Source organism: Quercus lobata, chromosome 5, assembly GCF_001633185.2.
Source record: "Quercus lobata isolate SW786 chromosome 5, ValleyOak3.0 Primary Assembly, whole genome shotgun sequence".
NCBI lineage: Eukaryota > Viridiplantae > Streptophyta > Magnoliopsida > Fagales > Fagaceae > Quercus > Quercus lobata.
Window position 1 is genome coordinate 34,784,561 of NC_044908.1, and position 72,089 is coordinate 34,856,649.

A 72,089-nucleotide genomic window follows, 5' to 3' on the forward strand; every position below is an offset into this window, starting at 1 on the left:
TCCCTCGAACTTTTGTGACTGTTCATCTTCTCTCTCAATTGTCTCCTTCCCAAACACTCCGTGCACCTATTTTCAAACTCCATTGTTGCTTAATTTCTGCTCAAAATCTTCAAGTAACAGGTATGGGTTTTCTTTCTTGAACTCCTTTTTACTTGATTTTATGTTTTTCCCTCTTGATTAATCGCATTTGTTTATATTTTTTAGATGGGTTTGTGTTTTGGCTGTTGCTCTATGTTCATGCTTAGCTTGTGGATGCTATTGCTTGAGTTTGAAATTAATTAAGTTGTTGATTTTGTTCTTCATCATGTGCTTAGCTAGGGTGTATTATTTATTGGTTACTCATTTTATCTGATCTTATGCTGATGAGTTGATTCAAAATGTTCCTATTGTGGATGAGAGGTTTACTGTGCTGAATGTGCCTGTTCTATTGTGTGCATCTATTGGGAGCATCTGTGAGTTTTACTATACTGATTATGAGTCATGTCATTCTCATCACATTGAATGTCTCATTGACATATATTTGTCTTTAGGATGTTTTCAATCTCTGCTGCTTTAATACTCCCCTGCATTCACCCTATTGTTCTTGTGTTTCCTTTTTTAGGCTTGTTCAGCCATGTGGTTGATTTAAGTAGCATAAGGTTTAAGTGTTTAAGTTCATCTGTGTGGTTGCATTTTTTTTTGTTAATTACATAGTACTGATTCGTTCTGCACATGTATTGCTCTATTTTGTTGTGGCCTTTTCTGATTGTTCACAGATGGCACCTTCATCCCCAAAGAAGAAAACACCTGCAAAGAAGGCAGATAAGAAAATGAAAATGGACCCTAACTTGTTCAGGTCTGTTTCCCACTTTGAGAGATACAAGGACTTCTTCTTAAAAGCAAGAATTATTCAAGAAAGGTTTGTGGATTTGGAGGATTTAAGGAACACTTTTATCCCCAGCTGTTTTGAAGGCAGAGGATGGGAAAAGCTTCTGAGTGATCTCCCTGTTGTGTGTGAACCCCTGATTAGGGAGTTTTATTCAAATGCTGTGATAAGGGAGGATGATCTAAGCTACTGGGTTAGAGGTAAAAAGTTCACTTTGGATGCACATGACATTGATGATGTGCTAGGTCTTGAAGGATTAGAAGATTAGGAGTTTGTCAATTACAAAGATAGGATTGTGTCTATTGAAACTGTTCAACAGAGGATAGGTGGACAGAGAGAAAGGAAATGTCTGAATACCACAGCTTTTCCAGTGGACATGAGGTGTCTAACTATTATCATGATGTTTAACCTATATCCCATAAGGAAGTTGACTACAATCAACTGTGCAAGAGCAATTTTTCTGATGGATCTCAAAGAAAAGACATTCATTGACATCAGTTCCCACATATATGACACTATTGTGGATGAGACTAGAACCACTTCTAGGCCAAAACTGATCTTCCCTAGTTTGTTGATGAGGATCTTTAGAAAGAAGGGTGTTCCAATCCCTCGAGACATCAGTCCCATGTCCACACCCTCTGCAATTAACAAGCTAACCTTCAAAAGGATAAGTGTTCGGCTTCCAGGTGAAGAAGATGAAGGTGATGAAGGAGAGGGTGTCCCAATGGAGACTGAGGCAGAGGCAGCAGGGCATGCATCAACCTCAACACCTAGGAGGAGTGGCAAAAGGATTAGAGCATCAACTTCTTCAGATGCACCTCCAGATGCTTTTCAAGTCATTCTGGAACGACTTGATGGAATCATAGGGGTCCAGACCGAGCACTCTGAGAGGATGAGAGCCATGCCGGACCATATTGATATTTTGTCTGCAAAACTTGACAGCTTCACCACCCAGCATGGACAGTGACCCTTTGGCCATTCCGGTCAAAAAGGGGGGAGATATTATTTTTGTTGATGAGAAGCAGAAAAGCAGCTCTTAAGGGGGAGATGTCAAAATCAGACATTGTTTATATGTGTTTATGTCTGTTTATGTTTTGGGTATTCAGTGTTTTTATGGGCTTGATACACTGTGGTTTTTGGTGTATTTTTCTTTCTAACTCTTATCTCATATACTTGGTTTACTCTTCATATATATTGTTGATGTTATTCAGTTTATGTTGATATATTGTGTTTTGTACCCATGTTGCTTATGTAAGCTTTTAGGGTTATGTTTTTATGCATATTCTATAGGCTTTATGGTTTGTACCTTCCTTAATGCAGCCTTTTATGCTTTGTTTAAATCAGTACTTCTATCTAAATGTCTTGCATTTTGTTTTAAGTACTGTCACTCTTGTGCCCTTGTAGGATTGTTCTTAGATGCATATACTTAGTGTTTTATGCATTGGTTGAGTGTTGGGCATACAAGTATCTTGCTTTGTTCTTGTTAACCTGTATGTTCAAGTGTTCATTCCAAGTGTTGGGCATACAAGTATCTTGCTTTGTTCTTGTTAACTTGTATGTTCACAGTGCTCATTCAGAAAACCTTTGACTTGCAAAACTTATCCACCACTGACGCAAAGCTAAGCTTCCTCGCACTAGACCGAGAACCAAGCTATATGCTCAATAGTCGACTTCTTCTCCTCACCGGAAAAGAGAACAAACTCAGGCACCTTATACCCCTTTGGAAACTGATGAACTTGATCAAGCCATGATTTGAATCTTCACTTCATCTTTGCTTGATCACCTTAAGCTTGTTTCATATGCATTTCATGCTTTTCTACATATAATGATCATGGTGTATTGTTGTGTTTCAGGAGTTTCATGTTCTTATGATTCAAGTGCTTCACAGCTTCTAGAGTTAGGTGTGAGTGAGTTTTGTTAAACTGTTCCCAACTCACATGTTAAGTCTAGAGTTTGTTTTAGGGTTTTGTCACGGAATAGCCAAAGGGGGAGATTGTAAGGTTGAATTTAATCAACCATTTTATTGGCTTTATTCTGTGCCAAATTTGCTTATATTTCAGCATTTAGTAACCCTGTATTTAAGTGGGTTTGTTGTAAGGGTAGTGAGTGAGATAGAGTGTTGATTGCTCAAGAGTGTGCAAGAAAACAGAGACTCGCGGCTTGTTCTCACGGGTGGCTCGTGGTTTCAAGCCTCCAGACGCAGCACACGTGCCAAGCGTGCCAAAAGGTGAACAGTCATGCTAGCTGGAGCACTACAGGACAAAACAGGACAACTGGCCATACGGTTATCTCGCGACTAGATCTCGCAACTCAGTCAAGTCGCGAGGTTAAGCCGTGAGCCACCCCTGTTTTGTAGAACCTAACGTTTCACATTCCTCTCTTACTCCAGTATAAATACCCCTTATACCCACAAATGAAAGAGAGCTTCTAGAAAGAATTTTGAAAGAGAAACCCTAAAGAAAAACAAGATTGATTCACCTACAATCTATACATTAAAGTCTCTTCAAATTCCTCAACTCTCTTCCTCTCCATTGTCAAATCCTTGAGAGGCATTTTACCAAAACCTTGTTCTTTCCATATTCATCACTGTGAGAGGGCTGTTTGGTTTTCTGGGAAGCAGTTAGAAAGGAACCAATCTACATTGGTTGATGCTACGGTCTAGTAGCGGAATCCGGAAAGCTAGAAAAGAAAAAAGTTCAACGCAACCTCGTTAGAGCAAGAAGCTTGGAGGGCTTTGGTGCACTGGGTAGATTAGGCTTGGAGGGTCTATTGTTGTCCATGTATCCCAACTACATTTTCTAGTGGATTGTTTACCGCTTAGAGGGCGGCGGAGAGGTTTTACTCCGAGAGCTTCGGTTTCCTCTTCGATAACACATCGCGTGTTGTCTTTGTGTTTGCATCTTCCTTCCCTTTTATCTTTTCCTTTTATTATCTGCTGTGGGTTCTGATTTTAATTTGGCTTAGATAGTTTATCCAATTCTATATTATAGCTTATGTTCATTTTCCGCACACTAGTTGTTTGACATAAAACTTGAATTGATTAATTTGTAAATTGGGGGTCTAAACGTTCAAGGGTGTTTATACACATATTTGAACTTTCACTTTTCTAAAAGGATAAATGCTTTGTTGAATTGTTGAAAGTGGAAATGTACAGCATCAATTGAGTTTTGTGCGTAACAAAACCGGTAATTACTAATCTTTTGTTATCAAAACAGTTATTATTACTAGTATTATTTTAGAGATAGTTTCAATTTATGGCTTCAATTTCTAATAATTGTGTTTTTTATCATCTGATCAAGATACTAATCAGTTTTTGGTGTAAGTGAGGGTTGAATCTTAGATCTCTTACTCAACCATAAAAAACTTTATCAGTTGAACTAACTAAAACCCATGTTATCAAAACAATTATTCATTTCAATATTTATCATTATATAAATCAAGTTATTTAATGCTTCCATTAGTCTCTTGTTTAAGATCTAAGTCAAATACTTTCTCAAAAAAAACAAAAGTCAAATAATTCTCTAAAAACAAATTCTAAGTCAACTATCATACCTATTTGTTTAATACATAAATTTGAAAATTGAACTGGACCGACTAGGAACCAAACTCTTAAAAATCAAAAATCAAAAAAAATAATAATAATAAGACTAGGAACCAAACTCTTAAAAATCAATTTTTTTAAAAGAAAAAATAGGAAAAAAAATTGTTAGTTCAATTAGTAAAATTAAGAACCGAATTAATTCAACCAATTCTAGTTGTCATTGAAAGAGAAAACAATGAACTTTGTGTATAATTCTTCTTCCTCTTCAAAAAATTACTAATACCAATCTAATACTTTTTTGTTGAAGAAAAATGCTAGGATCATAATAAATTACACAATTTTTACTACAGCTTGCCATATGGCGAGTTGTGACCAAATTTATATAATTTGTTGCAGTCTTGGGCTCCTAGCATTATTGCTTGTTGAATTACGCTCTATTTGTTTCAATATTAAAGTTTTCTGAAAAATGGTTTATTTTCCAAAGAACATATTCTAGAAAACTATCACATTTTCTAATGTTTGGTAACGACCTTAAAAATGAGCTTGAAAATGTTTTCTGGTATTTGGTATGCAATTTTTTAAAAATATTTTTTGTACAATTTAAAACATGTGTATTATTCTAAACCAACTAATGTAATCATTATAAATAAAAAACCAAGAATAAATTCGGTTTTCATACTAAAATTTTGACAATAGATACAATCAAAATTAATTAATTGCCAAATTTTCATGATCTCTACCACTCATCTTGCTCATATATATGGACAGTAATGTACTTACGTATGTATGTACACACACAGAGATATATACATACATACATACATATATATATATATATATATATATATATATTTGATATGTTATCCTTTTATAACATTTGGTCTGATTGTCTTATGCTGATACTATGATAGTAACTGGGAATTTAATAGTAAATTGTTTTGTCTTGATGCTAAGCAAAAAAATGAAGTTACTATGTCTGATTTTTATTTTATATAAATTGATAGAGTTTATGTTTGATTGAACCTGGATTAGTTGAAGGTTTTTTCGCTAATTCAATTTGCTGTGTATGTGCTATACTCAATTTTCTTTACTAAATTTAATGTGAAAAAAAAAAATGTTTCCTTACATGGTCTTGACATTGATTTGACTTAATTTATATTCAATTTATTTTCCATTTTTAAATGAGAGATGCTACATCTACAACATTTTTACAACATTCATACAACAAATCACAGGTGGTTAGTTGTTATTAGTTCAAATTTGAAACTAATACTAAGATTACTTTTTTGCCCTAACAATAACAATCAGTAACAACTTGCCACTTAGGATTTGTTGTAAAATTGTTGTAAAAATGTTGTAGACATATCATTTCTCTTTTTAAACTATTCAATCAAGCTCACAAATTACAATTCAGACCCTAATATTATATTCAATTACAAATGAACAAGAATTCGCTATGGCTATCAACTATGAAGACTTATCAGGAAAAAGAAAAAGTTCAACTATTTAGTTAGAATTCTTTTTTATCATTGGTTGTGTAATACTCCATTTTTAGCATTACATAACTAGCATTGCATATCATGTGTCACAGCAGCTGTTTCTAAACATTCTGTATCAATTTCATATAAGTACCAACTTAGGGGTATCTCAGTTACATATTTTGAATGGAAAAGTTGTTGGCGCCTCTACAACACAGTTAATTCAGCTTGGAAGGATCTCTCTCATCAACTAGAAGACAAGTTTGAAAAGTAGTGGAAAGAAAGAAAAGGAGTGGTTCCACCAGCTGTTAGGAATAGGAACAATCTGACAATATGAAATGAGTACCTGCGATAAAGTTCAACTAAATTGGCCGATGAACTTCGATATAGTGTCAAAAAAGCTACTGAAACTTCAAATTGTCATAATATTCCAAGTTTCATTGTGTTTCTTTAATTTTTTATTAGAATACAAAAGGATATCAATCAAAAACTAGCACTGAAGTGTTGTCATAGTGTCTGGGTTTTTATTCCCATCAAATTACATTTCAAGGTTTGTTGTGGCTTGAGCCACATTTTTTAAGAAATTCAAGCACTTTAGTGTTTGTCCTTAGTATGTTTAATTCTTTGGTTCATTTATTGATTCTTTTCCTTGATGTGCTATATCATAATAGGTTGTTGGTTGTTACATCTTCATCATGATCACAAGGTGAAGATAGAGATTACCCTCATCAATAGATCATATAACTGTTAATTTGTAATATATGTTTTTGCTATATAGTTTTATTTATACATATATTGTATCCTCCTCCTCTCAGATTCTCACATAATAATGAGCTAGATCCCTGTACATAGAGCCCACCCTTATGTGAAATGAGATAGATATACTACAATGGCAGTTGGATATGACCAGACTAGAACGGCTTCAATTGACCATTGATTGGATTGAATTATAACATGTGGAAAACCTTACAGGAAAAAGTAAGCACCTGGTGCAACCAAGGTCATACAATAAAGCCTACCATTGGGCCTGCAAAGGACATAGCTGCCTGATAAAAGCATAGCTGATTAGAGTCCATGCATATAAGACCTGATAGGATTGGCTTTTAACACCCATCAAGTAAAAATCTTGGTACTGTCAGGGGTCATGCAATAAGCAAAAGTTTGGGCCTGCAAAGGTCATAACTGCTAGCAAATAAGAAGCTTGGTTGGTCAGAGTTTTGAACTGCCACTTGCACACGGTCATAACTACAATCAAAATTTGGCCTGCAAAGGTCATAACTGAGGAATGTTCTTAGCCAAATCAACAGCTGAGTGAGGATATTGGCTTGATGGCTTAAGCTCCTCCATGTATATGTGGTGCTGTGTGAGGTAGTGTCTTTGTCCTAGAGTCAATTTATTAAAAATGTATTGTATAAAGTTCAACAAAATTAAGCAGACATAGTAAATAGAACTTGGGGACAGTGGCTGCTCCCTTATTGTTATTATTCTTTGTATTAATAGCGTTTCCTATTAACAAACCTCATGTCACAGCTGGAATACAATTGTGCTGAGGTTATCAACTCGGTAACTTGCATCAAAGTGGCCTATCTAGGATGTTACCTAATACCTAGAAGAGAAAAAGGTGGACTACCTAGGAAGTCTAGAGGTTGTTTGTGAGGTGTGTTTGTCAGTTCCACCGTTCCTTTTTGCCATAAATGAGTAAAAGAGGGTGGCAATCTTCAGCCTGAATATCGCTTATCCCTTCTTCTTGACTATCAATTTTACTGGACTGCTTTGCAAACTAATGAAGTGGTATATTGTTGTACCTTTGCACAAGCATAAGTATCATTTGGTTAACATATATATAAGTTATGTTATTTTTCAGAGCTTCTATCAACCTTTTTGGAGTCTAGACTACCTTTTAGTTTATGCAGTAGTTCATGGTTTTCCCTTTTAGTTTTGGTTGTAGAAAATATATTTTATACTGTTGGTTTAAAGCAGTGGACAAGTATCATTTTGTCATATGCACCGAAGTAATTTACCACATTTTGTCCGACATTTAATTATTGGGCATTACCAGTGGTGAAGAGGATACACTTTTTTCATGAGCATAGAAATACAAGGACATAACTATGGTACAAGAGCCACACAAACAATTGGACCTTCAATTCACTAATTCACATTCTCCTTTTTGAACACTACAAATTAAACATGCACAAAGATGAACTCATATCTCAGGGCACCTTATACACGAGACTCACTCAATTCTTCTTTTCATTCACCAATTACTTATACTTGGGCGGTCTTACAGGTCATTTGACCGATGTCATATTCAATTTTGAATCTTTAGGTCAGCTTCAATACTTAAAGCTGAATTAACCACACGACCAAGAGAAATAGAGAAATATATTGTTTGTTCTCCTTTATTAGATTAAAGTTCGTTTTACTTTTTTTTTTTTTTTTTAATGAATCTCATGCATTGCAGGAGAGTATAACTTATCATCAACAAGTGGAACAAGAATTTATATTGATTTGGAAATTCCTGAGAGTGCTAATTTCAAAATTAAGTGGCATCAAGATGAAGTACTAAATAGACAAATATTAACAATTAGATATTTAACTTGTATATGTTGTAATACATTCCTTAACTTGTTATATTGCCAGGCTTACATCAATGATACTTCAAATGAATGTAGCAGCAACTTATCAAGTGAATAAGGTGCTGATTCTACAAAATTTCAAAAAGTTGATGTTCAATTCAATGTGTAACTCACACCAACATCAATACTCAAGGAAAACAAAAGGACATATTCAATGACTACTACGAAGCAACAAAGAAAGAAGATACAAAAAACATTTTAAAGTTGTCTTTCAATTTATTTGAAATATTGATTAAGTAGTTCTTTAAATTTGTGTTTTATACATTTTATGGATAGTTGAGGATGTTAAAAGATTTAATTCTTCATTTTTATTTTAAACTTAAGTTTGATTTCTATTTTTCATTATGTAATTTAATGTTTCGTCAAGGTTCATATTTCATATTTAGGATAGGAAACCGTAAGATTGGAATCCTAATGTACAATCAAAGAGAAAGAGAAAATAGAATAGTTTACATCTTTATACACAATAGCTTTCCCGTGCATCGCATGGGTTAGCAACTAGTTTAGTTTATGAGTGAAGTTTTCTTCTTAGAGAATCTTTTTTAAAATATATAGCAAAACAAATCTGAATTTTTCTTAAAACAAAACAGATGAGCATCTTTATAAGATGTAGATCTGAATTTTTTTCTCAATATAAAAATAGATCTACATCTTCCTTAGATGTAGATTTGAGTTTTCTAAAACAAAAAGAGATCGGCATCTTTATGAGATGCAGATCTAAATTTTTCTCAAATCTGACTTTTTTAATACATGCAAATTGTTGAAATAAAGAAAGAGATTATGGCAGCAAGATCTGGACAGCGTCGAGAGAACGGAGACTGAGATCTGGACAGCGGCAAAAGAACGACTGGGAGATCGACAATTTGTAAGGTTGGCGTCGGTGAGAGAGGAAGCAGGTACTGGTGAGAGAGATGAATAAAGTGAGAGAGGAAGAGACCCAAACGGGAGAGAGAAAGCGAGAAAAAAAATTTGTACAAAAAGTAGAATAAAAAATGGGAAAAAAAATTAGCATTCCTTCCGTACCATTCCAAATTTGGAACAATACTATTCATCTATGCTAAAAAAATTTGCATTTGGAATATCTAATGTGAGAGGGTTTTTTGGTATTTAGCACACCTGATGCTAGTACTCTAATGAAACTACTCATTATCTAGCTCAAAATGCTAAAGGTATATCGAGCTATGTAGTTGGATTGAGGAAAGGAAAACCCTTGTATGATTAAGCCCTATCTAGTTCAAGTTGTACTGTTTTCATCTCTAGTGGAATAAAATTTCAAGCTTCCTATCCAAAAAGTTATACATACATATATATATATATATATGTATGTATGTATGTATATTGTAAATAGTAACATTTCACCAAATGGGTAAGCCTTGGGTCCAATTCACATGAGTAACTCATCAAATATTTCAAAATTTTTGATGCAACAAGTTGTCAACAGTAGATAATAAAGTAATGTCACTCTTAAGAATCAATAAAGACCTATCATCAATTTGTTATAAATAATTTATGAAATATGTTATTTCTATAGCATTACTTTTGAAAATGTTCAATTTAAAACCAAATACTTTGGGGTGTGAAATAAGTTAAAAGTTGTTGCAATAGTAACTTAAAATGACAAATCATAGCATCAACAATATTTAGTTGCAATAGCTTATAATTTTTGGTTGCAATAGAAGTTTTAATACTTTACTACATTGGAAAATTTGTTGCAAAAATTTAAAATGAAGAATAGTTACAATAACTTGATACCAACTATTTTTGTACTCTATTGCAACAAAAATTTTGAAATGATAGCTTATTCCCCCTAACGGCGATCCTAGAAGGCGGGGTTAGGTTTCCAGTGAACCCTCTTTTAGTTAGCACACTTAGGTATTATGGGTTGTGCCCTGACCACCTCCCACCCAATTTTTACCGGGTAGTTAGTTGTGTCAGTAGGTTGAACCATACATTTGATTTACAATTGGACCACCATGATATAAACCACATGTACAGTCTTTGTGGGAATAAGAATACCAATTATTACTTAAAAACTAGAGATACACGAGTACGGCTGATATCATGCCTACCTGATTCAAATAGAAACTCAGCAGGGGAGTTCGTCCGAGTGCGCGGCAATTGGTTTGCTAGAGAAATTCCCTACCCCCTCTCACGGCGTGAAGTGGGTTCATACCGATCTCTAACTTAACCGTCTTTCTACTTGTGGTAGTTTTATCTTTTTGTCACTAACATTGTATCTCATTTTCTTGTATGAATGTGTATATATATATATATATATATATATTCTCTTTGCAGAGGGTAAAGTGTTTGTCCCGGATGTCAAGACAGTTCACGTCAGGGACTGAATTTTATTCTCCGGTCTGACATATACGTTCATTGGGACGGACAGCTCCGAGCATCACATTTAATTCTCGGGGTTGAACCGGATTATTCTACCTCACAGTCCTTCAAACAAGCACTTTTGGTTGACAGCCCCCATTTGTCATACATAGACGTTCGGCACGCGAATTTTCTTCCTCCGAAGTTTACAGTTGGTAAAGCTAGGGAACTGGGTAGGCAATACACTTGCTCGGACGAGCTTGCACCATTACGGGACTAGTCGGCGAAGCGTGTGTCCGACGTCTCCAAGAGCTCGCCCACAAACCTGTCCAAGAAGAAGCTCCCATCCAAGAAGAACCTGCACAGCTCGAGGAACCTGTTGAACCCGAGGCTCCCGTAGAGGAAGCCGAGCAATTTGTTGTTGACATAACAGACCTTTCAGATATCGAGCCCTACCTTAGCAAAGATATGTTGACCCGGAGGGCTATGACTATAGGCCGTTTCGTGCCTGACGCGAGGCAAGCTGTGTAACAGCCACCCCCTCAGACCAAACGGGTCCGGAAGAGGCAATGAGTTGCCAAGCAAACTTTTACTGGCCCAGGAGATACAGCAACCAGGACCCTTCCCCGACCATCCGGCAACATTGTTATTCAGGAGCCACAAACCCAGGTCAGGCCGAGCGTAGCATCCTCCCCCCAAGCCGCACAAGCGTGGAAACCCAAGTTTCTGTTGGACGGCAAGCCACTTCCTGCAAGCGCTTGTGTGTAGATCTGGGAGAAAGGTGAAGGGGGCCGCATTGCTCAGACTCTGACGCAGGGCCTCCTTCTGCCTAAGGACGTGCATGCCTTCGAAGAAGGGTCGGAGGAGTCTATGGGACGGAGGCTGCAATGGCATACTATCGCGGTAACACTTCACCTACTAATTCTTTATTGTCCTTTACCCATTCATTATCTTTCGTTTACCTTTCAATTCATTGTCGTACTAATTCTTGTTGCTTTGTCAAGCAGCTCAACTGGCCCACATCCTAGATGGTTGCGCAAAGGAACTTGCCGAGGATGCTGACCAAGAAAGGGCTGCAAGGAAGACAGCTATTAAAACAGCTAAGGAAAAAATAAAGGCTGCTGATACTGCCAAGAAACAAGCTGCTGCCGCGGAGAAGGCCAGGGCAATGGCGGAGAAAAGGTTCGTGGAACTCTTGGCCAAGCAGAACGAGACGGACCTTAAGCTAGCCGAGGCAATCAGTTTGAACACTGCTCAAGCCGAGGAACTTACAGACCTGAGAGCGACTTTGGAGGCTTATAAGGAAAAATGGTATAAAGAAGGGTTCGCTGATGCCGAGAATTTCGATAAGCCAGTTGTGAATCAAGCTCGAAGGTTGGGTTTTGAGACCGGATGGTTTGCTGCCTTGCAGATTTTGGGGGTCTCTAAGGACTCCCCTCTGAGAGATCCCGGTCAAATACTCTTCCCAAGCTCAACCCCTACCGCGCAGAATCCCTTAGTGCCTATTGACAAGGAGGAAACAGCAAGCATGAGGGAACTAGTGGAACAGATTGATGCTCATGTGGAGTTAGATGAGACAGAAGCCACCAACATCCCCCGTGCTCAAGATCAGCCCAATAGGGATCTACTTTCTCCCGTGGTCGACCAGCAACAGAACGACGCAGCCGACCAGATCTGAGCCTCCGTTCCATCAACCTAATTGCCGAACCGACTCTTTATTGCCTTTATTTATTTTTATTGTCTTCCAATACTATTTCCTTTCTAGTAAATTTGCCCATGTCACCAAGCTATGGTGACTGAACAATTTCTTTATTTCTCAGGGATGACCCATATGTAGTTGCCGGGTTTGGCGATGAAACATTGATTTTATTTTTCTGTTAACTTTATTTGGATGATGGTTTATTCACCATATGTTTGCTTTGATCGTGTTCGTGAATGCTTGGCTATTACTTTGTTCTGTGTTGTTACCTTCCTCCCTTTTTTGTTGTTGCCACTTATCTTCTTACATGCATGGCCGGGGATGATTTGTATGGTGGGATAAATCAAGCCCCCAAATATTGGGTGTTTTACACAACACATATTTGCCTTCTTGAGAAGATAAACAGCAAGCTTCCACATACTCTGGTATAAGGTTTCCACATGCTCGGTGGTATTAACTGAATTGAGAATGAGGTTTCTATCCTTAGGAATTTTTAGCATAAGGTTTCCACCTGCTCGGTGATATTGATCAAACTGAGAATAAGGTTTCTGTCCTTAACGTGATCCATTAATACTAAATACGCAATTAATTAATACTAAATGTGCAATAATGAAATTGAATATAACTGCAACAAAGAACATTATCATCATATTGACTAGAGTGGTGTACAGTGTTCGGACTTACATTTCCATGCAAGAATGGTCAGTGGTAAAACTTCTTAAGGTTGAGGACATTCCATGGCCGGGGAAGTGGCCTCTCGTCAAGGTCTTCTAAATAGTATGCTCCCGCACCTGCAATGGCAGTAACTCTATAGAACCCCTCCTAAGTTTGAGCTAACTTCCCAGCACTTGCATCCCACATGTTCCCCCACAACTTTTCTCAGTACCAAGTCTCTAGATCTGAATTCCCTAGCTTTTCCATCTTGGTTGTATCGTTGGGCAAGTCTCTGCTAGTATTCCGCTAACCATATTGTTGCTGCTTCTCGACACTCTTCCAGCCAATCCAAGTGTTCCAGCATTAAACCATCATTCTGGACAGGATCAAATCCTGCAACCCGTGCACTGCATAAGTTTACCTCGGCCGGTATCACAGCTTCCGCACCATACGTTAAAGAGAATAGAGTCTCCCCTGTAGACCTTCTGGGTGTTGTATGGTAAGCCTATAAAGCGTTAGGTAGTTTCTCGACCCACCTCCTTTTTGCCCCGTCCAACCTCATTTTCAGCCCATTCAAAATGGTCTTGTTAGTCGCCTTAACTTGGCCCGTTACTTTAGAGATACGCCGAAGTAGAATACCTATTCTTGATGCCGAGATAACTGCAAAAGGTTTGGAAAGCTTTGCTGTCAAATTGTAGCCCATTGTCTGATATCAATGAGTCTGGCACCCCAAATCTCGTGACTATGTTCTTCCACACAAATTTCTTGACGTCTACATCTCGGATAGTTGCCAGGGCCTCGGCTTCCGCCCATTTCGTGAAATAATCAACCGCCACCAACACGAACCGGTGGTTACCTGTTGCTCGGGGGAATGGGCCGAGAATATCTAGCCCCCATTGTGCAAACGACCATGGACTATTGACGAGATTTAAATGACCTGCTAGCTGGTGGATCAGGGGAGCGTGTTTTTGGCATTTTTCACATTTCCGCACATATTCCGCTGCATCCTTCTGCATCTGCGGCCACCAAAACCCTTAAGTAATAGCTTTGTGTGCTAATGAACGCCCCCCTACATGACTACCACCCATTCCGTTGTGCAACTCGGACAGAAGCTCATTTACTTTCTCGGAGTGTAAGCATGAAAGGTACGGTCCTCCAAAAGACCTCTGGTATAACTTGCGATCTGCTTACAGCCAATACCAAGAAGCCACCAGACGAATCTTTTTGGCCTCTTTTTCGCCATCTGGAACTTGATCCTCGGCCAAGAAGTCAATAATCAAGTCCATCCAGCATGACCTGGTTGTTGAAATTCTGGCAACGCCGACCCCAGTCGTGATGCAATTATCTGTCATACCAATACTTGGCTCCCTTATAAGCTCTACTTTAATCATCCAAGGAACCTCCTCGGTCATTGACGAGGCTAACGTGGCTAGTAAGTCAGCATGTCTATTTTGTCCCCGGCCGACTTGGGGCACCTTCATCGTTCTGAACTTGTTAATGATTTGCTTCACTACACTCAAATTGGCTTTCATTCGAGAATCCTGAGCTTCAAAACTTCCCTAGATCTGATACACAACCAGCCGAGAATCAGAATAAATCTCCACATCCCGTGCGCCCAGGCATAAAACAATCCTCAATTCGGTAAGAAAGGCCTCATACTCAGCCTCGTTATTAGAGGCTTTAAACCCCAATCTGAAGGAATGCTCCAGTTGTATCCCCTCCGGAATAATTACAACAATTCCGGCTCCGGCCCCCATAGCACTCGAAACGCCATCCACAAACACCTTCCACGGGCGATTCTCTACATTACAGATCATCTTCCCATCATTCCGAAGGGAGAATTCCGCAACGAAATCAGCAAGGACCTAACCTTTTATCGTGCTTCGTGGTCTATACCGTATGTCGAAGGAACCTAGCCAAGTCCCCCACTTAGCTATTCGGCCCACTTAGCTATTCAGCCCGTGAAGTCTGACCTTTTTAACAACGACTGTAAAAGATACTCAGTCAGGACGAATACAGTATGGGGCTGAAAATAATGTGGCAGCTTCCTCGTGGCGTGCACCAGGGCCAACACTAACTTTTCCAAAGGCAAGTATCTTGTCTCGGCATTAACCAAGGTTTTGCTTATGTAATACACTGGTTGCCGTATTCCTTGGTCTCTCAGCAGCACAGCACTTATGGCATGATCGGACACTGAGAGATACATGAATAAATCTTCATCGGAATCTGGGGCCGTTAACATAAGCGCTTGCGTTAGATACTCCTTTAAACCTCGAAAGGATTTATCACACTCCTTATCCCACTGAAATCCCTTCCACTTCCTTAGAAGCTGATAGAATGGTCTACAGCAGTCAGCAAATTTGGAAATAAACCGGTTAAGTGCGGCTAACATCCCAGTCAATTCTTGCACTTCTTTTGGATTGCTCAATGGCCTGAGGCGATTTATGACTTCGATCTGATTGGGATTGGCCTCTATTCCCCGATTAGTGATCAAATACCCCAAGAACTTACCAGGCCCCATACCAAAAGTGCACTTCTCAGCATTTAGGCGCAACTTATGTTGCCGGAGCACCCCAAACACTCCCCGAAGATCTTCTACATGTCGTGCTTCCTATTTACTCTTGACTACCATATCATCGATGTATACTTCTACCGTACACCCAATTTTATCTCGGAACATCCTTGTCATCATCCGTTGGTACGTGGCTCCAACGTTTTTCAATCCAAATGGCATCATGTTATAGTGATAGTTTGCATTCGGGGAGATGAATGTTGTTTTTTCTCAGTCCTCAGATTGCCTTGATGATACCCCTGAAAGGCATCCAAGAAGCTCATCCTTGGGTGTCCGTATGTGGCATCTACCAATTGAACAATCTTCAGCATTGGGAACGGATCTTTCGAGCATGCCCAGTTTAAGTCTGTGAAGTCCACACAAACCCTCCACTTGCCATTCTTCTTCTTCACTACCATGGTGTTTGCTAGCCATTCCGAGAAGAAGATTTCTCTTATCAACCCAGCTTCCTTCAGCCTCTAGACTTCCAACTTAATTGCGTCAACATGCTCTTTCGCCACTCTTCTCGGCTTATGCTTCGCGGGGGAAATGACGGGTCCACATTGAGCTTATGGACATTGAACTCAGGGTCTACCCCGGGCACTTCGTACGGACTCCATGCAAAGACATCCACATTCTGCAAAAGGAATAACAACATTTCTACCTTATCCTGGTCCTTCATACTTGTCCCTATTTGAAAATACCTGTCAGTTTCTGGAAAGATTTTAACCTTCAACAGCTCCTCAGCACAACTCGCCCCCACTTATTCTCAGGGCTTCTGTAATTTCTATGAAGATGCTCTTTCGGTGGTTTCCTTTTGATCAACCTGCTTGCCCTTCCACCTGATCGCAGTGACCAGGCATTGCCTAGCCACTTGCTGGTTTCCTCATACTACAGCAACTCCATTCTCGATAGGAAATTTAACTTTCACATGTAGGGTGGATGGAACAGCCCTCATAGCGTGAATCCACGGCCTTCCTAGGATTTCCGTGTATGGAGAGAACGATCTAACTACTATGAAGGTCATTATCACTTCCTTACCCTCCATATTCACCGAAAGGGAAATTTGACCCTCGGGAATCACCACTCTCCCATCAAATGAGACCAACGGTATATCATACTTCATCAAGTCCTGATTTTTTAATCCAAGCCCCTCAAATAGATCTGGGTACATTATGTCAGCTCTGCTTCCTTGGTCTATCATCACCCTTTTTCACTAAGAAGCCACTTATCCGCGCTGTTACTACCAACACATCATCGTGCGGTTGAATCGTTCCCTCTAGATCTTCCTCGTCAAAAGAAATTTCTAGCTAGCCAACTTTCATCCTCTTTTCAGGTGGTTTTTTTTCAGTGCAAGTTTCTGTGGGCACCACTGTCAATACTCCTCTTCTGGTTATAGTCACACCCCTTAAAGCAACATTTATGACCTCGATCACCCCCAATGGTGGTGGGAAGGGGTTCCCTTTTTGCTGGGCACCATGACCGACATCCCGGCTTCCGGAATCCACTACAAACTCTTTCAAATATTCTGCCTTCACTAGTTGCCCTAGATGATCTTTTAATACTCGGCACTGCTCAGTGGTGTGCCTTTTATCTCTGTGGTATGTGCAATATAAGTTTTGATTTCTCTGAGATGGGTTACCCCCCATCTTGTTCGGCCATCTGAAGAACGATTCATTCTTAATCCGGTCTAACATCTTATGTACCGGCTCTTTGAATGCTACATTCACCCCTCCCATTTATGCTTCTGGTTCCTGCATCCTGAAATCCTTCCTCGGTCTCATGGGAAAAACGCTCTGTCGGGAGCTATTCAATAATGGGGCCTTACCCTTATTCTGCAGCTGATCATCCTCGAGACGTTTATACTCCTCAATACGCCTCATAAGTTTCCTCATATCCTCGAGAGGTCTTTTCGTCAATGACTCCCATAGTTCAGAGTCCTCGAGCAGCCCCATCCTGAAAGTGCTTGTTACAATCTTCTCATTACCCCCACTGATTTCATTGTATAGCTCCCAATACTGACTGGCATAACTCCGAAGGGTTTCACCGACCCTCATCTTTATGGATAGCAGTGCATCCACTGGTTGTGGCACCTGGCTGCACGTTACGACTCGAGTGCCAAACTCTTGGATCAACTCAGCAAAACTGTGAATGGAACCTTTTCGGAATCCATTAAACCATCTCAAAGCTGTGGAACCAAGACTTGAGGGAAACACCTTACACATCAGCGCATCGTTGTGTGTATGCAAAGACATCATATGGATATAATGACTGACGTGCTCTACCGGGTCCGTTTTCCCATCGTAGGAGTTAAATGGTGGCCGCGTAAATCGGCTCAGCATAGGGCCTCGTTCAATTTCATTTGAGAATGGCAACCGAGTAGCTCTTCATAAGGCCCGGCTCATTGCGTCCATGGCAACATTGTAAGGCTGCCGTTCCTCTAGGGAATCCGAACCACAATCGGCGTATCCGCACGAACACAAACGGTCCCGGCATTGACGCGACTCTCAGGAGTGTGAGCGATTCCTACGTCGATGTGATTCTCAGGAAAGGGAATGATCCCGGCGTTGGTGGGAACTGGACTGGCTGGATCTCTCCTCGCCTAGATCTCCCACACTACCATCCCTCCTTTCTCGGTTGTCTCGATCCCTTCTCTGGCGCCAACCCCTTACCTCCAACTCTAAATCCCTCACCAGTCTGCGCAACTGCTCCAGCTCTTAGTCTCTCTCATCATGTTGCTCATTCCTCGAAGCACCCGACATTTTTCAGTGTATCTGGTCTGACCCCTCCCGCAGGCTAGATTTTTCTTCTCCACGCTCACGCTCCCTATCCTCACGCCTTTTCTGCCTTCTTTCTCACCATGTGGAGTCCCAAGAAGATCCTACAGATCCGCTCTCGGCTTGGCCTCCCGAACACCCTTCTGACATTTCTCGTGCGTAAGTCTCAGTCGAACCATAGCTTTGTAAGATAGCCCCACGGTGGGCACCAATTGTACATGTCGAAAATGAGGCTATTGGGCTAGACCTCACTTGGGCTCGTAACTTACTTATAAGATGGCCTTAAGATTTCCTACTTTGGGTCGTTCTCGGCACAGAGACTCAACATAGTTTATCCTCTCTCTTTCTGGATCACTGTTTCTCTCTACTTTCTTTTTTTTCTTTTTTCTTTTTTGTAAACCTCTCAACAACCCCTTTTTCCTTTCCATCTTCTTATATTTATAACTCTAGATTAGTGGGGAGACTATGATTACAACTATAGTTAATGCAATTGGGGGTCCGATATCATCAGTTGTAAGTAGGTGGTTAGGTAGGGGGTGGAATGTGACGAATGTGGCCTTGGAACTTGGTTCCAACTTAAGTAAGAATGCTCGATAGTGATGTCTCCTGGAAATTGCCAACCATGTTATGGTGTGTTCGGATCTTGGTCTCTCTTTATTATACAGGAACGTTATGCCGAGCAATGGTCAGATGATGAAACTTAGGCTTGTAGTTTGTGAGGGTAGAGTAGAAAGAGATTAGAGGTGTGGACCATGTTGTTGGGCCTGAATCCAAGGCCCAACTAGATCCGGGCACCTCGGTGTCGTACACTTGACATTTTGATTTTTTTGAAAAGATTTTGCAAACAATATATATATATATATATGCACACACACATGTGAGTAAATATTTATGTATAGCTAACATATGTATCGGACCGTGAGCTGTGCCATTTCACCTCAAAACCAATTAATGATGAGGAAGACACACTAAAATCTTTTATGGCATTCGACATCACGTCACACGAGCCTGTTTTTTGAGTAGTTGTAGGAAGTCAAATTGTGGTCCCCCCAACAATCCCTCTCTCACAATGACACTCCTATGACTCGAACCCACGACCTTGGCTCTGATACCATCTGTCAGATTGTGAGCTGTGCCATTCCACCTTAAAACCAATTGGTTATGAGGAAGACACACTAAAATCTTTTATGGCATCCGACATCACGCCACGCGGACCTGTTTTTAGAGTGGTTGTAGGAAGTCAAATTGTGGTCCCCACAACAATGTGAATATTAACTCCAAAGAATATATACAATCAATACATGTGAGGTATATACATAAGTAACATGTGAAAGAAGCTTGCAAGTATATTAAACAATAGTATGGGAGTATTTATTTACTATATACCTAGCATGTGAATACTAAATTTTATACAAAAACAAATCAAAACATAAGAAGAAGAGAGGGTTGGAAGAGTAGTACCTTGTTATCACCCACCATTTTCTCATTTTAATCATGCAAAAGATGACAAAGGAAACTCATTAGTGCCAAGAAATATTATGGACAATGTTAGCTTATAGGGTGTTCAGAGACTTAAGAGAATGAGCCTTGAATAAAAATCCTCAAACTACAACTATTATGAGAAAATGCTTGAAATAAAAGTGAATAAAAAGTTACAATGTTAGCTTTTATTATTTTGAAAAATCACATTTTTTTTTAGAAGATATTTTATTGAAAAGTCTTGAAAAATGTTTTTTTTTTTTTTTTTTTTAGAAACTCTTGTTTATTATTTTTTTTTTTTTAAAGGAAAACAAACCTGGTAAAAGAGACCTCTTTTTTTTTTCTTTTTTTTTATAACGTAGTAAAAACACTTTTTCTTTGAAAGATTTTTTTTAGTTTTTTTTTTTTTTTAAGAAGGAAAAAAAAAAGATTTTTTGTGGGAAAAACCAATGTGGTAAAACATATTAATTATTTTTTGAAGACATTTTTTGTATGTAGAAAAACATTTTTGAAACAATCTTTTGTATACAGAAAAACATGCTTTGAAAAAATTTTATTTTTAAAACGTTTTCTTTTGAAAACATTTATGTCATTTTTTTTAAGTTTCGGGTTTTCCCCTTTTTTTGAAAACAGATTTTTTTTATTTTAAAAACAGTTATTGAAAACAGATTTTTTTGGTTTTGAAAAACAGTTGTTGAAAGCAGATTTTTTTTTTATTTTGAAAACAGTTGTTGAAAGCAGATTTTTTTTTATTTTGAAAACAGTTTTTAAAAACAGATTTTTTTTTTAGTTTGAAAACAAATTTTTTTAAACATATTTTATATTTTGAAAACAGATTTATTTTATTTTGAAAACAGATTTTATATTTTGAAAACGGGTTTATTTTCTTGAAAGAAAAAAAAAAGTTTCGGGTTATCCTTTTTAAAAAAAAAAGATTTTTTTTATTGTGAAATCTTTTTTTTTTTTTAGTAGAGAGAAATTATTTTAAAAAAAGTTTTTGTTGTGAAAAATCTCTTAGAAAGGAAAAGCTTTTAAGAATTTTTTTTTTTTTTTTTTTTTGAAAACTTTTAAGAAGAAACAAGGAAAAACACTTCTTTTAAAAAGACTCTATTTATTTGAAAAACTTAAATTTTTTTTTTTTAGAAAGAAAGAGGCGGGAAAGAAAAAATAAATAAATTGAAAATAATAAAGTGCAGAAAATAAATTATAAGGAAAATAAAGTGCAGGAATTTAAATAGCAAGAAAAATAAGTGCAAAAATTTAAATTGCAAGTAAATAAAGAGCTGAAATTTAAATGACAAGAATGTAAAGAGTTGAAATGTTGTAAAGGTTCATTAAAAAAAGGTTTCTTTTTTATTTTGTTTCTCCCTTAAATAGGTTTTAATCTCTTTCAAGCCTTATGGATTCTTCATCATAAAGAAATGGGAGTTCTAAACCATCATCATTCTTATGAGACATACCCATATTGTGCTCTATTTGAGAAATAATAGAAAAAAAAATTTTCATTTAGGTTCAAGCCTTATGGATTCTTCATCATAAAGAAATGAGAGTTCTAAACCATCATCATTCTTATGAGACATACCCATATTGTGCTCTATTTGAGAAATAATAGAAAAAAAAAAATTTTCATTTAGGTGTGTGTGTGTGTGTGTGTGTGTGTGTGTGTGTGTGTGTGTGTGTGTGTGTGTGTGTGTGTGTGTGTGTGTGTGTGTGTTAGTTATACCCATATTGTGCTCTATTTGAGAGATAATAGAAAAAAAAATTTTCATTTAGGTGGGTGTGGGTGTGTGTGTGTGTGTGTGTGTGGGAATAGAGTAAAAGGGGGAGTGGGAATGTGCAAGAAATTAAAGGGATGATATAAAATAAAAGAGAATGTGGATTGTTTGAAAGTAAATGACCACCAGACACCTCTGGTGCAATGGTCACTCCACAAGTATAAGTGCTTATGGGGTGTGGGGGGAAAGGGCCAGGGTTCAAGTCTCTAGGAGGGAGTTTCACACACACATATACACTTAGATTAGGTTAGAGTAGAATTTATATCTTGTATCAAAAAAAAAAAGTAAATGGGATGACATAAAATAAAAGGGGATGGGGGTTGCTTGAAAATAAATGGGATGACATAAATTACAAGGGGATTGGGATTGCTTGAAAGTAGATGGGATGACATAAAATAATAGGAGATGAGGATTTCTTGAAAGTAAATGGGATAACATAAATTAAAAGGGGATTGAGATTGCTTTGAAAGTAAATGAGATGACATAAATTAAAAATAATAATATTAAAATTCCTAGATGCCTAGGTGGGATGAGATTTTTTTCCCCCTACTTTCCATACATGGCTTAGGAGATGGTCCAATACCCATCTAGGGAGAACAAACCCAATAGCAAATCCCAACAACAATAATATAAACATAGAAATAAAGAAAGAGATATATACACAATATGTACAAGAGTATAGGAAAATAAAGCTACTATTAACAACAAGCAAGATAAAAGAATAATTTTATATATATGGAAATGATGTTTACAAGATAATAAAAGGGGTGGGATGGGTATAGTTATTAGAGAACTAACCCATCCCTATAATCTTACCCACAAAGATTACCAAAAAAAACAAAAAAAAAAAAACAAAAAACAACAACAACAACAACAACAACAACTTTACTAGAGAGAGAGAGAGAGAGAATTTTGAGACTCCACTCAAAGGTTTAGATCATCAGTTGTGGTTGATTTGATTGCAACAACGTTACTTTATATTCAGATCTGTTGATTGCACAAGGTCTCTAGTTGTAGCTTCAAAAGTGTTTGGAAAACTCCAAATCTGTGTACAAAACACTGCCCTCATGTATGTGTAAAAACGTGCTCTAGGGTTTGTATTTATATACTTAAGATCCATCAAAACCCTAGGTCCAATAGCTGAGAAAGAAAGTGAGAATTCATATGTGCATGAATCTTGATCTATCGAGATACGTGAGACTTTTTATGCACTTATCTTTTCCTACTTTCTTGAGTCTTCAATTGTACAAAACTTCATTTGTCTTGTTTCTGAATATCTCTAAACTAACAACTAGACAAACTAAGTTTTAAGGTTACAATTTGTTCATGGTTGCCAACCTAAAAATATGGACTTTACACACTACACTCACTACACAAAAGTTCTCTCAGCAACTTAAGAGATACTAAGGGCTTGATGTGAACGTAACAGCACAATAGAGCTCTCTTTATCTCTCCCCCTAGTCACCTCTCTCAAATTTTCATTCCTTCTGTGTAAAATATTTCAAATATATAATGTATTATTCACTTTAGTTGTTTGGCAATTTGGGTTTGTTTTTGTGATGCGCCAACCTCTATTCTTTTTTTTTTTTCTTTTTCTTTTTTTGAGAAAGGATCATTCATTCATTCATAATAATAAAGCGTCTAGATACAAAGCTTCCATTACTGGTGGAGGGGAATCCTCCATCCAATACAAATCATCATCTAAAGTATTCCTAGCATGTTGTGCAAGAACATGTGCAACCTTATTTCCACCCCTCCTAGTGCAGCAAATACTAACCCATTGTAAACCATGAATCAAATGGTGAATATCATCCACCACATTACCTAGCAACGAATGGTTAACCACTGGTGAGGAGATGGCTTGTATCACGTTGACATTATCTCCCTTAATAATCAGCATTGAGAAACCAGCATCCACAACAAATTCAAGGGCTCTTCTACATGCAAGCATTTTTGCTTCATCACTTGTACTCACCTTCGACCCACTGGCAGTCATTGCCCCCATGACCTCACCCTTGTCATTACAGACTATCGCTCCAAATTCAGATCTATTCAATCTTGAAAAGATCGCCACATCAAAATTAAGCTTGTAGGCAAATGGTGGAGGTAGTTGCCAAACTTCACTACTGGGTTGCAACGCCGGGCTTACTGTCAGTTGAGTCTGGGATCTTTTGTACTCCTCAAGATACTCTTTTGCTCTCTTGTTTAGACTAGTTGGATCCCTCAGTTTACCTCCATGCACCACACAATTACGCTGATTCCATATGATCCATGCCTGAATCTAGAACAGCTCCAGCTCTTCAGCCATTAATCTGTCCAACAAGTACTCCATGAGATGTATCATATCTGGTTGTCCTTGACACCCTTTCTACAGTTTCGTGATGCTCCCTGCCCAGATGTCTTGCACTACAACACACTCCCATAATGCGTGGATGGTTAATTCTGATTCCCTGGGACATATAGGACATATTTTCTCACTAATAATCTTTCTTCTTGATAGGTTGAAGCAAGTGGGCAAGATGTCATGGCATGCCCTCTAGCCGAAGACTTTGATTTTATTTGGGAGTCAGAACTTCCCTAATGCAGCCTAAACCTTTTTCCCAGCGTAGCCACTTGAACTTTCTGCCTGATCTCCACATCTCTGAATCTTCCTTTCAACCTTATAGGCCGATTTAACAGTAAACTTCCCATTTGTATTGTAAATCCAGATTATGGAATTAGAGACATTTCTTTGGCTAAGTGGAATTCTACAAATTGCTTCGGCATCCTCCCTGTGGAATGTAGACATAATCAACTCACTTCTCCATACATGCAGCTCTGGGTTGATCAATTCTAAAATAGCTAGCTCATCAAAGTGATCGTGGATTGGATGGAGAACTTTGTTTGTTGGGCGGTTTCGGATCCACCTATCCCCTAATACACTGATTGAACAACCATTGCCTACTCTCCAGCAGTAACCAGATTTGAGAATAGGTAAAGCTACCATCAAACTTCTCCAAACATATGAGCAACTTGATGATTCTACAACATCAAGGAAAGAAGACTGAGGGAAATACCTTGCTCTGAAGCACTTGTATAGCAATGAATTAATGCATTGAATCATTCTCCAACCTTGTTTAGCCAACATAGCTAAATCAAATGCTCTTAAGTCTCAAAATGCCATTCCTCCCTCCATTTTTGAAGTTGACAATTTGTCCCAACTTTTGTAATGAATTTTCCTTTCATTGCCTAACTGTCCCCACCAAAATTTAGCACACAAAGTGTCCAATTCATCACATAATTTCAAAGGAAGTTGGAATACACTCATTGTGTATGTGGATATATATTAAGCCACTGCCTTTATGAGAATCTCTTTTCCAGCTCTGGATAACAACATGCCTTTCCACCCTTGCAGTTTCTTCCACATTATGTCCTTCAAATATGAAAAGGTATGATACTTAGCCCGTCCAATCAAGGTTGGCAGCCCTAGATAAGATTCAAAATTCCCCACCTCCTTGACCCCCAAAATTTGCAAAATCTGTTGTCTCTCGATCCCTGTTGTATTGCTACTGAAATAAGTTGAAGACTTTTCCAAATTTATGCTTTGCCCTAAAGCCTTTGCATAAGTTTGAAGGATCTTCGCTACAGCCTCCCCTTAAGTATAAATTTCCTGACAAAACAACAAAAAATCATCTGCAAACAGTAAATTAGTAACTCTGGGTGCTCCTCTACAAATTAACACTCCCCATATCCTCCCTTCCAATTTTGATTGCCAAAAGAGCAGTGAAACCTTCTGTACATAAAAGAAATAGATACGGTGACAAAGGATCTCCTTGGCGTATTCCTCTAGATGGATGTATCATAACATAAGGTTGTCCATTCACGAAAATAGAGAAGGATGGTGTAATAACACAACTCATCACCCTTTCTATCCACACAGCTGGGAAGCCCATCTTTTCCATAATCCCTTATAGAAATTGCCATTCGACCTGGTCATAAGCCTTGCTAATGTCTAACTTCAATGCCAATGTCCCTTCACTACAAAAAAATGGGGTTATCCCAGCGTTTTCAAAAATGCTGGGATAGCCCCAAAAAGCGTTGGGATAAGGTCAAAATACCTATCCCAGCGTTTTTTTTCCCGGCGCTTCAAATCGTTGGGCAGTGAATGTGGGATTCAAACATTTTCTCTGGATTTTTCACTTTAGGGATAAAAAAAAATGTTTGTATAATTTATTTCAAGTCAAATGTTACCATTATTTAAGAAATCCAAAACAGCAGAAACCACATCATCACCCACTACATGCCAGAATTTTTGATAGAAAAGGGCATGCATACCATCAGGTCCTGGAGCCTTTGTAGGTCCCATTTGGAACAAGGCCACCTTGATTTCTTCAGTAGTAAAGTCACTAGACAGGACCTCTTACATGTTTGCAATCACCATGCTTGGAATAGCATTCAGGCACTCCTCCATTTGATCACCCGCTCCTACACAAAAAAGATTGTCAAAGTAGACTGAAGCTACTTCAACCACCTCCTCTAAATCCTCCACCCATTGCCCTTGTACATTTTGAATACCCCGTATATGATTTTTCCTCCTCCTTTGTGTTGTTTTGGAGTGAAAAAACTTAGTATTCTTGTCCCCATGTTTCAACCATGAAATTCTGGACCGTTGAGCCCATTAAATTTCATGCTTTTGTAGAAGCTCATCCATTCTTTTACTCAAATCCAGTTACTCGGCTTTACTATCCTCTGTGGTCTCGGCTTCATGCAATCTATCAAGCCTTTTTTGAATCTCTTTAATGGTAGTTGCATTTGGATCTGTTCTTATCGAGCCCTAATTCATGAGTTCCTCTCCACATGTTTTTATTTTCTCCTTGATTGAGACCAACCCATGTGTACTATCACCATCTTTACCCCATGCCTCCTTTACTACGGCTTCACAATCATTCCAAAGCAACCATGAATCCTCAAATTTAAATCACCTCTCATGCCTATGCCTTTGTTGACAAAATGACTGAACTTGTAGCATAATTGGTAAGTGGTCCAATGCATGTGATGATAAATTGGTAATTGTACTCATTTGAAATTTCACTAACCACTCTTTATTAGCCATGCCTCTATCCAGTCGGATCTTCATGTTTGCTTCCCCAGGTCTCTTATTATTCCAAGTAAAAAGATATCCCCTGAATCAAAGGACTTGAAGTTGGCAAGATTCCATAGCTTCCCTAAAAGCTTCAACCTATGATGCTTGTGGTGGTCTTCTACTTTTCTTTTCCGAGGCATGTAGGAAAACATTAAAATCCCCTATGACCAGCCAAGGTCCAACCACGAATGTCTTCTTCCAATAATCTCCATGATTTTTCCATTTGTTATGCCTCCGGCCAACCATAAAATCAAGTCAAGTACCATTTAAAACCATCTTCCTCCGTTATTGTAGCCAAAACATGGTTTGCAATGTAGTTAATAACCTTCTTTGAATGAACTTTTAGATTTGACTCTCTCATTTTATCACATTTTAAAGAACCCTGATGAATGTTTGGACTAACTTTCCTTCTTTTTTATGGCACTTTCACGAATTACCCCCGACAAAATGCATTTTATGATCTCCCTTCATTCACGTTAGTCGTTTTCATACTAGCAAATTGAAAAATACAGATAAATGAAATTATGATAAGATAAATACGCAATAGTAAAAGAAACTGATAGGGATAAAAATAGTACTTATTCATACAAGGCATAAAGCTGACGGTTTTAGATAAGCCATCAAGCATAAACTGATGGGTACAGTTACAAGCGTTAACTTCCTCATGTAGTAGTCAACGACTGATGTTCTAGATTGAGGGAATGAGGGAAGTCTGCAAGACACATCTGAAGGCTGACGACATCGACAAAACTGACGCCAGTAAGGCTGAAGGAAATAAATAAGCTGACGACCCTGATGCATGTTTACTTGCTACCCACGATTGCATATATGAGGATATACCTTGCCTTCCACGTTTAATGCTACTCAAAGGATCCCTATAAGGAAAGGATCCCGCCAAATACGCCCAAGAAGACTCCTATAAGAAAAAGACTTCTGCACCAAGGAAGAGATATCAACCCTTTACTACTATAAAAGCCCCAATACCCTCACTAGCCAAGGTACGCATAATTCACCCCTCTCTAGCATTCTAGAGTTGTAAGAAGTTCTAACTTGACCTTCGGAGGGTACTTGGCCGGCACCACACTGATGCTCTCTGCAAGGTCTTCTCTTTTGTGTTGTGCAGGTGCTATCTCGAGTGTGCAAGTACCAGTGGCTTACTAGTGACTTTTTCGGCATCATCAGTTGGCGCCATTTGTGGGAAACATTTGTTTGACTGAATTCATAAGTCACAATAAGCGCTTCCCGGAAAAAGAGTTGCATGGTACTTACTTGATCAATGGCGACCACCAACAATGTTCACGAAGAAGAGCCGCGACCATCTGCTTTTGAGAGACAAGTGTAGACTCTGGCCGCAACCATGGAGCGTCTTATTAAGCAAAACCAGATTTTGGAAGAACAGCTACGACGGAAGGCAGGACACGGTAATCAGGAAGAGGACCAGGAAGATACTAGCGCCGAGTGACGAGATCAAAAGGGATCGAAGGGTAGTAATGCCCCAAGCAGATTGGAGTGACAAAATGTAAGCCTCCCATCCCTCACGGATGTAACTCCGCTGCCAGTTGCCGTGGAGATACAGGCTATAAAGGAGCAGATGGAAGTTATGATGAACGCCCTTAAGGGACGTGTTTCCAGCGATCTTGACAATCTCTTTAACCGAATAGACTCACCGTTCACTGCCTCTGTCAATTATTTCCCCCTACAGCATAAGTTTCACATGCCACAGATAGATAGCTACGACGAAGTGAAGGACCCTCTAGATCACCTAGAGACCTTTAAGACCTTGATGTACCTTTAAGGAGTAGCTGATGAAATCATGTGTAAGGCCTTCCCCACAACACTGAAGGGTGCAGCAAGAATTTGGTTCAGTCGCTTGACGCCTAGCTCCATTAGCACTTTCAAAGAGCTGAGCGCTTAGTTTACTACTCATCGGGGGACATAGGTATAAAAGATCTACGGCTTGCTTGATGAGCATCAAGCAGCGAGAGGATGAGGCGCTGAGATCCTACATATCCCGCTTCAATAAGGAAGCACTCTCGATCGACGAAGCCGACGACAAGATATTTATGGTGGCCTTCACGAATGGGTTACGGAAGGGAAAGTTTTTGTTCTCCCTATACAAGAACAACCCCAAGACCATGTCAAAAGTACTTTACAGGGCCACCAAGTACATGACTGCTGAGGACACGCTGCTAGCTCGAGAGGAAAAGCCCAAGAAAAGGGAGAGACAAGAAGACACATGGCATGACCAAGGGCGAAAGAATGCAAGAACAGGAGACCGAAGGGATGAAAGGCACTCTAGGCCCCCGAGAGGAAGGTTCACCACCTTCACCCCGTTAACTACCCTAATAGACCAAGTCCTAATGCAAATAAAGGACGAGGAGGCCCTGACCTACCCCAGAAAGCTGAAAGGAGATCCTAACAAACGATCAAGGGACAAATATTGCCGCTTCCACCGTGACCACGGTCATGACACGGTCGATTGTTACGACCTAAAGCAGCATATTGAGGCCTTTATCAAGCAAGGGAAATTGTAGAAGTTCGTTAGAAAGGAAAGAACGGATCCATCTCCTCAAGAGCAACCTCGCCAACAAGATAATGAGCACCCTAGGCCCCCCATAGGAGACATCAAGATGATCATAGGGGGAACAGTAACTACTGGGTTGTCAAAGAAGGCCCGTAAGACTTACCTCAAGATGGTCCAAAGCGTCCAGCTGACGGGCACTGTGCCAAAGATAGGGATAACAGAAGGCCCTGTCATTGGATTCTTAGAAGAAGATGCACGTTGGCTTCACCACTCGCATGATGACGCGCTCGTTGTAAGCATTCGGGTAGAGGACTACAACATGCACCGGGTGCTAGTCGACAATGGCAGCTCGGCCGATATCCTATACTACCCAGCGTTCCAGCAGATGGGGATCGACAGGGAATGATTGATTCCAACAAACACCCCACTCGTCGGCTTTGGAGGAACAAGGGTGTTCCCCTTAGGCATGGTCAGATTATCCGTCACGGTAGGTGACTACTCTCAACAAATCACCAAGGATGTGATATTCCTAGTAGTCGACTGCTCATCTGCCTACAATGCTATCATCGGATGACCCACTCTCAATTCGTGGAAGGCTGCAACCTCAACCTACCACCTAATGATTAAGTTTCCTACCGAGTATGGAGTGGGAGAGCTACACAAAATCAGCTGGTTGCACGCGAATGCTACGTAGCCATGATGGAAATGGATGACCACCTCCAAGCTATGAGCATAGAGGAACACCGTGTGACGGCAGAGCTGGTAGATAAGCTTGAAGAAATACTTCTCAACGACTCCAATCTCGACCGAACAACCAAAATTGGAACCCTCGCTAGTCTCGAGCTCCATCAAACACTCACGACCTTTCTCAGAAGTAATAGGGACGTATTCGCCTGGAGCTACGAAGACATGCCAAGGATAGACCCTTCAGTCATGGTATATAGGCTGAATGTATCACCCTCCTTCCCGCCCATTCGATAGAAGAAGAGGGTGTTTGCCCCGGAGCAAGATCAGACCATAGCAGAAGAAGTCCGCAAACTACAAGAGGCAAGTTTTATTAGGGAAGTTTACTACCCCGATTGGCTAGTGAACGTAGTAATGATCAAGAAAGCTAGCGGGAAGTGGCGGATGTGCATGGACTTCACTGGCCTTAACATGGCCTACCCCAAAGACAGCTATCCCCTCCCAAAGGTTGACGTTCTAGTAGACTCTACTGCTCGGCACCAGCTGTTAAGCTTTATAGACGCTTTCTCGAGTTACAACCAAATCCAAATGCACGAAGCTAATAAGGAGAAAACTTCGTTCGTAACCAGTCAAGGCCTCTTCCCTTCAGCCTAAAGAATGAAGGCGCAACGTACCAGAGGCTTATGAACAAAATGTTCGCGTAGCAAATTGGGAGGAATATCTAAGTTTACGTTGACAACATGCTAGTAAAAAGCCGAAGGAAGGAAGATCACCTGGCGGACCTGAAGGAAACATTCGACACCCTTCATTCTTACAACATAAAGCTCAATCCGGGAAAATGCGCCTCCAGAGTGACAGTGGGAAAATTCCTAGGATTTATGGTGTCTCAAAGGGGGATCGAGGCCAACCCAGACCAGATCCGGGCCATTATGGAGATGGCACCGCCAAGAAATGTGAAGGAAGTACAAAGACTCAACGGAAAAATAGCAGCACTAAATAGGTTCGTGTCGAGGACAACAGATAAGTGTTTGCCCTTCTTTCGCACGCTGAAGAGATCATTTGAGTGGACTGCCGAATGTCAGCAGTCATTCGAGGAGTTAAAGGCTTATCTCTCCTCCCCACCGCTGCTAAGCCCATCATAGCCAGGAGAAGAGCTTTTCCTCTATTTGGATGTTTCCCCCGCAGCCATCAGCGCTACCTTAGTTAGAGAAGAAGAAAAAGTACAAAAGCCCATATACTACGCGAGCCGAGCGCTTCGTGGTGTCGAAGAAAGATACCCACCTATGGAGAAACTTGCCTTTGCATTAGTTACGGCAGCTCGTAAGCTCAAGCCACACTTTCAAGCCCATACGGTGAACATTCTAACCCACAAACCCTTGCGATGGGCGATGAGCAATCCTAAAGCTGCGAGACGACTACCATTATGAGCTATAGAGTTGAGCGAGTTTGATATCCAGTACTGCCCACAGACCGCCATCAAAGGACATGTCGTCATGGACTTCATAGCAGAATTCACTCACGACGAAGACAAGGGGGCAAAAGAGTCCCCTCAGTGGAGCATATATACAGACGAATCATCCAACAGACAAGCTGGGGGGGCCGACATCGTACTACTGTCGCCCAAAGGAGATATGGTTGAATGTATGGTCCGTCTCGACTTCCCTACCACCAATAATGAAGTCGAGTGCGAAGCGTTAATAGCAGGCCTCGACCTCACCAAAGCAGCAGGAGCAGCGAGCGTAGTCGTTTACTGCGACTCTCAGGTCGTTGCTAACCAAGTGAGAGTCGCAGTAAAGGACAAGAGTAGACGACCTAGAGGCCAAAATCATCCAAATCCCTAGAGGAGAAAATGAGCAAGCTGACCGTCTTGCCAAAGCCACTTCAGCAGAACATATGATCATCCCTGGTAATGTACTCTCTTTTGTTCAGCTTTCTCCACTAATAGATTCCACCGACATACAAGAGATAGGTTCTGAAAGTAACTGGACCACACCGTTAGTTTCATACTTAAAAAACGGGGTCTTGCCAGATGGAAAGGAGGCTGCAAGGAAGCTAAAGGTCCAAGCGGCGAGATTCGTCTTGATAAAAGATGTCCTGTACAAAAGAGGCTTCTCCCGTCCATATCTGAGATGCTTAGGTACAGAAGAGGCAGACTACGTCATGAGGGAGGTATACGAGGGGATTTGTAAAAACCATTCGGGGTCAAGGTTACTAGTACACAAACTCGTGCAAGTAGGGTACTATTGGCCCACCATGCAAAAAGATGCAGAAGCTTATGTCAAGATCTGCGACAAATGCCAAAGGTTCAACAATATTACTAGGCAACCAACCGAAGAGTTGACCCCGATGATGGCCCCATGGCCATTCGCTCAATGGGAATTAGATATTATGGGACCATTCCCTACAGCATTACGACAGTTGAAATTCCTGGTAGTAGGCATTGACTACTTTACAAAGTGAGTGGAAGCTGAAGCCTTGGCCACCATTACGGAGAAGAATGTGCGGAGTTTCGTCTGGAAATGCATTGTATGCAGGTTTGGCATCCCAAGAGTCTTAGTCTCGAATAACGGGAAGTAATTCGATGACTCCTTCCTGGACTTTTGCTCGTAGTTAGGGATACGAAACCACTACTCTTCCCCCACTCACCCTCAGGCTAACAGGTAGGTCCAAGTCACGAACTGATCCTTGCTCAAAATTATCAAGACTCGGCTCGAAGGGGCGAAGGGTATATGGCCTGAAGAACTACCAAGTATACTATGGGCATACAGGACCACGGCAAGGACGCCCACAGGAGAAACACCGTTTCAACTAACATACGGGAGCAAGGCAGTCATCCTGGCCGAAATTGGACTTACAAGCTACAGGGTACAAAACCATGACGAAAGCAAGAACGACGAGGCCATGCGACTACAGCTTGACCTAGTGGACGAAGTTAGAGCAACGGCAGAACAAAGGCTCGCAAGGTACCAAGACCGCATGGTCAAGCATTACAACTCCCGGGTCTGACACAGAGATTTCCAGGTTGGAGATCTCGTTCTTAGGAAAGTCATGGGTGCCGCTAGAGACATTACCTAAGGGAAGCTCGACCCCAATTGGGAAGGACCTTACCGAGTCAAGGCATGGCAGAGGAAAGGCACTTACCACCTGGAGATGTTAGATGGACAGAAGTTGCCACATCCGTGGAATACCGAGCACTTACGGAAGTATTACCAGTAAAGATGGCAACATGAAGACCAACCCTCCCGTTTTTTTTTTTTTTTTATTTACGAGTTCACTACAGAAAATTTTAGTTATACTCCTCAATTTTATCATTTACTTTAGATTTCGCAACAATACTTCCTTTTCATTTTAAGCCCAAAGGGCAGGATTTGATTTTTGTACTACTTTTATTTACGAATGCATGGCAATAAGAGGAGTTTATTCAAAAATTACTGAAGTTTCCATTTTACAAGTCCACAAGAATGGACAGTTTGAAGTTCACAAAAGTGGACGACTAAGTTCACAAAAGTGAACGATTAAAGTAAACGGCTAAGTCCACAATAATGGACAGTTTGAAGTTCACGAAAGTGGACGACTAAGTTCACAACAGTGGACGACTAAAGTAGATGGCTAAGTCCATAATATGTACAGAAGCAAAAAAGCCAACGGTCTTACCAAATAGATGAGACTATTACATGGACAAGGTTATAAAACCAACGGGCCTACAAAAATGAAAGGCCATTAAGACGGAAGCTAAAAAGCTAACGGTCCCACCAAATGGATGAGACCATCATAACATAAAACCGACGGGCTTACACTAAGTCCATAATATGGATAGAAGCAAAAAAGCCGATGGTCTCACCAAATGGATGAGACTATTACATGGACAAGGTTATAAAACCAACAGGCCTACAAAAATGAAAAGTCATTAAGTCCATCGTATGGACGGAAGCTAAAAAACTGACGGTCCCACCAAATGGATGAGACCATCACAACATAAAACTGACAGGCTTACATTAAGTCCATAAAATGACTGGAAGTTAGAAAGTCGACGGTCTCATTAAAGTAAGTGAGCTTGAAAAAATAATGGCGATTGATGGATGAGGCTGTAAAGCCGACGAGCTACTAAAAACGATGGAATCATTTAACACTTGACATGGATAAAACTATAAAGCTAACGGGCCTAGAAAAAATAACGTTCCTTACAAAACGAGCGAGGTTATAAGGTTAGCAATATAATCAAATGCCCAGAGGTAAAGCTCGTAAAACCGACGAGCTTATCAAACTCAAAAGGATGAGATGGACGGGTTCATAAGTCACACATATCAACAGATTTTTTAAACAAGTCCACCCTCAAAAAGCTGACGGCTTTCCCAAAATAGACGGGATTACAAGCCGACGAATTTGTCCAACACAATCACTGATTAAAATTAAAATAACGACAGGAATAACATGCCACATAACAAAATAAACTATATACAAATAAAAGCCCAAAAACCAAAGGGGCACTTAAACAATTGTTTACAAAATAATTGAAATACACATTAAACGGTTGTTTGCAAAATAATTGCAATACACATAAAAAAAACTAAGTAGCAGGAGCATCAGCAGGGTTCCCGTCATCTTTCTGATTTTCAACATCTACGAGCACAATTGGAGGGTTGGAAGCAGGAGTAGGAGGAGGATTGGCAGCAAGTTGGGCGAGAACAACGACACTGTCATCCTTGGGAGGAAGATTGGACTCAGGGGAGCCGTCACCTTCGTTGTCCATTGTAATTCCGGATAAGTCCAGCTCTGGGAAAACTGACGCAACTTGTTTGAGGCAATCATCAAACCCAGTGCCATAATACTTAGCACAAGAGTCAATGAATGATTGCGACGCCTTAAATTCTTGAACAGCGTTAGTCCCAGCCGTCTCCACCCTTTTACTCAGAGCCGTCACCTCCTGCTGCAGCTTTTCCCTCTGACAGTCAGCCTCCTCCAGCTTCCCCCTGACTTCCTTCAGCTCATTATTTAGCGTGCGGACAGCCTCCTTGTATTGCCCTTGCTCATTCATCAAATTTGCATTATGTTTCCTAACCCAAGTAACGACCCCCTCCTTGGTAACACAACGATCCTGAAAGGCCTTGACGCACACCAAGGCCTGAAAAAAGAACACAGGCGTCAATCAAAGTAAATCAAAACGAAATGAAACCAACTTGACTAGAGGGAGCGAGCATACCCTAGTAAGATCAAAAAGAGCTGACACCCCTAAGTCCTCCGTCCCCAACAAGTCGCAAGGCCCTATATCCGTCGGCTTTATGAAGGACCCAACTTCCCTGACAACATAGTTCTTATGGGTTAGGAGGTAACAAGGGCCCTCGATGACGGGACCCGAGGAAGTCATTACCCTGTTGCCCGTACCGTGACTTGGCTTAAGGGAAGATTTCCCCTCTAGAGAAATGTCCCTAGGAGTGACAGCAGCCTTCTTGGACGGACGGCCGTCACTCCCATCAGGTTTCCTTTTTGAAGTCTTGGTGACGGTCTTGGGGGTTGACGAAGTTCCCCCCTCTGTCTCCTTTGCTTTCTTTTCCTCTTTTTTGCAGGCTACAGCAACCCTCACCCTTTGCCTAGCAGATTCTATCTCTGCACAAAGTAACTAACAATTATTACAACAGACGGGATGGGTAAACTGACAGAAGAAATAAAGAGTTTACTCACGTCGGCGAGAGAAATCATCCAATCTGCGAGCTTCAGCTGATGGCTCGGACCCCCACAGTATAAATGAAGAGTGTCTAGGGTAATTAAATCCCTACACTTTCACTCCTCAAAAAGGATTTCAAGAACCAGACGAATGAACACCTCTTGCTCGGCAGTTATATGTGGATGGCTACAAGCTGAAGAGACAAAAGTGAAGACGTTAAAAAAATAAAAAAAATTAAAAAAAAATTAAAAAAAAAAAAAAACTAACTAAATGGAGTAATAAAAGGATAAAAAGCTGACGATAAATCAAATGCTGTCAAAACCTGAGGGTTTAACTAATGCCCAGGTATTATCAAAACCACGAGGCATGGTAGCCCACTCCTCTGGACGGCATAACCAGTCAGATCCCTCAAGGAAAAAATATCTATTTTTCCAACTTCTGTTGGAATCTGGCATGTCAAATACAAGCCTTAAGTCCTTTTCCCTGATGGAGAAATGGTAAGTCCCATTGGACGAAGCAATCTGACGGAGCTTGTAGCAATAGAAGAACTCGTCTAGAGTTCCCACCGCTTAGATGGCTCCACAAAACCTCAACCCCAATAAAAGTCCTCCAAGCATTGGGGGCAATCTGGCTAATGGATATCCCCATAAAGTCAACAAGCTAACGATGTAAAGCTGTCAGTGGCAGCCTCAATCCGACAGAAAGCATGGCGTCATACATGCCAACGTCTGCAGTCCTCCCTATATAGCACTTTTCCTTTTTCCTAGGGAGACGGATTGAAATGTGGTCTGGGATTTGAAAACGGGTACGTAATTCTGTGAAAACCTTCTCACTCATTTTGGGCAAAAACTTGTTGATGGCCCAATCCTCGAGAAGGATGATGGGACAGTTTCCTCTGGGACTTACTGAAGCCTCTTCATAGGACTCCTCGTCACCATCATCCTCCTCCTCATCTCCATCACTCTCCCGCTCTCCTTCAACCTCACCTAATGTTTTCTCTCCAACTACCTCAACATAGTCTTCCACGTCATCACTAGGAGACTGGGCTGACGTTTCCCTTCCTGACGACTCAGAAAAGACGTTGGACTCTTGACCTGAGCCAAAAACTTCGTCGTAGCCCGCTCCATCGCGGACTGACGACTGGTCACTCGACGCGTCACTTGATATCTGACTACCTACAAGTGACGGATCCATTCTAAGTACCTAAACTAACGTCCTCACTACGAAATTGTTTAGCTAGAGCAAAAATGCAAAAAAAGAAGGAAAAAGAACTTACAAGTAAATAAGTCTTGGATGAGAAGACGGCCTGGAAAGTGATGGTGTTAGCAGCAGGTGACGGATCAGCAAAAGCAAAGACGACGAGCTCTCTCTTGAAATATCAGCAAGGTTGAAATAGAGAAATGAGGGGAAGGATGCGTGTTATATATAGGAAGAAGAATGCGTAGAAGGCGAGGCGACGCCTTTGTCCAGAAACGAGGTCAACGGGAGCACACCATGTGTCCAAGCATTAAATGGATGGCGGCTCGAGGAATCACTCATAAATGATTTTCCCGCTCGTATGAACTAAAAGATAGTTGACCGATAAAAAACTTAACTCTACATCCCATCAGTTTAAAACTACGAGGATGTAGAGTAGGGGGTAGTTGATAGGGATAAAAATAGTACTTATTCATACAAGGCATAAAGCTGATGGTTTTAGATAAGCCATCAAGTATAAGCTGACGGGTACAGTTACAACCGTCAGCTTCCTTATGTAGTAGTCAACAACTGATGTTCTAAATTGAGGGAATGAGGGAAGTCTGCAAGACACATCTAAAGGCTGACGACATCGACAAAACTAACGCCAATAAAGCTGAAGGAAATAAATAAGCTGACAACCCTGATGCATGTTTACTTGCTACCCACGATTGCATATATAAGGAAATGCATTGCCTTCCACGTTTGATGCTACTCAAAGGATCCCTATAAGGAAAGGATCTTGCCAACTATGCCCAAGAAGACTCCTATAAGGAAAAGACTTTCGTACCAAGGAAGAGATGTCAACCTTTTACTACTATAAAAGCCTCAATACCCTCACTAGCCAAAGTATGCATAATTCATCCCTCTCTAGCATTCTAGAGTTATAAGAAGTTCTAACTTGACCTTCGAAGGGTACTTGGCCGGCACCATACCGGTGCTCTTTGCAAGGTCTTCTCTTTTGTGTTGTGCAAGTGCTATCTCGAGTGTGTAAGTACCTATGGCTCACTGGTGACTTTTTCGGTATCATCAAAAACAAACACAAAATAATAAAAGAAGATGATGAAGATACGCAGCCTTACAAAAATTACGTCAGACAAGAATAACATACAAGAACAAGTTCAACCCTACAACTATCATTGTCATACAACTGGAAAGCATTTTTGAAATGTCTTTTTCACTTTTCAGTCAAATAATTCTCACAACTGCATTTTGTAATCATGCAGGTGATGCAGCCAAGTTCACTAATATATAAAAGTAACATAAATTTTTCTTTTTTTTTTTAGTCTAAATGCTAACATCATTCTTATTAAAAATATAAAGTGAAAGAGAAAGACTGAATAGTCTGTATATTGATATCTATGTATAATAATGTACAATAGAGAGCCTTATATAGGCTAGGTATGTGTGCAGTACAAGTAAAAGGAGTAAACTACAAGCACAGTATATTGGGCTAAGCCTAATGGGCTAAACTAGTCTAAGCTATACACTAACATCCCCCCTCAAACTCGAGGTGGCAAGGAGGAAGCCAACTGGAGTTTGGATATAAGATCTCGAAGACGACCAGGCAGGTGAATCTTGGTAAAGATATCAGCAGGCTGGTCAGCAGAGGAGATGGAGAACAACTTGAGATTTCCTTTCTTGAGATGCTGGCGAGTGATGTGGCAGTCGATCTCAATATGCTTGGTGCATTCGTGGAAGACATCATTATGAGCAATGTAGATAGCACTACAATTGTCACAATAAAGGGGAGTGGCAGTGGGCTGTGGAGCATCCAAGTCAGCCAAGAGCCAATGAAGCCAAACAAGCTCGCAAGTGGTGTCGGCAGGGGCACGATACTCAGCCTCAGTACTAGAACAGGAAACCACATCCTACTTCTTGCTGCGTCACGAGACAAGAGAAGTACCTAACAGGAAACAGAAACCTGTGATAGAGCATCGATCAGTCGGATCACCTGCCCAGTCACATCTGAATAAGCATAAAGCTCGAGAGAAGATTGGGAGGAGTAATGCAGACCATGATAAAGTGTACCTTTGACATATCGGAGAATCCGAAGAACAGCAACATAGTGGACAGAAGGAGGTGCATCCACGAACTTACTAACCATACCCACGGCATGTGAAATATCCAGACGAGTAACAGTGAGATAGATCAAACTGCCAACCAACTGACGATTGCGAGTAGCATCGAATATAGGTTCACCATCCAAAGGTGTGAGCTTTGCATTGTATTCTAAAGGAGTGGAAACAGTCTTATTGTCAGTGATACCGGCTTTGGAGAGAAGATCAAAAGCATATTTAGCCTGGGAAAGATAGTATCCATCAGAGGATGAGGTAACCTTAAGCCCAAGAAAATAGTTGACAGTGCCCAGATCTTTCATCTCAAAATGCTGACTAAGGAAGTGCTAAAGAGAACAGATACCTACAGAATCATCTCCAGTAATAATCATATCATCAACATAAAGAAGAATAAGAGTGATACCAGCAGAGGATCTTCAAACAAACAGAGCAACGTCATAAGGACTCGAAGTGAAACCCTGCTGAGCAACAACTGAGCTAAACTTTTCAAACCAAGCTCAAAGAGCTTGCTTAAGGCCATAAAGAGCATGGCGAAGGTGGCAAACTTGACTGCCTGAGTGTGGATAGCTGGGGGTGGTTGCATGTACACTTCTTCATAGAGGTCTCCATTGAGGAAAGCATTCTTCACATCCATTTGATAAAGAGGCCAACGGCGAACAGCAGTCACAACAATGAGAGATCTGACAAATGTAAGGTGAGCAACAGGAGCAAATATTTCCTCATAGTCAATACCATACTCCTGAGTAAAGCCCTTAGCAACTAGGCGAGCCTTGTATCGTTCAACAGATCCATCAGCCTTGGTCTTGATCTTGTAAACCCACCTACAACCTACTACAGACTGACCAGGAGGCAAATCAACCATATCCCAAGTGTGATTCTTATGAAGGGCATCTAGTTCTTCGTTCATAGCTTGCTGCCAAAGAGGGTCAGTATGGGCCTCACGATAGGTGTGAGGTTCATAGAGGGTGGCAAGAGCAAAAGAGCAGTGATAATCAGTGAGATAAGGGGGAAGAATGCTTACCCGAGTGGAACAATGAAGTTCAGGACCAACAGGAGACTCAGGAGGGGGTGGTGCCACAGGATCCAAGACAGGCGGGTCATATGCCGGAGACAAAACCGGATATAAGTAGTCTGGAGAGGCAGCCGATGTTGAAAAATCCTCCACAAGTTCAGGATAGAAAGGGAGGAAAAGATCAGTAAAAATGGGAGACTCTGAGGAAGAAGATGCAAGAAACTACTGAAGACTCGTGAAAGGACGATGTTCCCAAAACTCAACATGACGGGAGACACAAAGGCAATGAGAAATGGGATCATAGCAGCGAAACCCCTTTTGAGACACACCATAACCAAGGAAACAACAGAGACGAGTATGAGGCTGGAGCTTTGTTCGTTCATGAGGAGGAAGAGAGACAAAGCAAACACAACCAAAAACCCAAAAAGATGAGTAGTTAGGAGTTTGACCATAGAGAAGCTCAAATGGTGATTTGTTATGTGTAGTTGGTGAAGGAATACGATTAATGGTGTACACAATAGTGAGTGCGGCCTCACCCCAAAAGCGCTCAGGAAGAGAGGCAGAAATGAGAAGGGTGCGGACAACATCAAGAATTTGACGATGTTTTCGTTCTGCACGACCATTTTGTTGAGAGGTGTAAGGACAAGACCGCTGAGGAAGAGTACCATGACTGTGTAAAAAGGATAAGAAAGATTTATCATTATATTCTTGGGTATTATCTGATCGAAAGACTTTGACAGTGCGATTGAACTGTGTTTCAATCATTTTATGAAATGTTTGGTAAATAGACACAAGTTCAGACCTATGGTGAAGTAGAAAAATCCAAATATATCGAGAAAAATCATCCACAAATATGACAAAATATTTAGATCCCCCCTCAGTGGGAACAGGTGCAGGACCCCAAATATTAGAATGTATAAGATCAAAAGGGGTAGAAGAAAAGGAGTCACTTTTATTAAAGGGCAATTTTGTTTGTTTGCCAAAATGACAGGAAGTACAATCAAATTTTTGAAACTGAACTGAACCTAAATGACCTTGAGAAGCTAACAACTGAAGACGAGATAAGGATGGATGACCAAGACGAGTATGCCATAGATCAGGTGAGGAGGTGACAGTGGTAGCAGCTGCAGAAACAACTTGTGAAGGAATCTTCAAGTCATGAACCTTAAACATGCGACCAACTTTATGGCCTGTCCCAAGCACTTGACCCGTCCGGGGATCCTGCACATCCACACCATGATTAGTAAACAGAAGATCTACGCCTAATTCACAAAATTGACCAACAGAAAGCAAATTGAGGGATAACTTTGGAATATGAAAAATGTCACTAAGGGATAAACAAGGAGAAGAGATTGTTCCTTTATGACTAATAGGCATAGGAGTTCCATCAGCAGTGTAAATGGTGATTGGATGTTCTAAAGATGCATTATCAGAAAATTGGGATTCATTAAGAGTCATATGGTTACAACATGCAGTATCAAAAAACCAAGGTTGTTTACCTGAGGTGACAGAAAGGGTAGTAGAAGTGCGGGATAAAACTTGTTGAACAACTGCCTCAATATCAGCCGTAGTAAGTGAGAAAGCCAAAGATGGACCTTTAGGAACCGATGGATCTGAAGGACATACAGTAGCTGCCTAAGGAAGAGAAGCTTTATTATGCCCTTGCACAAATTTCTGCAATTTGTGGCAAACAGAGATGTCATGGCCTTTAGTACGGCAAAACTTGCTGTAAGTACCTTTGGAAGACTAAGAATTGGGACGCCTAGAGTTTATTCGTGGAGCAGTGGATGCAACAATGAGAGGCTGTGGAGAGGGTGTAGCCAATACATGATCAGATGATGACATGTGATAAGTAGGCCGACGGTTCTCCTTAGAAATTAGCTCATTGACTGCAGCATCAAGAGAAGGAGTATGAGACCAGCTAAGCAGAGAAGCCCTAGTAGGCTCAAAATTCTCACGTAAACCCATTATGAAGTGCATAAATTTACAGTGATCCCGATATTTAACAAAGAGCTTAATGTCCTTAGAACATACCAGTGGAGAATCTGCAGCAGAGAGTTGTTCCCACTTAGTAGAAATCTGAGAATAAAAATCAGAAATAGACTGATATGTCTCTTGGTGCATTTGATAGAGCTTTGATTCAATGTGGAACTCCAAGCTTGAATCATTAGTGTAATTATAGCGATCGGCCAAAAATTTCCAAGCAGCCTCAGCAGTTTCAAGATGAGAAAGAAGATTATGAATGGAGGGAATAGAGGTATTGATAAACCAAGACAAGATCTTAGTCTGAATAGTCTCCCATTCCTCTAGACGTTCTTCATAATCATTTGTTATAACAGCAGTCTTGGAAGACTCTTCAGCAGCTATGGCTTTAGACTTAAGGTTTAGTACTGGCTTAAGAATTGAACCAGTCACATATCTCCACAGTTTACGACCCTTCAGAAAGACAGTCATATTCTGAGACCACGCATGATAACTAGTAGGACCATCCAACATAATAGTGATAAGACGTATGATATCTCGTTCATTTTGTTGAGCCATAATGAAGAAAATGACCAAAAAGTGAGATTTAGAGACCTCAAATGCAGAAACAGAGCTTAAAATCGGAATCAACGCGAAAAACTAAGCAAGACACGTCCTGTTGAAAAATTTTGACTTTGGTCAAAGTCAACAGTCAACAACTGGCAAAGTCAAAGTCAACGGCTGACGTGTGCCGACGTGGCAGTGTGACGTCACCCTAGGGCTGACGTGGCAGCACATGAAGCGGAGCTGGCGCATGAGGCGCGTGGAAGCGCGTGTGGCTGGCATGTGAGGCGCGTGAGAGACACTGACGGCGCGTAGAGCACATGCTCATGAGGCCGAAACTTCTGCCAGCGCGTGGAGGCGCGTGTGATGTAGTTTCTAGCTGTTCTTGGTTGGGTTTTGCTCGGGATTGGTTGTTCTATCACTCTATGCCTTTTCTTTGGCAATTGGATGAGCAAAACGATGATATCCGAGAGTTACAGGGACTGTGGGCATGACGGCGATGACTCGCTTCTGCCGTGACTACTGGATGAAGGCGAGGGTAGCGGAAGAACGCCAGAGATGTCCACAAGAACCAGAAAGTCAGAGGAATTGCTCTGAAACCATGTTAAAAATATAAAGTGAAAGAGAAAGACTGAATAATCTGTATATTGATATCTATGTATAATAATGTACAATAGAGAGTCTTATATAGGTTAGGTATGTGTGCAGTACAAGTAAAAGGAATAAACTATAAGTACAATATATTGGGCTAAGCTCAATGGACTAAACTAATCTAAGCTATACACTAACAATTCCAAACTCCAAAGACAAGAAAGTAATTTAATCTTTCATAAAAAATAATGTCATGTGTACCTGCCTCTTTATCTCTTCTTTATAAACTTTTTTTTTCCTCGATAGAATTACTACATATAATATATTATTGAGTTTAGATGTTTGATGCCTATTTTCGTGAAATTTTTAAAAGAATCATATATTCTAATTAAATTTTTTTTTTTTTTTTTAATAAACAAAGGCTCAAAGACTAGCTTCTTCATAGATAGAGGAATAGATAACGTGTGTGCGAACTAGCTTTTAGAGCATCTCCAACAGGGCCAGGCCTCTCTAAATTTTGGAGAAAAAAGCCACTATTCACGCCCAAAATGAAGTCCAACAGGGTCGGCATCTCCATTTTTTTTTTTAGATTTGCTAAAGTAGCTCTCCAGGCCTGGAGAGCACTGTAGCAATCACTGTAGCTTTTGCAAAGATTATTTCTCATTAAACTAATACCGGTTGAATTAAAAAAATATTTTTTTCTCTTTCCTCCCTTTCTCTTTCTTCCTTACTCTCTTTCTCTCTTCTTTATCTCAACGGCTACAAAACGCAAAATACAATCCAAACATGAAAACAATTTTTCTCATAAACCAAATGAAATCAGAAAAAAAAGAAAAAGAAAAGAGAGAGACCTATTCATGAGCAAAATAATTAATTCAATCTCAATAATCACAACCGATTAAAATTTTTAATTTTCACTCAATAATCACAACGGTAACAACAAAACTATTCTTGATCTTTTCTCTCAAACATCTCTAAACTCAGTCTCAATCAAAATACAAACTCAAATCACAATTTTAAAACTAATCAAATTAGAACCAAAAAAAAAAAAAAAAAAAACAAAGCTGACCCATCTGAGCCTCGGTGGGGAGGAGGATATGCGGTGGTGGGAGAAGGACAAGCGGACGATCTTCATGTGTGAGAGAGAGCTCCAGCCGAAGTGCTGCTAGAGAAGAAAAGAAAAAAAGAAAAGTGCTCCTAGTGTTCCAGTCGAAGTGCTGCTAGAGAAGAAAAGTGCTCCAGCCGCTGCTAGAGAAGAAAAGAAAAAAAAAAAAAAAAAAAAAAAAAAAAAAAAAAAAAAAAAAAAAAAAAAAAAAAAAAAAAGGTGCTCCAGAGAAAGTGCTAGAGAAGAATAGAGATAAGGGAAAGGTATGGAGGAGAAAAAAAGAGGAAAAAAGAAAAGAAAAGAAACGTGTGGAGGAAAAAAAGAGATAAAAGGAAAAATAAAAAATCTTAATTGAAAAATACTATTACTATATTTTTACAATATTTTCTCAATAAATTTTAAGTAACAGATTTTTATTAGTTAATATTGGCGACTAAAAAAATAATTTCAGTGATGGGTTCAAATTAGAACTAGTAATAACTTTCCACATAAATTTTGTTGTGAAAGTATTGCGTAAAATGTTGTGAACATGGCAATTCTTATTGAAAAATATAGTTGTTAAAAAAAGAATAAATGATGATTAAAAAAAGAATAAACAATAAATGATAAAATAATATTTAAATGAGATAGAGAATGGAATAGAGAATCTATTGAAAAGTATATTTGAAAAAGTGAGTACCTAAAAGTTAAATGTCACTGTTCATTTTTCAAACAGGTAAAAATTAGGCAAAAATTTAGAGAGGATGCTGAAGATGCTCTCACTTCGGAATTACAATCACATGCCAAGCAAAGAAACTTTAGAAAAGTGGAGCACATTCCAAAGTATTTTCCTTCGGTGGGCTTATTCATAGATAGAGGAATAGATTATAGATCAGGAACAGGAAGGCAGTGTGAGTAGCCATGGCAGTAGAAAATGCTCTTTGCATGAATGGGGGAGATGGAGAATCTAGCTACGCCAATAACTCACTCCTTCAGGTTCTCTCTCTCTTTCTCAGACACACATATACATGAACATTAGTCTGCTTGCAGAGGCACAGAGATGGCATACAAAATACACATGTTCTTTTGAAAACACATACAAAATTTTCCATTTTTATGTTGTTTATCTTTAAATTAAGCTGACTAAAAGATTTGATTATTATGTCCACATCTTTCAGAAAAAAGTAATATTGGAGTCGAGGTCCTTCCTAGTGGACACCATTAAAGACATGTTAAAGATCAGAATTCCCACTTGTTTCAAAGTGGCTGACTTGGGTTGCTCTTCAGGACCCAACACCCTCTTGGTGATCTCTGAAATTATTGACACCATCCATGAAATGTGCCAGCAAACAAATACCGAATCACCTGAGTTTCTAGTGTTACTAAATGATCTCCCAGAAAATGACTTCAATGCAATTTTCAAAACTCTACCAGCTTTCCATGAGAGGCTTAAGAAAGACAAGGGAGACAAGTTGGGGCCTTGTTTTATTTCTGGAACACCTGGTTCCTTCTATGGGAGGCTCTTTCCAAGCCAGTGTCTACATCTTGTACATTCTTCTTATAGTCTTCATTGGCTTTCACAGGTTAGCATTCTCTCAGAGCATATTGTTCATAAAACCTATTCCAATTTGATTTAGCAAAAATATGCATGAGTAATTGAGAAATTCATATATGTTTAGTGTTAAAAATAACTTTTCCCCTATTAAAAAAATAAAATAAAATTTACCCACTAGCAAGGTTAATGAATGATATTTTCAGTGGCAGAGCCACCTTCTATGGGGCCATGGGGGCAATTGCTTAACTAAAATTTGTAAAAGAATTGTCAGACTTTTTTTTTTTTTTAAAGGATTGCATAAGAAATGATAAATTATGTGATATTTTTAAAAAATTTGAGTCTGGTAACAAATGGCCATTTATGGTCTCAAATAGGCTTCTCAATCATAGTTTGAACATTTCACCTATCAATTCCGCCATTTTGGTTTTGTAGCCTCTTCTGCAAACTAATCCATATTCTTTTATCGCATTAGTGGCTAATCCATTGTCTTCCACCTCCTTTACAACGGCGACATTATCATCACAGGGAACAATTCCAACATTATTACCAATTTTATTCATCAATTTGGTCTCATTTGTTAACTCAAGGACCTTGGGACCCTTCATTACTTCATGGATTGACAGGTTCATTAGTTTGTTTTTCAATCAGGTCATGTGTGACACCAATTTGCTTTATTGCCAAATATGTTTCATTGTTTTTTTTGTAAGATACCTTGATGTGCTTCACACAAATGCACACCTTTGTCTGATCCAAGTTCTTATAGAAGCATCATGGGTGCTTTACAGCATGCACCTCACATTCATCGAATCTTGATCTCTCTTTGGCAATTAATCTAGTCTGCAAATTCAGGCATTGTCCTATTGATATCCATTTGATTGCAATCAAACCCATCTTCAGTTATTTACATGCCAGCACAAAGCATATCAAGGTTGAATACTTTATTTGTGAGTGCAAAATTCTTTGCAAGTATTTGGCAATCAATTTTGTCTTTACCAATTACCAACTTGCAAATATTTTCTCCAAGAGCCTCCCATCTCAATGTTTGTTAACAACTGGTTTGCTGTTGATGATTAGTTATATTTATTTTATTAAGCTTTTAATTCCAATTATGTTTATTTCTCACTTGGCTTCCTCATGTGACTTCAATTTCTTAATTCCAAATTATATCATATAAACAGCAATGTACTTCAGACTTCAATTAGTCTAATACATTGAAATCAATTTAAATTATTAAGTAACTCGGTTTATTGATTTATCTGATTTGCTTTCTCTACATAATCTTTGCATAAACTATATTTCTTTCATTGCATAGGTGAATATAAAATTATTCAATCCTAAAATTTAAAATTGGGTTCCAGTAAATACTAAGTCTTTATTCATTTATTTATAGTTTTCACCCACTTAGTATAAATCCTAACTTTACTAATGGACAGGTGCCAAGAGGGGTTGTGAATAACAAAGGTAACATATACATCGCAAAATCGAGCCCTCCCAACGTATTCAAAGCCTACATGGACCAATTTCATACAGATTTCTCAATGTTTCTATGTTCACGCTCTAAGGAAATATTGCCTGGAGGACGTATGATTCTTACCTTCATTGGAAGGAGCAATGTAGATCCCAACACAAATTGTTGTTACGACCTTTGGGAGCTTCTGGCAAAATCACTTCTTGACATGGTCCCTGAGGTTGTTTGTTTTTAATATCGAATTTCATACTTAACAAAGTTTGGCTCCAAACATATTTAGAGTTATCTTTTCTAACTCATTCTAATGGTCTTTCAATCGTCACATAGTAGGTTGAAACAAGATAGCACCAAATATGTTTGGAGCCAATTCTTTTTCCTTATATCTAACTTTTTTTTTTAAAAAACCAAATGATTCAATTTTAGGGCCTTGTTAAGGAGAAGGATGTAGATTCGTTCAATTTGCCATATTATGAACCTTGCATGGAAGAAGTAAAGGCAATCATTGAAGACGAGGGGTCTTTCAATGTAGATAGGCTTCAAATGTTTGAATTCAATGACCCCAATGGTGACATTGATAACAAGTATCAGAGTGCACAAAGTATGGCAAATGGTTTAAGAGCTGTAACAGAAGCAATGCTGGCTAGTCATTTTGGAGAGACCATAATTGACAATTTATTTGCCAAGTTTGCAAAGCATATGGCGGAGGAATTTTGCCAGGAGATGACAAGGTACATCAGTATAGTCACTTGCATGACCAAGAAGTAAGTAAATTATTATGAAGATATGCATGGAAATTTAGTAATTGCTGATAAAGTTCTATGATTACATGGTTGATAAAGTTGCCTCTCTCTAGTATGAAGTCTCCATGAACAATGCTTATACTTATTATCTCTATCATTTGTATTCATGAAGGATGATTTGCAACAACAATAAAAGTTGTTTATTACAAGGTGCATTATTCACGTTCTATCAAATGCAAGTTACCTTCACGTTAATAGTACGATTTGGGCCTTGCCATCAGGCCCGGCCCCCTACTAGAGAAACTGAGAAAGTCCACTAATGTGGGGGACAATAATTATTTTATTAAAAAAAAAAAAAAAAAAAAAAAAAAAAAAAAAAAAACTGTATATTTTCTTTTTCCTTCAAGTTTAAGAAGACCCTAAAAGTTGAGTGATGTTTAAAACAAATTTTAATACTTGACTTGAAAGCACCATCCATTCATGGCCTGCCCAAAAGCACCTTTCAATCATTCAACAGAGAAGAGATACCCACAAATGAAATATTCTACCTAATCAGTAACAATATAATTAGGGTTGAATCAAATTCTTAGAAGATATTCTTATTGAGTCCAAATCTTCTGTCTCATTAATTGTGCTCCACTTTATGCTCCACCAATAAAATTTGGACATTTGTCCTCTCCCATTAAGTGAGATAACCCTAACTTTAACATTGACGTTAACGTTAAAATCATACCCCTTTTTTTTTCTTCCGCAACTTTTGTTTCTTCTCTTTGTTTCCAACTTTTGGTTTCTTTTTTTCCCTTCTCTATGTGGTTGATGTTAACAAGAACTCTTTTGAGTTTTGTCTCTTGCTGCAGCTTTAGTTTTTTATTTGGACTCTTCCCTCTATTGTCTCATTGTATTCCTATCTTTCTCCCAAAGTTTTTATTGTTCACTGCCACAAAGATTCCTTTTGTCCTATAGGTCCAGATTTGTTTCAACTTTTGAGAGACTCCTGCTGAAACAAGCAACCTTCAAGGCTATCAAGGTTTCTTTTTTTTTTTCTCTTCTCTATGTGGTTTACGTCTCAAGTGTTCATCTTCATCCTCACTTCATCTTCATCTTCAAGTGTTCATCGGCTTCTATTGGTTTCTACAAAGTGACTTGTCTATGGTGATAATGGTGTTTGATTTTTGTTCCATTATGAAACATGTGGAAAGAAAAACTTTCTTGGACGATGTAAAGGTTGTAGTCAGTAAATAATTGGGGTTGCTGGATTTTGTATTTTACATGTTTGTTGAAATTCTTGAATGAGTGATTGGGACGGGAAGCTCCTCCATAGAAGCTCTGTTGTATATATCTTAGGCGAAAAACACATTTTGGTCTCTACATTTTCAGCTGATTTCCGTTTTAGTCCCTAAGTTTTTTTTTTACCGCTTTTAGTCCCTCTCCTGAAAAACGCTTCCATTTTAGTCCCTGCCGTTACATCAGAAACGGATATTGCAGACGTGGCAAACGGCAAAATTAAATAATAATAAACTAATATCCACGTGGCCTAAATTAATAATAAAAAATATTTTTTAATGCCACATCAACATCTAAATTAAAAAAATTAATTTATTAATTTTAACTAAATAAAAAAATTAAAAACAGAATTAAAAACTAAAAATCTTATGAATTGAGATCTAAGTGTGCCTTGAACAAGAACACAAACCCAGATCCAAGAACACAAACCCAGAAATTATTTAAAAAAAAAAAAAAACTAACCAAAGCCAGAAATTCCGATCTCAAAGCCAACCCACAACAACCCAGGCCAAGAAAATCAACCCACAGCCACAAACCCAAAAAAAAAAAAAAAAATGTCAACAACTCAAATCTAAACCAAAAGACAGCAAAAAAAATAATAAAAGACAAGAAAAACAATTTCTTAGGAGCTGATGGATATTGTTAGCAAATTTGGGTTCGTGGATATTGTTATGGATTTTTGTTGTTTTTTTATTTTTCTTTGTCTTGGCTGGTTTCAGTTGAAAAAGAGAGAGCAAATCTGGGTTCGTGATATGTGCTTTCTATCATCGATCCCTACAGAAACCCAGAACAAGAGAGAGCAAATCTGGGTTCGTTGAAAAAGAGAGAGCAAAATCAACCCACAGCAACAGCAGCGAAGCATCAGTTCGAAACCCAGAACAACCAATCTTAGAGCATCAGTTCTAAACCAACCCAAAACAACCAATCTTCAAGCATCGGTTTTCAAAACCCAGAATAACCTAGAACAAGCATAGAAGCATCTATCTAAATCCAATACCCAAGCGAGCAAAACCCAGAACAACCAATCTGATGCTTCAAATATGTGCTTTCTATCATCGATCCCTACAGAAACCAGGAAATTACGAAACTGATCCGACTCACCGGAGCGCTCCGAGTCGCTGACGAGTTTCAGCTCGTCCCACCCGCCGTAACTCGCTGAGGCAGAGGTACAAGAAGCGCTTGCAGAGCAAATGATGTGGGTTTCGTGGCTTTGAAGCCATTTTCGGCATGTAAAACGAAAAAGGCTTCGGCTTTCCTGAGAAAGTGAGGGAAAATCAAAGAGAAATTTTGTGGGTGAGAATTTAGGATTTGAATAATTAATAGGATTTACGGAAATTAGGGCTTGCATTCTGGCATTGGTTAGTTTTTTTTTTTTTTTTTTTTAAATAATTTCTGGGTTTGTGTTCTTGGATCTGGGTTTGTGTTCTTGTTTAAGGCATACTTAGATTTCAATTCATATTTTAGTTTTTAATTCTGTTTTTAATTTTTTTTATTTAGTTAAAATTAATAAATTAATTTTTTTAATTTAGATGCTGATGTGGCATTAAAAAATATTTTTTATTATTAATTTAGGCCACGTGGACATTAGTTTATTATTATTTAATTTTGCCGTTTGCCACGTCTGCAATATCCGTTTCTGATGTAACAGCAGGGACTAAAATGGAAGCGTTTTTCAGGAGAGGGACTAAAAGCGGTAAAAAAAAAACTTAGGGACTAAAACGGAAATCGGCTGAAAATGTAGGGACCAAAATGTGTTTTTCGCCTATATCTTATTGTAGAGATTACAATTTGATTTAAATATACAGATAACATTTAATTTAAATTCCAGATTTCATTATTTTATCAAACTCTATTTGATAAGGACTGACTAGATTAAATGATATCTGCTAAGGATGCTTGGATTGATATGTTTTGGTTTTATGTTTCAATTGAGATAAGGTCAGATATGTCTCAATAGGTTTTTTTTTTTTTTTTAGATGAAACCGGACCTATTCTGCAGGAATAAAACATTATATGTAGGAAAAACACTTTCTACAGAAACAAAAACAGGGGAACCATACCGATTCTGCAGAAACAAAAAACATTATGCAGGAAAACAATTTTTGTAGAAAACAAAACAGAGAAATTGGACATATTCTGCAAAAACAGAAACATTGTTATCTGCTTGAAGTTGTATGCATCCCTTAATGATGGTGAATTATCATTTGACTGCTTAAAAAAGCTTGTCACCAAACATTGCACTAAAATTCATAGTATTAAAGGAAAAAAAATATATAAATAAATAAATAAATAAATAACACCTTAATGCCATTTTAAAGTACTAAAGTTAGATTCTATAAGCTAGAAATTATGCACCAAAAATTAAGAATAGTTAAAATTTTTGAGTTATTTGGGAGGCTATGCTTTTGTTGTCTGGATTGCTTGACAATACCCCACATGGTTTCAAGGGAATCTTACAGCTGCAGATAGATACCTTCCCTCGTAATGTGGCTTTTCCCATGTTTAAGAGTGAGTGAGAGTGGCTTTTGAGTTTGTGAGAGTACAATTACAATTACATAGAACTAAACAAGCACTCACATCCCAGGGCCTCCTTCTCTTTCTTGTTTTTTTTTTCTTCTTTTTACTTTCTCACATTATATGTGTGTGGAATTAATGAATAGCCTTGAAAGTGAATTCCTTTTAGCTTTTCTTTGATATTCTTAGCTGGTTTCTCAAATGGGTTTTGCTCATTTTGAGATTTTGAGATTTGGATTCTAAAAAAAAAAAAAAAAAAAAATCTTCAAAGGTTCTTAATTTTTGTGTTACTTTTTCAGTTTGAGGTTCCAAGTTCCAAACTTTAATGGCTCCAAGATTGGACTTTTCTAACTGGTGGGCAAAAGATACCTGCAAAGGAAACCCAGTGGTAGTCACAATGGAGAACCCAAATTTCTCAGTTGTGAAGATTGATGATCCAGACTCTGCCTTCAAGCCTGTAGAGAAAAGTAGAGGCAAAAATGCAAAGCAAATGACATGGGTTTTGCTTCTCAAGGCTAACCATGCTGTCAGTTGTGTTGCTTGGCTAGCCACTGTGCTTTGGGCATTGATTGGAGCTATCAAGAAGAGGCTAATCAATAGGTAGGGAGTAACCTTGGTAAGTGAGGCTAGTTACAATTGTACTGTCATGCATATATGAAATTTAAAATCCGCCAGTATTTTCTCTATATGGATTATGACTTTCAATTGACTCTAGAGTCAAGAACTTTGTTACTACAATTAAAACGAGACTCCATGAACAAAATTAGGCAAGTGCCACAAATACAGAAGTTCAAGGAAGATAATTTTTAAAGGAAGCAAAAGTTTTAGGCCTACAAACAAACAAAAAATGTTGCTCTTCCCCCAAATACAGAAGTTCAAGGAGCCTTTTTGCTAACAAGATCTAACTAAAAGACACATATGGAAAACCATAGTAAAAGATAAAAAATTTGTAAAATTAGGTTAATATCTCAATGCATGATCTCTATGGACTTGGAGCGTGGCTAATAAAGTCCTACAAGCAATCACACTTCTATCTTCAATTCTATCTTGTTATTCAACATCTTCATAATTTCTTTGATTTCCCATTTTGGGTAATTGTGCCTACATATTAATGTATAACAAATCAGAAATCAATAAAATCAAAGCAAAAAATTAATAATTAAATCAACTTTCATCTAATTACCTGTATCAAGTTCAACATATCAGTAAAGCCAGGTGTATTTAAATTTGTCATGCTATCTTCCTGATACATCTAACAATGAAACAAATAAAAATCAAAGCAAAAAATAAATCAATAGATAAACTTTCATTTAATTACCTGTATCAAGTTCAACATATCAATAAAGCCAGGTGTATTTAAATTTTCCATGCTATCTTCCTGATACATTTCACAATGAAAATCATATAAATAATTTAGAGAATTAGTACATACTACTGTCTAACAAATCGTAAGCAAAAAGTAACAAAACACAAAACACATTTCATACCGGTGTGAGCTGTTGAATATGAGAGGATGCTTTAGTTTGATGTTTTCTCTTTCTTGTAGCTTTCTCTAATGCACCCTTTCTTCTATGAGATTTCCCTACGCATGCTTGTCTCCCTTTAAGCTTAATTCCTTTAATTTTATTTCCTTCATAGTTAGTAGGCTGCACTTTGTCATTAGCTTGTTGAGCCTTTGATTTGAAACGAGTGCTCCCAACAGTAGATTCTTCAGTTGATAAATTTTTCAAATTTGCCTCTACTTTGTTCAAAGTACTTTCATGAGCATCCAAAGAAATACGAAAAGACTCATCAGTCAGTGCAACTCTTGCTGCCAAATTAGAATACAATTTAAGCAACACTTTATAACGACTTCCCACGTTTGCATTTTGGTCATGTGGTCCTACATGCATATAATTTTTCATTGCAGAACCATCCTTTGCATCTTTTGTCTTCCTTTTTAAAATATACTGATTTGGCACCCTTTTACAATTTTGAAGAGATAGCACTTTTAAGGCATGGGCACATAAAATTCCAACAAATTCAAATTTATTACAACTACACATCACTGTAAAAGCCAATGAATCAAATTAAACAATCTGTTGGCGAGATTTACGGGGAGAAATAACTTTATATTTTACCACAGATCCAACCTCATCATCCTTATGCAATTCACAATCCCAAGTGAGCCATAATTCACGATTAAACAACTTAAATACTGCAAGAGTATAAACACTCGCTGCATGCTTCAATATTTCTACTGGATATTCTAATGATGGTTTACTTTGAGTTGCTTTAAAATCTGCTCTCAATTCTTCAAAACGTCTATCATCGACCAACCTTTGAAAGTGACGAAAGAAATGCAACAAGTCATAATTATAAGCTATGTACCATTTAATTTGACTGTTCATACTCTCTGAGTAATAGACATATCAACACAATATGTTTTCCTCCCATAAACCAAAGCCCATTTCTCCCTTAACTCAAATTGTCTTTGCAACCAACTGTTATTCTTTAGGTCATATTTATCAAGCATATTATCCCATGCATCTAAAAAATCACCTTCATAGTCATGGTTATATACACAACTACTAAAATCTACTGCAAAAGTATTGTACCTTCCAAACACTTCTTTGAGTTGCTTAGCTGCATTCTGGTACATATGCCAAACACATAAACGATGATGTGTTTCGGGCCATTGTGAAGCTAATGCCATTGCCATTGCAGCATCTTGGTCTATGAGGATAGTCTATGGTTTCTTACCAAATATTGCTTTCTGAAAGGAATTAAATAACCACATGAAAGTCTCAGATGTTTCATATTATAACAATGCAGCACCAAAGATGATAGTTTGTTTATGATGATTTACACCAACAAACAATACAAACGGCCTTCTTTATTTTTTTTTTTTTTTTTTTTGTAAGTTGTATCAAAGCACACTACATCCCCAAAATATTCATAATCCAACTTCATTCTACCATCTACCCAAAAAATATTTGTAATTAGATCATCAAGGTCAACCTGAGTTGCATAAGAAAAATTAAGGTCTTCAGATTGCATTCTTTGAAGATATTCAAGTAGGCCTCCTGTATCTCCACTTTTCATCTCATCTATTCATCTTGTACGCAAATAATTATTATAATCCTCAAGAATGAAGCCAAGATTGTCAAGTCCACCTACCCTTCTGGCCATTAGTCCTACACTTGCTCTTAGTGCAATTCTAGAACTATTTGCTAATTTAGCCTTAATAGCTTGGGCTGGATTAATGGACTTTTGAGATCTAAGGAATATACGCTTACAAGGAGAAGCTAAGACGTGTGTGTGCTCTGACACAAATTTTACCACTCCATATTTTTCACTATATCGACAACTAATTTTCATCTCTACCAAGCAACCGCATCTTGTTTCTGGACAATGGCATTTCACATTATCATCTCTTTTGCCATTCCCTCGTATACCCTCGCAAGAGCAACAATAAACTCTATCTAACCATTTACGTGAACCATCTTTATCACCCTTGTGGCCCTTACTTCTCCTAATACTAAATCCAACTACACGCACATAACTATTATAGAAATTATACGCCTCTTGCTCAGTCTCAATCTCAATTCCTAATTTCAGAATGTCTTCTTCTTCTACGTTAGCATGAATTTTATCGTTGCTATCTATTGATACTGGTTTTGGTTGTTCAACTATCACAAGTGGTAAATCCTCATCTTCAAAATTCAATTTTCAAACCAATTGACTATTAGTCTTACTATGATGATTGCTATCACTCCTGACCTTAATACAAAACAAAAACAACATAGTTATTTTTTTAATAAACAACATATATATACACACACACTTTAGACACAAATTCACACAAGGGTATATAAGAAGTTGTTATAAATCCTAAAAGAAATTTTAAAAAAAAAAAAAATTTATTTACACTAAACCAAAAAGAGAAAACTTACTGTGTGACTGAACAATACTTAAAAGCCTTGAAGGTTGCTTGTTTCAGCAAGAGTCTCTCAAAAGTTGAAAACAAAACCTATAGGACAAGAGGAACCTTTGTGGCAATGGACAATAAAAATTTGGGAGAAAGATAGGAATACAATGAGATAATAGAGGGAAGAGTCCAAATCAAAAACTAAAGCTGCGACAAGAGACAAAAATCAAAAGAAACAAAAGCTGCGAAAGAGAAAAAAGAGTTCTATAGTTCTTGTTAACGTCAACCACATAAAAAATAAAAATAAAAAAAATAAAGAGAGAAGAAGAATGTGATTTTTAACGTCAATGTTAAAGTCAGGGTTATCTCACTTAGTGGGAGAGGCCAGCTGTCCAAGTTTTATTGGTGAAGTATGGAGTGGAGCACGTGGAGCACAATTAATGAGATAGAAGATTTGGACTTATTCTTATTACCCAAGTTCAATACCATGGATAATCAATACCTAATAGCTAGGGTTGTCCAACCCATTCGATGGCTCGATCCACTCAGTAAATTCGATTGGACCTAGGCTGACCGTCGGCTAACCTGAATACTCTAGCGGTCGGTGGTGAGTCTATTTCTTCGAAATTCAAAACTGTCAGTTCAATCTTGAATCTTTTACCCAAAACCAGAAGAAACCAGAACCAACTGAGATACAGAGCATTTTTTCCTAGTGAGATTTTTTAGATTAGATGAGATCTTAGCCATTTTTGGCAAGATCTTAGCTAGATCCATAAAATCTCAATTGGATTTGGCGAGATCTCACTGGATCTGGTGAGATTTTGCCAAATCTAGTGAAAATATCACCGAAATTTCCCTAAGTTTTGCCGTTAACTCGCCGGATTTTGGCTGATTTTCAGATCCCCAACTCCGACCGCCGTCCATTAAAGGTCGGATTCGCCCAATCCAATCAACCACTCCAGTCAGCAGTGGGTTGAGATCTTGACCACTCGATCTGGTTAAGTCAAATGCGGGTTGAGCACAAACCCAACCCGTGGACACCCCTACTAATAGCCCATAACTATGCTGAATTGATAATCCTTGCCTAATATCATTGTAAATTTAGTTTAACTCTTTGCACAATTTCATAATGTTCTTTACCAACTATCCGAGGTTAGAGAATAGTTGAAGTTGAATCTAAAGGATCGACTATTGGATTGATACATTTGGCAGCTAATCCTCTTGATAGTACGATAATAACATTTAAATGTGCAACTGTCATGGCAGGAGCAGGATCAGTCAAATCATCCACAAGCACATAAACTGCTTGAATAGAATGCCCACAATGTTATTTGTAGGAGCAGTGTTACCTTAAGGCCAGGGGGTTCAAATGAACCCCCTAACCTAGCCAATTTATATATATATATATATATATATATATATAATAATAATTTTTTTTGAGCCCTTAAATTAAAATTTTGAACCCCCTTACTCTAAATTTTGTTTAAACCCAACTGATATAAGTTTGAATATGATCATCTTAATGCTACTTTCACAATATTTTCACAATAATTTAACAATAAAAATAAAGTGGCAAGTTGTAACTAGTTTTTATCAAGACCCACAACTAACATCAATTTTTTGCTACCTTTAACAACTTGTCATCTAGATTTTATTATGAAAGTGTTGTGTCAATAGCACTACTCTTAAAAATATTTAATTTTATAAGAAGAAAAAAATGTTTCAAATTTTTGCTCATTCGTAAAAAAAAATAAATAAAAAGCAAAAAATAAAAAATAAAAAATAAAAAACCTTTTTTTTCTAGGACTTTGGCTTACTTTTCCATTGACAGCAAAATGAAGTTGTTTTTTCTAGTTCTTTTTTTATTCATCAACAAAAAAAGTACACCACTGTCATAACCAACAGATCTGTATCTATATCTGTGATTATTTCCTCATTCTCTCTATCTTTCTTTTTCCCTTCTATGGTTTTTAGTTTTTCTCTCTTTTTCATCAAGTAGTTTGATAAATGCTCTATAGATTTCCAAATCCAAGAAGTCTTTTAGTGCTTGCTCCAATTCCAAGAGACTGACCACATCTATGGTTAGGAAGTCATACACTTTAAAAGTAAAAACTTATATCATTTACTATTTTTTTTTCTTAATTTCATATTTACCATTAGTCCAACTCTAAGAGACTGACCACATGTATGATTAGTTATTTAATTATATTTTTTTATGCATTCAATAGTTGTTGTCTTACTGATATCTATACTAAATTATATTTAGAATACTATTTTAGATTATTGTATAATGTATATAATATGAAAGTTGTACATATAAAAAAATTAATTATTTTATATTTTTACTTGTCCCCATAACAAATTTCTAGCTTTACCACTGCTGATCCTCCTAGAAAAAAAAAATCCTAGAGCCACCACTGGTTATTTGTTATTTAAAATAATAATAAAAACATTATTGACTTGATGGATTATTTTATGAATAAAATCGAGGTGATATAATTACTAGTCTAAAAATATAATCATCTCTAGATAACCATATTCCAACTAGCTAATGTTGGGTGTTGTTGGAAATCAAGTTTGAGATTACCACTATAAAGCCAACCTAAAAAGGAAAGATCAAAGAAACTTGTTGGTAATGTGATGGGTAGTGTGAGCAACTAGGATACAATTACAACTCGATGATTAGTGCACGGCTTTGAGGGGCTCTTTGGTTTGGGCTCCACCCTAGACATGGCTTCGAGAGTATGCTACAAGCAATAAGCACAAAGACTAAGAAAGGAATTGCTACCTGGTTTTCAATCCAAACCCTATATACAAAGGTCAAACTAGCCCAAGCTAAGTATTGATGGTACCTTCTTGGAAAGGTGTTAGGCGCCTATTATTACCGAACTATAGTTGGCCTTCACTTGTATTACTGGATTATCCTTAAATGAACATCACTAAGTAGGTATCACTATTCAGACACTTGCACCCTAACCGTAAAATCTAAACTAGGAAAGTAAATCATAAAATTAAAACAAAGAATAAGAAAAACACAAAGTAAAATCTTCCAAAAATAATAGCTAACTAATCAAGTTTTGAAATTTAAACCTAATTGACTATCACCTTGTATGGAAAAGTCTTTGACCTTCAATACATTTAATACTTTTTTTTTAATTATAGAGTTTCTGATTTTCATTTCTAATTAACCTACCATAAAATTAAGCTCCTAGTTAATTTGACCTAAAATCAAGGAAATTCTACTCTAATCTAAAAGGAAAATTGTATTTATTTTTTGTATTTTAAGTTTTATGACATTAAATTTTTTATAAAAAAAATTCAAAAGAATGATACAAAATTAACACCTGATTCAAATCATTTAGTGATTTTAAGGTTCTTGTCTCTAAGAGGATTAGTACCCGCACTGCCATATGCCATATGTTGGTATATTTTACCATCAAAGCATAAAAAACAAGCTTTATCCGGGCTTCTAATTGTAAATTTTTTTACAATACTACTACAATACCATCTTATATGTAGAAGATGGTACTATAGCAGGCTTGTATATATTTTTTACTAATTTATTCTCTCTCCTTCATTAGCTATCTCCCACTTTGTCTCTCTGTCTCCCACATCTCTCTCTCATTTCTCTACGTCTTCCACATCTATCTCTCTCTCATTTCTCTGGTTCTCTCTCTGTAGCAGTGTAGCCTCAGTCCTCACTCATGTGTTTGAGATCAGCGTGGTGGCGAGGCGGCTAGCGCGGTTAAGATCACCATGGTGGCATGGAGGTCAGTGTAGTGGAGATCGATGTGGAGACCGATGTGGAGACTGGTGTGGAGATCGGCATAGAGACCAACATTTGATGGGTTTGGTGATGGTGGCATGGTGGTCGGTTTCTTGTGGTTGTTGTGGAGGTGTGTCCATTTGGATATGCAGTGGTGGGTTTTGATTTGGGTTTGATTATGTCCTTTGATCCTCACCATGGCACAGGCTGACCTGGCATTTGGATTAAAAAATGCCACTTGGTACTCGAGTCCTAGGAAGTCGAGTACTGTGTTGTGGTACCCGAGTTTCTAAAACTCGAGTATGCTCAAGTCTAAAGTGAAATAAGGGAATAATCATCCAAATTCATACTTGAGTTTCATGGACTCAAGTACTGTGTTAGAAGTACCCGAGTCCTCTAAACTCAAGTATGGCTCGGGTCTAATAAGTGAAATAATTGAAATCATCTAGATTCATACTCGAGTTTCATGGACTCGAGTACTGTGTTAGCAGTACTCAAGTCCTTTAAACTCGAGTTTGGTCTTCAGCTATGCATAGGCTTCCACTTATACACATTTCAGTGATGTCATGTACAGTGGTATCATGCTTGGCTCTAGTTGCTTTCTAATATAGTAATGCTCAAATTCACTTTCACCACTTATCCATGAGTATACACACTTTCACTGGAAATATGCTCGAGTACCACACACTTTCATTGCTTTATTATTATGCATGTTTGTCATACCACTTCGTGGCAATATATATCCAAATCCCAAAATGAAGTGAAAAAAAAAAATTAAACTAAGGAACATTTGCACAAAGACCACACTTTTTATTTCAAAAGATAGAACGTGCATTGTATGTTCAGTTGTGCACTTAGTCTCTTTCCATCTAGCAAACAACACAGACATAACATTCATATTAGTTACTTACATAATTCTCATGTGAAAAAGTTAATGTGGAAATGTAAAACGGTAACTATCTAAGATCCTACATACCTGATAACAAGTGGACCTGGGGGTAGTGGTTGGTGTGGATGCCTCATCACAAGACATATGTGTGGAAACCTCGCCCATGCCCACAACTACACCAATAGCAGTGCACCGCCAATCTGCTTGGCTGTCTTCTCTGATGCCTTACAAAGGTGTCTATATAGCCAACTTAGTGCTGCACTTCCCCATCTATAATTCTTTCCATTGCTAATTGGATTGAAAAATTGTAGATACATAATTGAGAGTCGTTTGCTAGACTTGTCCATAAATAGCATACCACCCAACATCCCCAATATGTAAAACCGAGCATACTACTGCACAAGCACCTCAGTCGCGTCAGCCGAGAGAAGGTTGCTAAACCGCTCCTCAAGCCATTTGGCTTTTACCCTCAGCCCTTCCATCACTACAGTGTTCCTACCAGCACCAACTTGTCTGTCCGACGGCCTATGCCCTAGCAATTCAGCGTAGAGGTCGCCCCAATCTTGCATTTCAGTAAATCCCACCACCGGCAAGCCATCTACAGGTACCCCCATTATAACCTCCATGTCTTGTAGCGTGATGGTCATCTCACCGTGGGGCAAGTGGAATGAGTGTGTCTCCGGCCGCCATCTCTCCACCAAATAAAATATTTACTCATGCCTAAACCACTTGCATTAGATATTAAAATGAACAAATACAAATATATTTTCTTTTCTCAAGTAATTAATCCCTTAAAACTAGCAAAGCCAGTGTAAGCAAAGCTGACCTCCCTTGATCAATCCCAATTCACAATATATATAAGAGATATTCAAAGCAATCAAGTTCAACAAGTCTACCACACAACTACCAATTTAACAAATAAAAAAACATAATTGAACAAGAAAAGACATTGATGGTAAGAAAATGGAAGTACATGGAAGTAGACAGAAATAGCCAACATAAAGTTTCATGAGTCAAAATAATCTTAGTAATTAAAAGATGTGGGTAAGAAAAGACATTGATGGTAAGAAAAAAATGAAGTATGCAAAGACAAAGTCTCAGCAGAAAGAAATTCAACCAAAACAAAGCAAGTTGAAAAAGTAGCGACTCCAACTACTCCATATCCCAATGTGTTGATTAAAATTGAAATTTGAGCTTCATAATGGGATTTCACTAGCTGTAATAGTGATATATTCTAGGAATAATGACTGTTAATAAGAAAGGAAACACACATATATGCATAACATTTAAACTTCACTTTTGTATGGTATATAGGATTAATGTCAATACTGTGCTCATTATCAATGTGGTCTACCATCTTCACAGGCATATCCTCATGAGACCAGACAATGTTCAAGTAACAACCACAAAAAAAGGAATAACTTCTCGAATGAAAAGGTAATTAACATTTACAGTTAAAATAAAAACTAAGGAGTAATAAATTACACAAGCCTTTGTCACAGAAAAAAATATATATTATTTGAGTCTTATCTAAAGTAAGATTGAAAAAAAAAATGTAAAAAACATACTCTACTAAAATGACAGTGCACAAAAGGTCTATTATCTTTAACTAGATGATATCCCGCGCAATACGCGGATTATTTTACAATTATTATTTAAAATTATTTTTCTATATATTAAAATCTACATATAATACTTAATACTTATTTTGTTGTATAATATATATATGTTTGCCCACAATATTGTTAAATACTTTGAAACTTGATTTTTTTTAACTCATAATTTATTTTTAAAAAATTGTATAACATTGTAAGATTATAATATATAATAATATTTATTTTTTAAAGCAAATTTTATTTTTCAAACTAATTAAATGATTTTGAAATCTACAAATAAGAATTTAAAATATAAAATACTTTTATATCCTAAAATTACATTAATTTAAGCAACCTACCAAACACTTTCTCAACCATTCTATTCTCACAACCAAATATAGAGACCTTGATCACAAACACCCAATTAATTATCTCAATGAAATTAAGGAAATCATTTGTAAGTATCAACATAAAGAGAACATGATTAAACAAAGAGAAATTTGCTAAAAAGACATTCATTTATCAAAATTCAATTGGCGTTAGTTGGACTTCCTTATCCTTTTAAAAAAAAAAAAAAGCGAAAAATACTTTTAAGTCAAGCATCCAAAGACTCCAAGCAAATCATAACTTTCACAAAATCTACAATGTTTGACTTCAACATCAAAACCATAAGCTACCGTCACCGAATAAAAAACGCAAGCCTTCTTCCTTGGCCATAGCATACTCATATAGGTTACAATGAACTGATACTGCAACATTGGAGTTATGTAGGTGTCATTGAAAGGATGAAGGTAAAATGACATCATTTTTTCTCTAGGTGTATTTGAGATGGGATGGTATGAAAGACTATGGACTTGTATATAAAGGAGTAAGAGTGAAAACGATGAATGGAAAAGGCAGAGAGTTTTTTGTGTGTGTGAGAGATGGAAAGTCTTGAAACATTGTACCAAATGAAATAAATAGTAGTCTTAAAACGTTAAATAAAAAACGTAACAAAAATTAGTTTTAAAACATTGAACCAAAGGAAATAAAGAGTCTCCACTTTTAAATTTGTTCTTATCTCTAATATGGGTTAAGTGTATCTCAATTCTCTTCATAGAATGCGCCATATGGCAGAATCTCATGCTCTCTCGCATGAGATCTCTGCTTATATATATATATATATATATATATTGATTGATTATTACATAAACTCATCCTTTAGAGTGTAAATAGTGAACATATGTAAAAGGGATACAAGGTGACACTTTTCTTAAGGTCATGTAGCAAAACCAATTGTAAATAACAACAAAAAGAAAATCAAACTACAAGCCTCTTTTACTGATAGAAACACAATATCAGCTCCGTGTTTTTCTTTTTTCTTTTTTCAATATTTCTAATTTTTCCATTAAAGCTTCAAATGAAAGACGTAACCCTAAAACTAAAAACTAACCTCAATGCGAGACAATGAGAGAGTTGAGTGAAAGGTCGCCGACGAGTCTTCTGCCGCCAATGGGTTTTTTGCCGCCAATGAGATGCACTTGTCACCGATGGAGTGAAGGTTTGGGGTTTGTATGTTTGGGTGTGAAGGAGAGTGAGAGTGTGTTCTGGTAAGTGAGAGTGAGAAGTAAAAGTAAAGTTGAATCTTTTTTTTTTTAAGTACCGTGCAACCCAAGCCATACTCGAGTTATAGAAACTCGGGTACACACTAACACAGTACTCAAGTCCTATAAACTCAAGTCCTATAAACTCGAGTACCAAATGGCATTTTTTAATCCAACTATGCCAGGTCAACCTATGCCACGGTGGCAGAACTTCTAGGAACTCGAGTTTCATAAACTTGAGTACCATTTAGAACTCAAGTTTGTCAAACTCAAGTACTAAAAAAGTGATAAATCACTAATTAGTTCCGAAACAGTGCTTTTTTGCTACAAATTTTGCAAAATGGTGGTATTTGGCCATTTTCACCAGTGCTTTCTAACTTGAGTAAGACATAGATCCCATTTTTTTATGTTTTATTAATGTTTTGCCACTAAACTTATTTTTTCTCATAACTCATTCTCACTTTTTTGAATGATTAGTTATGAGGCTTTTTTTGAATGATTAGTTATGAGGCTGAAAAAATAAATAAATAAATAAAAATAAGCCAAATAACACATGGCAGGCCCACGAAAAACAAGATATGAGTGATAAAAACTAAAAGTGATCTCGCCTAAACCAAACATAACCTTATTATTTAGCTATTTTGTTATGTGTTTTAGGTTGTGTTGAGTACGACGTAAAATATTTTTCAACTGTAAATCAATTTTTGCCATAATGGCCTTTATTTTATAGTCAACAAGAAAATAATTTCTGGTTGACCAACATTTTTCATTGCCCAAACACCCATAAATACTGAAAAAAATTTCCGAAAATCAATTTCCTTCAAAACAAACAAGCCTTCTTTCTTAGAAGTCAGTATGCGAAGGGATCTAGAATTTATTGGCAAATATCATCCAAAGTATTGAATCAGTGCGAACTCTAAAGGAAAAAAAAAGCTGAAATAAAGGTAATCAAGTTAGACTCCGATAATCAAACAATCAACTCACACAAATATCTTGAACAGGAAGAAGATTCTGCATAACCGGACTAACATTTAAATGCCATTTAGAAACATAGAAATTTGCACACAACCAGCTGTGAGAAAGCTCAGAAGCTTGAAAGGCATGGAACAAAAAACCAAATGTAAAATCTTCATATCCCTTCATGTCATGATACAGGGGAAAAAACAAACAACCCCCAGAGGAACCTCATTTCTAAGTTTCTAACCTATGTATCCACACAGAAAATTAACTCAACAGTAATTGGGAAAGGGTAGGAGGGAAAGAAAAAAAAAAGTCTCATCAATATACCAAGCCGAAAAAGATTAATAATTTATAAAAAAATAAAAATAAATAAAAAGCTAATGTCCAATTTTTTGATGAGCTGTTGTAAGTCTTGTAACGAGCACAACCTTCATTTTCTAGTTTGAACTCCTCGTGGCTTGCTTTTAACCTCAGACTCCTGGATCCCCAAAAAAAAAAAAAAAAAAAGTAGCACTTTTCACCAGGGTGTTCCGAAGGATAGACAAGCAGTTTATAAAACAAATTATATACACTTTAAAACATACAGAATTACAGATGAATATACCTGTGGCAGATGCAGGAAAATGTTGGTCTTTGCTGTTGCTGGATTGTGATTTTCTGCACCCTTACTCCAGTCATAGCACACCTTCAGATAAAATAATAATGATAAAGAAATTCAGCTCCAACTTCCAACTTAAATAAAACAATAAAAGGAACAAAAACTATTGTATTCCCTTAGCCAATTTACAATAATATGTGCTTTTGGCAAACAGGTTTCAGGCCAAAAGTGTCCATTATTCAGTTGAAAGAACTATAATAATCTCCATGAAAGTTTGGAGCCCAGACATTGACCCTATCAGCTAGATCTGATTCAACCAGATCTCTTCCGTACCACAAACGTTATCCCAGGACTTGAAAGGGTTCTCAAACATATCAATCTAAATGCTAGCTGAATAGACCACTCCAAGCAACTCATATTCTAAAAGCCATTATTTTATTTACCATCCTCTCAGAAAACATATCCAGTTTAAGAGAGAGGGCGGTATGGCCAAAACATGGTATACTTGAAATTTTAGTCAAGAATTAACTAAAAAACAAAGAGTTGACATCGGTTGGTATGGATTGGCAAAATGTGCATATTACGTGCAATGTGATTACAATGCACCAAATATATTCATCAAGATGAGCTGCGTGATTCAATGAATATAATTATTATTATTATTAAAAAAAATTAATATAGTTATTGTTAAGTTGCTGATTGTCCCAAAAGTTTAAACTATTGGAATATAGTAAATTTAATCATTTACCCACACAACTCTAACACTCCCCCTCACGTGTGAGCCGAAATTACCTTTTAATAAGTGAGGCCCAACATATGAGAATTTAAATGGGAGGTTGAGTAGAGAAGACAGGAATCAAAGTCATGATCGAACTCAAGATCTCATACTTTGCTCTGATATCATGTTAAATTACCGATTGTTCTAAAAACTTAAGCTATTGAGATATAGTAAATTTAAATTATTTAATCATTTAACTATATACTTCTAACACTCTCCCCTTAAGTGTGGGGCGAAACTACATTTTAATAGGTGAGGCCCAACAAGTAAGAATTTAAATGAGAGGTAGAGTGAAGATAGGGATCGAACTCAAGACCTCCCGCTCTGATACTATGTTAAATTACCGACTATCCCAAAAACTTAAACTATTAGAAAATGGTAAATTTAATCATTTACCCACATAATTCTAATTGTTATTATTATTATTTCCAACACAGAATCTTTCATTAATTTCAAAGATACCTACAACATGATAACGGAAGCCCAACTTATACATCTTGTAAATATTGGATATACCCTTTTATCATATTTGTATGGAACAAAGTTTGGCTTCAAACATGTTTTGAGCTCTCTTTTCCAACTCATTACATGGCGATTTATAATAATATTCATGTAAATTATTTAAACAAGTCACATGACTCATTAACAACGTCACGTGACTAAAATTACACATGGTCCTGGTCTCTTCAATTGCCACATAGTAGGTTGGAAAAATATAGATCCAAACATGTTTGAGCCAAACTTTTTCCATTTGTATGTGAATGTTTCCAAAACAGAATGCTTTAAAGATATCTACAACATGATAATGGCAATGCTACTTATACATCCTGTAAATATTGGATAACCCCTTTTTCACATTTCTAAGAAAAGGTTTGTGTGTGTGTGCGCGCATGTGCATAAACTGTGCACATGTGCATGTGCATGTGCATGCACGCACATGCACACACGAGAGAGAGAGAGAGAGAGAGAGCTTCATGAAATTCACACATTATGTTGATAACATGTGACAATTAATGAGAGAGGGAGAGAGCGAATGTCTAGAAACTGAATCATTATTGATTATAAGAAAAATGAGACAAGGCATACCGCGTACGCAAATATTGAACCATCATTGTTGAAAGTACTGCAGGGTATGGGTTGACTGCACCTTGCCATGGCCTGAAAAAAAAAATCGTGTTGCAAAGATATACTTTAGCTATTTAAGTCCACAGCCATGGCCTGGAAAAAAAAAAGTTGTATTGGATTCCTTTCTCTTTGGCCTGATATTGTACATTAGATTCAGGATAATATTATATAGGTCAGCAAAAAATGTTTGTGTGATTTTGTGTGCACAACAAACAGACATTTTGCTTGTGAAACAATCATTGGCAAAAGCATCTGTATTCAGTTTAGAATTAAGAAGATAAAACCTTAACTTCATTGAAATGCAGTAAAACCATGAAAAAAGGTTCAAATTTGAATTGAGCTTATCTGAAGATACCTTGAGTCTCTGTTTACTGTCTTTGTCCCAGAAATTAAAAGCACCATCAGACCCTGAAGTTGCAAAAGTGTGATGCACCTGAAACAGAGGGTTGGCATATAAGAATTTAAGCAGGCAGCAGATCAACATAGAGATAGCACCAAACAGACATATATTTCCACTAAACTTGAGGAAATAGAGCTACATCTAGTGAAGATTCAAGTTGTCAGTAAAAGTACAAGCTATCAAATAAATAATTTGCAAGGAGATCAAATGGAAATACAGAATCTTACAGGATGAAAGTTTAGAGAGTTAACAGAGTATATCTCATTTCCGTCTCTATGGCATTTGAAAGTAAAGTTTTTAGCATGCTGTGATTCATCAAGGTGGTGTACACCAACCCTTCCCTCTATCGAGCCAACCTAGACACAAAACAACACAGATTCAATTATCCTGAGAATCCAATATAGTCCAAACCAGAATAATACTGGGAAAATCTAATCAAAGTAGTTGACCAATAAAAATAAATGTGGTAAAAAACTGTGAGGTGCAACAAGACATTAAATTAAGAAATATGATACCAGTAAGCACATTTGCACGTATTCAGAACACAAAAGAAAATTTTTTACAACAGAAAGCAAGAGATTAATAAGACATTTTTGTGAATGTGTAAAGATGACAAAGCCAAACTTGGCCAAATAAAGGGGCACTTTTGAAATCTGGGATACAGTACTAGCAAAAAGATCATGTCAACCAGAAAATTGAATCATTTAATGAGTGATTTAGATGTTATAACAATTTTCAAATGTTACTATAGGTGCATAAAATACTTTGAATGCTCAGAATGAACTACTTTTGACCAAAAGTAGATCTTTAATTTAACATTAACTTCTCAGGAAAATAGCTAATAGGTTTATATTGAGCAAGCATTTTCTACTACGTAAACTCTAAATTAATACCATTCTATTATTATTACTGGGTAGCTTGAAGGACCATCAATGTCAAGTTTCAAACCTAAATCATCATATTGTCTATTGTTAACAACTCTCAAAATCAGTCACTGTATTAATTATTGATCCAATAGTCTAAAAAAATTCTGCGGTACTGCCTTCTCCCAAATCTACTTTTCTTTTCTTCTGATAGTTATAGAGATCACAATCCAATGTGTCCCAGTTTTTGGTGACCTGTCCACACCAATCACAACATCAGACCACACTTACTTTAATGATCCTCCTTGTCCATGAAACCGCACTCTAAACACAATTCAGTTATGCACTCAGATAATCAGTCCACGCCTCAATTTCAGCTCTAGTTGCCCAAAACTCTGACAAAAGAATCCCAAAACCAAAACACTCATTTCCAGACACCTCAGTCTTTCCACCACACCCTCAGTATTAGTGCACTCAACCAATAAAAAGCCTAGAAGCATGAAACACCTCTTGGAGATATCTGGATTGGACAAGCAAACCACACCAAGACAATCTTTCTAGAAAAAATTGGAACAAAAATTGGTGAGTTGGACATTGGAATCAGTGGAGAGTTAAGGATCACAACGGTAGTCATGGGGGATTTGAGTGCATTGGGGTAGTGGAGAGAGGAGTAGTTGAATAGGGTAGTGGTGAGGCTTGAAGGGACATGATATTAGTAGTGTTGGTAAAAAGCACAAGGCGCACTTAAGGGAAAAGGCCTCCTAGAGCCTAGGCTCAAGGCACAAAGCGCAAGCATGCGCCTTATAGAAGTGAAGCATACATTTTTAAAAATATAATGTAATAAATTTGAAAATAATTATTAATGGGCATACAAAAATAAAGTGATCAAATAAACATATAAATTGAAATATAACATTTTATATAATTCATACAACATTTTACATCATTCTCTTTATCACTTATTCACTCAATGAGTATTAGTCAATACTCCCTCCGTCCCACTTTGTTTGTCCTGTTTGAAAAATCAAACTTTTTAAGGGAACATCATTTATTATCTTGTCTACCTCTTAAAAATGCATAAGTTTCCAAAACTACCCTTAAATAAATTTATCAAAAAATTGAATTAGTAAATTAATAGGGGTATAATAGAAATATTAGTAAATTAATGACTTTTATTTTTAGAAACAGGACAATATTTTGGGACATACCAAAATGGAATAGAGGACAAACAAAGTGGAACGGAGGGAGTATAAGTCTAAGTGCATAGTTCATTATATGTTTAACATCAACTACTAAAATAACTAAACAATTAGTATCACAAATAAATTAGATCATTTTTTTAATGAATGAACATGAAGTTTCCAGACATACTGAATAAATAAATAAAAGTTTCCAGACATAGGAGTTTTGGTACCAAGTAGATTATTCAACAGAATATACGTAGAGGTGGAGGGGAGTGGGCTTAAGTGTATAGTAGTTTACCATAAATCACTGGTTTATTTCAATAGTATAGTGATCAGCTGGCTGCAATTCATTTTTGGTTCATTTTTTATAATAATAATAATAAATAAATAGTAATAAATAATGATAAATAAATAAATAAACATTTTAAAAAGTTCAAAAAAGCATGCTTTGAGTTTATTGATAAAGCTCCAAAAGCCAAGCTTTAGGTGCACTTCTTCAAATGTGCCCAACTTTAGAGGCGAAAAGCACTGGGACTTTGGCGTTTCATTTTTTTTTTTAATATACGCAAAATGGAAATTAGAATATTGATGCCTAGGAACGAACTAGGGATGTTTCACACTTAAAAGTGCGCTTTTACCAACACTAGATATTAAATTGTGGTTCCAGTGTAGCTTCTAAACCACTGGAGCAGTTGGATTTGGTGGCAAAAGGGAATGGGGGAGAGAGAGAGGGAAGCATTTTCAATTTTAAAAAATAAAAAGAGAAATTTTCTTTGCTTTAGGGTAATTGAAATAAAAAAGAGCACATAACTTTAATTGGAAGAAACCACAAAAAGATAAACAAAAGGATGAATTAAGTACGTGGTCAAGTTGCATGTCCTGAGCTTTGTGGTATGGAGGGTGCACAAGGATTGGGATATAGGTTTTGATCCTAGTTTAAGGTTCTATGTTTTTCATCCCACCGGATGATGTTTGTTAAAAAAATTTCCTTGAAAAGCACCCTTATCCATTTGACAGGGTCATGGCCTCAATTTTCATTTTTACCCTTTCTGATAATTTGATAATTGGGGGAGGGGGATTTGAACCTGAATGTCTCCATTGGTAACACTAGGAGATGCTAACTAGTAGAGCTACAATTCTTGGCAATTTTTATTTTCACCCTTCCATTATTAAATTTGCTAGAATTTCCATGATCTTAAACACATCTAAAGAATTCCAATTGAAAAGTCATCCAACTCAAAATTTCCATCTAAATGCTCTCAGTTTGTGGTTACTTTTTAGCTAGGACCTTGTACATGGCTGTGCGACCTCTTTAGCTAAAATAGACTGAGACTCAGTGGTATGGCCTCAGTTTGTGGTGGTTAATTTTGGTAAGGACTTTGTATGTGGTTCTGACACCTCTTCAGCTGAAAGTTTTACAACTCGTTGATATTGTGTAAGATTTTTTGTTGCTTGATTTGATATACAATTTCATAAATAATGGATTTCCATTTTCACTTCTAATTTTCAGGTCTTGTGATGCTACATCTTTGGATCCTCATTCCAAGATATTCTGTCAGCTGATCTGACAAGTTTCAGGAAGATAACCTTTTCGATGTTTGCAGCACTTCATAGAGACACTAAATATAAGATAAACCAGATGAAAAATTCTCTAAATGCTCAGATATTAATTTTGCACTAAAAAAAGACAAGACATGACACATCTATTTATAACTCTCGTATAATTTGTAGCAAAATCTCTTTCACAACATGTAACATATTTAAGTCTCCAAGGTTACCAAGGGGCAGTCAAGCAACTAAAGCATGATCACAACATGTAGTATATTTAAGTCTCCATGGTTACCAAGGAACAGTTAAACAAGCCATGATCAAGCACACGGTGAAGACAGCACCAACACACTTTTCATGCAAGTGAACAATTAGAATAAAATCCACTACCTTGAGGGGAAAAACATACCCCTGGCACAGAAAGGTACCAGATCACAGACTGCATATGAGGAAGAAAAGATTGTGTATTCAATAGATTACAAGACAACATAGGCAATCCCAGAAAATTCTCCAGCTCCTACCCTAGATAAGACCCTTATTGAACCACAAACAATCAGCCTCAGTCCCCTAACCTATCAATGTCTAAATTCAAACTCCACTCAGAAAATATGCTCTATCAACTATTTGTGCATCTATATAGAGCATACTAAGAACAAAGTTTTCATTTTTCAACAAATACATTACACTGTGCATATTGGGAAAGTAGAGAACATCCAACAATACAGAATTATCAAAATAAGGGAGTAGAAGACTGAAATGTCAAAAGTCAACCATTAAGAAAAGGTAATAATAATCATAAATAGACAATTTAAACTTAATGTAATTACAAGCAGTTGCATACCAAGAAACCTTGCTGATCTGGAAAGGCAGCAACACATCTTGTCTGGTACTTTAGAGGTGAAGTGATTCTCTTGAACTCAGTCTGTTGGCATTTGGACCCATGATTAGACTTGAAAATTGAAAGCAAAATAAAGGGAACATAAGACAATGAGCACTCTCAATGACTCAAACACAATTTACATTTTAAATTTCA

The 72,089-nt window shown here is 37.8% G+C and overlaps 5 protein-coding genes across 7 annotated transcripts in view; 2 read left to right on the top strand and 3 right to left on the bottom strand.

Annotated features, from left to right (window-relative positions):
* Nucleotides 1–17,485: 17,485 nt before the first annotated feature.
* Nucleotides 17,486–17,971, bottom strand: LOC115990397. The gene has a single exon (XM_031114233.1). The coding sequence runs from the start codon at nt 17,969–17,971 to the stop codon at nt 17,486–17,488; it is 486 nt and encodes a 161-aa protein (XP_030970093.1).
* A 10,892-nt stretch (nt 17,972–28,863) lies between these two features.
* Nucleotides 28,864–29,433, top strand: LOC115990399. Its single transcript, XM_031114234.1, has one exon. The coding sequence runs from the start codon at nt 28,864–28,866 to the stop codon at nt 29,431–29,433; it is 570 nt and encodes a 189-aa protein (XP_030970094.1).
* An 8,996-nt stretch (nt 29,434–38,429) lies between these two features.
* Nucleotides 38,430–39,636, bottom strand: LOC115988868 (uncharacterized mitochondrial protein AtMg00810-like). Its single transcript, XM_031112494.1, has 2 exons — nt 39,037–39,636; nt 38,430–38,959 (listed from the first exon to the last, which is right to left on the bottom strand). Exons 1-2 carry the CDS (start codon nt 39,383–39,385, stop codon nt 38,892–38,894), a joined length of 417 nt encoding a protein of 138 aa, XP_030968354.1. The 5' UTR covers nt 39,386–39,636; the 3' UTR covers nt 38,430–38,891.
* Nucleotides 39,637–45,112: 5,476 nt separating this feature from the next.
* LOC115992701 (salicylate/benzoate carboxyl methyltransferase-like) lies at nt 45,113–48,263 on the top strand. Its single transcript, XM_031116928.1, has 4 exons — nt 45,113–45,292; nt 45,475–45,879; nt 47,285–47,539; nt 47,743–48,263. The coding sequence occupies exons 1-4, from the start codon at nt 45,218–45,220 to the stop codon at nt 48,082–48,084; spliced, it is 1,077 nt and encodes a 358-aa protein (XP_030972788.1). The 5' UTR covers nt 45,113–45,217; the 3' UTR covers nt 48,085–48,263.
* Nucleotides 48,264–64,671: 16,408 nt separating this feature from the next.
* LOC115988894 (protein RAE1-like) overlaps nt 64,672–72,089 on the bottom strand; it is an 11,891-nt gene continuing 4,473 nt past the window's right edge. For 2 of the 3 annotated variants that reach the window (XM_031112527.1, XM_031112526.1), the window contains exons 7-12: nt 71,898–72,005; nt 67,689–67,817; nt 67,417–67,494; nt 67,023–67,094; nt 65,165–65,245; nt 64,672–65,038 (exon numbers count right to left, since the gene is read on the bottom strand). In XM_031112527.1, the coding sequence (XP_030968387.1) occupies nt 64,991–65,038; nt 65,165–65,245; nt 67,023–67,094; nt 67,417–67,494; nt 67,689–67,817; nt 71,898–72,005 (516 nt within the window). In that variant the 3' untranslated portion in view covers nt 64,672–64,990. The remainder of the gene's footprint in view (nt 65,039–65,164; nt 65,246–67,022; nt 67,095–67,416; nt 67,495–67,688; nt 67,818–71,897; nt 72,006–72,089) is intronic. The other variant, XM_031112528.1, reaches the window with a different exon arrangement.

What these genes read in the sequence shown, in the direction of transcription:
- LOC115990397 (XM_031114233.1), bottom strand. Translation starts at nt 17,971, where the DNA reads ATGTGTAAGGTGTTTCCCTCAAGTCTTGGTTCCACAGCTTTGAGATGG.
- LOC115990399 (XM_031114234.1), top strand. Translation starts at nt 28,864, where the DNA reads ATGAGCATCAAGCAGCGAGAGGATGAGGCGCTGAGATCCTACATATCC.
- LOC115988868 (XM_031112494.1), bottom strand. Translation starts at nt 39,385, where the DNA reads ATGAAAGATCTGGGCACTGTCAACTATTTTCTTGGGCTTAAGGTTACC. An exon ending in GATTCTCCGATATGTCAAAG is followed by an intron (nt 38,960 to 39,036) that starts GTACACTTTATC and finishes GTGACTGGGCAG; the next exon opens with GTGATCCGACTGATCGATGC.
- LOC115992701 (XM_031116928.1), top strand. Translation starts at nt 45,218, where the DNA reads ATGGCAGTAGAAAATGCTCTTTGCATGAATGGGGGAGATGGAGAATCT. An exon ending in CCAATAACTCACTCCTTCAG is followed by an intron (nt 45,293 to 45,474) that starts GTTCTCTCTCTC and finishes CACATCTTTCAG; the next exon opens with AAAAAAGTAATATTGGAGTC. An exon ending in GTCTTCATTGGCTTTCACAG is followed by an intron (nt 45,880 to 47,284) that starts GTTAGCATTCTC and finishes ACTAATGGACAG; the next exon opens with GTGCCAAGAGGGGTTGTGAA.